A 72089-nucleotide genomic window follows, 5' to 3' on the forward strand; every position below is an offset into this window, starting at 1 on the left:
AGGAAGTGTCAAATAAGGGGCAAAATTGCTAATATTTCCTGTATGCCTTCCTTGAGGTGGTAACTTCTTGTTGAGTTTTTGATTAGTGAAGAGACCCCTGTGCAATACAGCTTAATATTCAGATAGTTATCTGTAGGTAACTTGAACCTATTTGATTGTTAGAATAAATCAAAGATAATAAGGAGTTTAAAAATACGAGAGTTGTTCTTTTCTGTGGTACTTTGCTAACATCTGTAATTAATGCAGTCTGTAGATGTCTTCGTTTAACGAGTTGGTCTTGGTATATGCATCTTTCATCAAAGCAATAAAATGTTTGCTTGTAAGTTATGTCATGAGGTACCGTTTAATCTTCAGGTTCTGAAAGAATGGCAGCGTAAGTAATTTTTTACTTCAGGATATTTTGGAAATGCAACAGGATCATCTGAAGCAATTCCTTTAGATATAAAGGAAATTAATTTTGATTACTCTTAGAATAAGGGTTTTTTAAATCACTTTGCAAACAGTTTGAAAGTGGCTCAAAGTCCTGATCAAAACATTCTACCTTCATATTCATAAAATAAAGGAAGTGTCAATTTTTATGTTCTCAGAAACTTAATTTTTTTCTGAAAGATTTTTTTAATGCTTACTGAGCTCAGTAATTTATCAGTAATGAAATACTGAGTTTTCCTCAAAAAATTATCTTGACATTAGCCTTTCTGAAAATTAGCAATTACTTCTAATGTCAAACTCAATCAAATAATGAAAAATACAGGCCACTAAGTCTTCTAAGCCACTGTGCCTTGCAGTTCTTCAGCTGATCTTTTGTTTAGCCTCTTCTACTGCAAATTTTCTCTTGGCTTGGCCTGCCATCAAATGATATGTGGTATAGAGGTCATCTTGTAGTCCCTTTAAGTCTTGTTTTTAATTGGTTTTTATGTAGAATTTGAGTGCCAATTGCCAATATGAAGTTGGCCTAAAAATTATTTTTCATGTGTTTCCATTATTCACATAAAACAAGGTCTGTTCTCTGGTATTTTAAATTATATAACCTGAGTATGGCTGATTTTCTGTGTGTGGGGTCGGATTTTTTTTAGTTATCAAGCCGTGGAATATATGAGGATGGGAACAGACCCAACAGTAGCCTGTCAGAAAGTTATTTCCAGAATCCAGAAGTACGCTCCCACGTTCTTTGGTGCTATCATTTGTGCCAATACAACTGGAAGTTATGGTATGTATTTTGTTTTGCAGACAAAGGTGCTTGACCCTAACTAGGTCACAGATGTACAAAACTGAACATAGATTTTAAAGATGTCTTTAATTATTCTTTGAAGACTGCAGCAGTACTTGCCATTCACAGTATGGAATGCTGGTTAGTAGGGCAGTTGGAGATAATTTAATTTTGCGTTTGGATGTCTTAGACTTTCACAAAATTTATGGAAGTCTTAGCAAAACCCAAAAATATTTACAACCTTCATTTGTTTTCTGGACTGTATATGATTAATTTGAAGATTTTAAAAAAAGACTAATTTGCCTTCCCTAGATATCGCATAAGGGAAGGAGCATATGAATGTTAAGCATAGCTTCAAAGTGGTCTAAGAATATTCATTGTGCCAGACATCCCATTAGTGAACTGTTAGATCAGTAGGAAGTACAATTTGCTAATCAATGTGGATTATTTAGTTAGACTGCTTTGCTTATTCTTTGATCTCTTGCTTCCTATAGTTCTGTGTTTAAGAGATTAGTGTTGAAGGAACTCATTAAATTAATCAGGATTGAAAGAGAGAGAGATTTTCCTGACTTGTGTTACTGTTTTGAATTGTAGTAAAAAGGCATTAATTGCTCTACAGCAGTCAGTAGTACTGTATTTTAACTTAAAAATTAGGTACTTTCAAGGTGTCTTGGGTTAACCAGATTGTAAAAGAGTAATTATACCACTGTAGTAGAATTAGTAACTGGATCTTCAGATGATAAAATACAATGACAGAGACACATCTCAAATGTAGCAAATTAGAATTTTTTTCTCTTTTTCCTAGGTGCTGCATGTAATAAAATTCCAGGATTCACTCAGTTTCACTTCATGGTTTCAAGCCCTTTGCTAAGTCGACCAACTGAGCAAGTAGTAGACTGTATTTAATTTCTTTTGTCCTATTGGAATCTCAGCTCAGAAAAGGACAGTGCTAAATTCCACCTCAAAATTACTTAATATGGTTGTTTCTAGCATTTAATGGCTATTATGGTCTGCTTGTTTTCCTAAGAACTGAGTAGCCAGAAGTGATGAATAGTAACCATTGAATAGGCCCTTTGCCTTGCCATTTAAAAATATATTTATTGAGACATTTGGAATAACAGGCTGTAAGTGGAACTATGACTCTATGCATAAAGACTCATGTTGAGAATATTTAATGGTCTTGCTAAGATTCAGTTTTTCGTTTCTCTTGAAAAATAATTGCATGAAAATGCTAACACACAAGGAAAGGGGCTTGAGGAGTAGTGAAGACTATTTCAAAGCTTTAATGAAGAGATAAGAAATCCTTATGGACCATTCTAACTTGTTCCACAACAGCTGAGAATACATTTGAATAGAGAGTACGTGCAAGCATCCCTGGTAGTACAAACCTTAAGGAATTTTGGTTGACTGACTGGATGTGAAGACAATTGGAAATCATCCTGTCACGTCTTTTTGTAGTGGAAGTTTAGTTTCGAACCATAATCACAGTGATTTCCTTGTCATTAATATGCTGTGCACTCACCCTGTCCTACAGCACATTAACCTCTGCAAAGGAGCAGTTGAATGCCTAGAGTGTGACAGTTACCTACAGCTTCGAGTTTTGTCACTTTCTGTGTCTAGAGACACCAGGATTCATTTGTAATAAAACTTTAGCATCATGAGGATTATTCTACAGGTGTTTGAAGATACGTTTGATCATGCTCTTAAATTGGTGTCTTAGTGATCATTTGATGGAATCTTTGCTAAACTTGAGCTAGGAAATGGCAAAAGGGGTGATGCCTTGGGAAGCTGGAACAGAGGCTACCCACAGAGTTGAGGGGAATAAAATGGGTATTTATTGAGAGGCCTACGAAAGGCCACACTCTGGCAGTATGAGTGCCACAGTCATGGCCCCTGCCTGGATGGACCAAGATGGAAGCAAGAGAGGACTTGGTCACAAAATCTCACACTTTTATAGGTTTAAGTTCATTTGCATGAACCCGCCCTCCTCTTTCCATATTGTTTATGCTTAGGGCCTGAAGTTTGAAGAAACTGTCCTTGAGTTTTCAACTGGAATAGGACTGTTTTGTCTTCATCACTCTAGCACATCAGAAAATCACATCCAAACAGAATAGAAAAACTTAAGGCATCAAGGGGAGCAAGTAAAAAGTCTGTGTCTTGTCACTTTAATTATTCTCTGTCTACTTAAATAAAATCATTGGGTAATAAAAGCACACTTTAATGTATTGATGAAGTTGTTTAGATGCTTGTGTACTGTGCCTTAGATCGATTGTTGCTCTTTGTTTCAAGTTGGTATCTTTAAAAGCTGGAAATAAACCACTCAAATTAGAATGGCTATCTTTAATCGCCTGCAATTGAACTTCATCAACAAAATGATGTACTCAGTTCTGTCACTGGATCCTCAGAGCATGTTGTAGCAGTATTCACTGCAGGCCACAGAAAGCTTTTGTCAGGGAAATTCCTACTGAATAAATCTGTAATGACTTAAGATAAGTTTTCTACCTGTGCTACCTACAATCCTTCTGCCATGGCTGCTCTATCTTCAGATAACTCAGGCAGTCAAGTGCAAATAGATTAATAAAATCCTAGTGATTGCTACTTTGAAGATTGCATTGTGGATTATGAATGTAGAAGGTTCAGTACTGGGAGCTGAGCAGTAATGTGTCAAATTGCTGCTGCTGAATCCTCCAGGATTCATTTCTGAAACAGGTTTGGGAACATCCATAGCTTGCTTTCTAGAGTACTTGTGTCACTCTGTACTAGCTAGTCTATGCCAGTAAAAGTTAGGAGTGCCCTGTAACAATGTACCTGGAAGTCACTGTTACAGTGACTTCCTGCAATCTGTGCTAGTTGACAGCAGCTGAACGTGAGCCAGCTGTGTCCAGGTGGCCAGGAAGGCAATGGCATCTTGGCCTGCATCAAAAATAGTGTGGCCTGTGGGACCAGGGCACGGATTGTTCCTCTGTACTCGGCACTGGTGAAACCACACTTTGAGTGCTGTGTCTGGTTCTGGGCCCCCCACAACACAAGGGACATTGAGGGGCTGGAGTGATTCCAGGGAAGGGGGATGGAGCTGTTCAAGGGTCTAGAGAGTAAATCCTAGGAGTGGATAAGGGAGTGGAGTTGTTTAGCCTGGAGAAAAGGAGGTTCAGGGGAGACCTTATTGCTCTCTACAAATGCCTGAAAGGAGGGTGTAGCAAGGTCGAAGGCAGCCTCTTTACCCAGATTACCAGTAACAGGACAAGGGGAAATGGCCTCAAACTGTGCCAAGGGAGAAGTTCCTTCACTGGAGGGGTAGTTAGGCATAGGAATGGGGTGCTCAGGGAGATGGTGGAGTCACTGTCTCTGGAAGTGTTCCATAGAAGACCGGACATAGCACTTCATGGTATGGTTTTGTTGGCATGGTGATGTTTGGTGAAAGGTTGGACTTGGTGATCCTGGAGATCTTTTCCAACCTTACTGATTCTATTATTCTATGAAAATTACTTGTCTCCATGAGACATAGGCACTAATACACATGGTTTGATAATGTGGGTTGCTTTGTGATGATGCATTAGTTATAAATGAAAGGGTTAGTTTGTGTAAATTATTTGGATATATCATTAATTTGACAATATATTAAATCATAATATTAACAATGTATCATTCTGATGTTATGGATGGAATTCAGAATTAGAAAAATAATGTGCTTGATACTTTGTCTTAAAATATTTCTTTAAAGGTTGTTAATGGTGTTCTGTTATGCTTAGCAGACACAAATTCTTTTAGGAAAGATAAATATCAAGTACAGACTCCTATCAAAAGTAAGCAGAAACTGTGACAATTTCTGTTGGGGTTGCAAAAAAGTATTTTGCTGATTTCAATTTCAGTTTTCACTATCCAACTTTTGCAACACAGAATATGAGGATTTGCGATTTAGCAGTTCAATTGAATGTATCTGTCTGTAAAGCTGCGGGGCTTTTTTAAGTTTATTAGCTTCTTTCTAGCATTTTTTTCTGTTTCTGAAGACAGAAAAAGAATCTTTGCTCAATGGTCTGACTAAAAGTGAACTATGCTCTGTTTTTGCATGGTATCAAATTATTCCTTAATGAAGCAATCTGTGTGTACCCTGGCAGTGTTTCATACGCATTTACTGAAGAAGGCTTCCCTGTCATTTCACCATTTGTTGGTTACCACCGAAACACTCATTTGTAACTGCCTCAGTCATGAATAATTCAGAGTTTTAGAGAATTCAATATTGATTTTTAGATGGAATCTACAATACTATATAAACTGAAGTGAATCTATCAGCATTTATTGTTTGAGTTTAGTTTCACGTGACTGTTGTAACTCGTTAACAGTGCTGTTCATTTTTGTTCTGAAACACAGAATGTGTGCAGGATTTCTGTGCTATTATCTATAGTCTGTGTGCATGAAGAAATATCAGTTATACAGTTAAATTTACTTCAGCTCCAATATGCAGCAGGTATGTCACATATTAAGCACTGAAGTACAAATGTTTTCACTGGAGAGTCTGTTCATTCCTCCACATAAACTCCATTAAATTTATAGCAAAAACTGGAATATTCATGGAGAAGAAATGACTGAATCTCAGGATTTTGTGACGAATATTGTTATTGTTTAAGCTGCTGAGTCAGAAGCAAACATTTATGTTTGTACGTTTGACAACCTTAGCTGTGTTTTCATTTTCTTTTTTTCCCCTGACAGTTGGAATCAACGTAAGTAAATACAGCTGCTGGTGCAGAGCCGTCTTGGTGTGATTAGCTCTTACCTTTACAGTGACAGCTGAGGGTGTAATAAAACAGGTGGGGGTGAAATAAAAGCAATAGCAACTTCAAAGGGTGCCAGTTCAAGAAATCCCTGCTACTAGTGACTTTTTTTCTTCTTCTTAATAAGATAGGGAAAAAGCTTTACAAGAAGTTTTGATTATACTTTTTCTAGGTAGAGCTTTACAGAACTAATTGTATTGTATATGTCAGGGAGTTTTATTGGTTAGAAATAGTGATTTTGTTGTTCTATATAGAAAAAAACCTGTTATGTATTACATGAACAGGAAGTTTCATATTTTCACCCTTTGCATACTTGCCAGACAGACTCTGAAATACATTTTGACCCAAATTCTGTTTGTTGCTATGTTATGATTTTGATTGCTGGTGTTGTGGAATTATACAGAAAGTAGTGGACTTTGCCACTTGAATGTAGTTGGAAAGTTGGGTTTCTGATTTCTAAACATTTATCATTTAAAGACTTGGAGAAATAAGAAATTCAATTTAGTGAGAAATCCTGTGGCCTTGGTTTTTTTTGAATATTCTTTTATACAGGTGGGAAGACCCAAACTTGTTATTTTTCCAATTCAAGTATAGAAAGATTGTTGTAGACCTAATCTTCCCAAACAGGAAAAAGGTATTTTTCCCTTATTATCAGAATAATTCCAGTGGTGTTTTTCCTGTTCTGTCATTAATGGTACTTTATACTTTCTTCAGATCTGTAATTTGTCAGTTTATAAATGTTTTCTTTATATTAATTTTGCTGTCTTTGCTGTCAGCAGATCTGTCATAACAGCTTTCTTGACACATTCTGGCTATGCCCATCCAGGTTCAAGTGTTGCTTAGTTTTCTTTTTGAAGTGTTCTTCATGCATGATGTTGTGTTGTAGTATAATTTTGTCACACAGTATTTGGCAGGGAGGATTCAGTTCTATATGATACGACCTTTTAAAGGTGGCATAATTACTGAAGCAGTAGATTACAGTATTGCAGCAGTACAGGTTTAGAATTATACTTAGTGAGATTATGAATGCTTATTGTTCATAAGTAGATGCTTGATGGCATATGTGGTTATTTATTAAATACGGTGTGACAGGCTTTTTGAAAATAAAAACATTTATGCTGCTAGCTTAATGCTACTCCTGGATAGACATTGTTAACAAGAAAAATTCCAAGACAAATAATCATGTATCATCAGTGAGATTTATGGTTGGGTTGGCAGGCTGATACATAGAGAAATACAAAGGAACTGAAACTTCCCATAAATTAATATTTTTTATCTGCAGCATTTTTCCTGAGCTTTGGTAGCAATGTAGAACTGGCAGTTTCCTATTTTCCTTGTGTAATCATTTCTTTAGATATGAAGGATTTCCAGTAATAGACGTAGCAAAATATAGTTTAAAAGGGTGGATGTATAAATTATTATAAACAAGTTTAATTCATATGCAGTCAAGTGTATTTTGCTAATCTGATTGTTACTGAAGACTAATTTGTTTGTTATAGAATAGAAAATAAACTACACTGGAGTAGCTGCAGTGTAAATGAACTGTAGCTTTTGACATTCCATCTGTACCCATCCTTACAAATCTGCCAACATGAAAAGTCCTGTGATCTCACTTCTCAGCTAGAGTTACGACAGGTTTTGTTAGTGCTTAGTGAAAGCACTAGCCCCAAAAATGGGTCTTTAGGGGTAATATCACTTTGCTGTGTGAGCTTAAGGGTGTTACCAGCCAATAACTGATTTCTGCAGTGCTGCTTCTCCCTGCCTGCTGTGTCTCTGTGCTGGAGGTTACTGTTCCTATACCAGACTGGCAGACTGGTGTATGCTTCATTCCAGATCCAACAGTTCAGCCTCTATGACCTCCCTCTGCATTTGGCACTGAGAATAGCAGTTGCCTGCACCCCATTCCATCAACTCTGCAGTGGGGTTCCCAACTTCCAATCTAAGAGCTGCAGGGAAAGGCTGCATGGCTTGCTGAGGGAGCATGCATCAGGTATGTATAACATTCCATCATCATTCCTGTAAGCATTTGAGCTCCAGGAATCATAGTTACAGCAGTGCTAAAATAATCCAAACACCAAAAGCAACTGTATTGGACAAGGAACAATTAAGTATTAATAACAATTAACAATTAATAATGAAGGGCTGAAGACAAAGTTATATTTTATCCATCATTCAAGGATGGTTTCAGCTGAAGAAAGATTTTACTGCTCAAAAAGGGTGGTACTACCCACATCCTGAAGTATGTGTTCTCTCTTCAGTTATGCAGTTGGTTCTAGTAATTGTGCAGCTCCACAAAATCGATCAGCTTGCTGTCTGGCTAAAAACAAATAATTTTTTTTCTTTTTCAGAATATAAGCAAGCTGTTGTGTTTTACTTTAGGGCTACACAGTTGCTAATACCAACAAAAGGTAGAATGCAGGAATATGCAGTAGGGCACTGAGGAGCACGGGAAATTATCCAGCTGGTGACAGCACATTCTTAGTTTGGCAAAAGAACACTCTTCTAAATTTTCCTACAGATTGAAGTAAGGTGCCTGTCACTCTGCAGGTTTCATGATTCAACCCTCAGGCTAGAGGCCCTTGTACTGTTTTTCCTCCAATAAAATTCAGTAAAAGATATGAAAAATCAGGACGGGCATCTAGTGTTCTTTTATTTCTTTATCAACAGGCTATTGTCATGTTTCCCTTATTCTCTCTTCTGTCATGTAAATACTTAATTAAATACCACAGGTTTCCCATTTTCAGGGTGGGAAAGTAGAGTATAACTCCATATAACTTTCGGATCACCTTCTCTTTGTTAAAATGTGAATTTGAATTTCTGCTGACTGAGGAGGCTTTAACAACTTCCGAACAGCTGCTGCTACTACAATGCTTTATGAAAATGTGAGCACTATGAATTCAGTCTCCTTGACTGGCTATTTAATTGAAAGTCACTGTGAGATGTGCTTTGTGTTAACACTGCTGTGTTTGGACAGACTATGAGATTGGATTCTTGGGGAGTTCTGTCACAGGGATGTCTGGTTACTGAATCACAAAAGAGTTTTAGGGAAGAGACAATCACCAATATGCTCAGTGGAGCTAAGATAACATCTGCAGGCACATTCAAGAATAGAGCCATAACCCTGTAACTTAATTTGAGAAATCAAGACTCTTTCAGACTTGGGAATACAAGTTTGATCTTGCATAAAGTTATAGTTTTATAACAATAATGTAGTGCCTCACTATGAGAAATGTAAGTGCTAATGCCAGATAAATGTTCCAACTGTCATTTTTAAGTTTTGCCCTTTGGTCAGGCAGCTACTAATAATATGCCAATCAGTGTTGAATTTAACCATTATGTTCTGCTTTGTACCTATGATTTCTCCAGGTTTGGCATTTGGGAAGAACTTCAAATACATACTAAAAGTTGAGGCAACATGGTCATCCAATAGACTATCTCATGTAAGTGCCTCTAAAGTATTTCTCACAGCATATACAGTATATACTGTTTTTCTGCATAAAACCAGTGGGTTCCACTGCTAATAAGATAACGGCCCCTCAAACTCAACCCCAAAGCCTTGTTGGATGGACCTGCATGCACACTGAGTGCTGCTCAGCAGGCAGGGAATTTGTGCATCTGTGGCTTGTTCCATTTCTCCTAATGACTGTGCTATTTTATGTGGAGCACGAAAATCCATGTTCAAATAATAACCTGCCTAATTATCCTAGAATGCTGAGGCCAAAGAATCTTTTTCTCCCCATTTTCCTTTAATAAGTAGCAATTCATTTATATACTAAGTGGAACAGTTTCAGTAAGAAATGTGAGATGATGAGGAAGAGAGCACGTGAAGATCTGCTTCTTTAGGAAGATAGAAGATTCCACAAGGATACACATCCTGACACGTTTGTTTCTATCAGTGCTGGTTAAGTAATGTGTGAATCAACACATACAGGTAACCAAGGCAACCACCAAGCCACAGTTAAAATGCAGAGTAGATTTATATAATTACATTTTTCACAACACAGGGCAGCAGAGACACACAGGGACACAGATTTCTTGGGCTTAGCTCATCTTCCTGGGCACCAGGAGGATCTCTGCCTGCCTCACTCCTACAGAAGGCTTTGTGCATCTCTGTGTGTTATGTTTACAAGAATCCACTTAAAACAGGCAGAGGATAAACCATACTAGACATAATAAATGGACATATTTTTTTCCCACACTGGCATCTTTAACAATCCCAGCTGCAAGGTCACTTTGAGCAAAACTATTCCCTCCTCTTCACGTCTTCTGGTTTTAACCCTTTCCTCCCAACAGATGGTAAGCATGTGGTAAGCATTCCTTGAATACCAGCAGAGCTCAGAAAACAGACCAAATTCCTGAGTGATTCACTAATAAGGCATTAAGGCAACTTTCTGGTAAAATTATGACAACAAGAATTTGCTGTCAGTGTGGTTCTTTAGCCTCCCACTTACGACATTTTCATTTTAGCAAGTCTCTGTTCCCAATAATGTTATGACTTAATAGTGAACGACTAACAGCATATATATCTCATGCCTCAGAATTACAATCTAGGCACTCTTTTCTCATAGAATGAGTAAATTTTATTCTCAAACCAAATATGTGAGACTACCAGCCTAGGCAGTACCCTTTTCTTTATGCAATCGCAGTTTCAGGTCTGCCATCCCACATGTTGAATTTACAGTTAACAAATTTCAGTATTTGTAATGATGTTCTGGTAATGTTAGCAGGCTGTCCACAGGAGAACAATTTAGCAGATATCATTGTAATCTCAGTAATTAATTAACGATCAGTCAATCTTTCTTACATCCAAGAATGTTTACTTTAGCCTTACTTAACAGGGTTATGGAAACGTGTTGGGCAATGATGCTTCAGGGTGAGCTATCTGGTAAAGCAGTGTTACAGCCTGAAGAGAAAAGTGCACACTGATTTAGGTGAGAGACTGTGACTGCCATCTGTCTTAATCATATGGCCAAGCACATGATATTTATGTTTCAGGATATTTTATAACTGAAACAGCTATATTTATTCATTATTATTTATTCATTCATTCATTCTTATTGCAGGGAATAAGTGGGACTTTGTTTTATTTTCTTCTGCAATCTAAGTACATATTTTCCTGCATCTTGACTGCCTCAAACTCCCACCTCTATGAAGACTTCCAAAACTTCTGGAAAAATTATAGTTTTAGTTGACCCAAACAAATTGCTGGAATTGCTTTTGTACCAGACAAGAGAGTTAGGGTTATCTGGCAGACCTGCAAATAAATTATAGAATAAATTACCACTACTATAATCTACTTATCATGGTGGCAAAATTATAGGTGAATGGACATAAAGAGCAGAGCAATTGACAGTCATTTCTTTTGACCTTACTGTTCGTTTGCCATGCAAAATTCCTTTATTATTTGTCGTATCTAGGAAATAATATTTTCAGTGGATATGTACAGTATTCTCTAACTTAGCAGCTTTTAGTAAAGCAAGGTAATTACAGATACCCTTGATTTTAAATACATAGTTTCAGTTGGGTATACTTTCATTTTCAAAGTTGATGTAGTTTTGCTTTTTTAGCACTTAGCACTGTATATTGGCTGGTTCTTGACTCACTCATCATGAGCAGATGCAGCCTGCTGCCAGTTGGTGGATAAGCCTGCAATTCTGCCACTAAAGAAGTAGAATCCAAGAGCTGCAGATTTTGTGTGTTCTCCCAGTCATTCTTGTTCCTAGGAAACAATCCCAACCTCAGTTACAAGGTTTTTTCTCTCTTACTTTTTCAATCAAGCAGCCCAAACAAGCTCTAAATATAGAGTGGGTATAATCACGTAAACTGTCATTAAAAAACTCGTCTCAATCAGCAGAGCCAGCTAGCTGATTGTCACCTGAAACCTTGCAATTAACACAATGACTAGTATTTTTGACAAAATAGAAGAGTGTAACTTGATTAATAGTGCTATCTCAGGAATGTTTTTTTCCAATATTTATTACTATTAAAGCTGTCAGTCCTGCATACAATATCAATTTCACAATAGATAAAGCTAAATGGATATATGAAAAATATGCTTTATCTGTCTTCTAGAGATTTTCGGAACAAAGCTCAAGTGCTTGAATTTTTTCATGTGCTTCATGTGTTTGTATAACAAAAAATTAAATTAAGTTAATCCCCCATGTGCAGTGAATAATGCTTTAAACTGAATTTTAAAGTAATGTGTTCTAGGTATGTAGTTTGTGTAGAGCAATGAGGAGGAAACAAAAGCTGTTGGAATTGCAACTGGTAATCAGGGACTGAGTTCAGGAGTACCTAATGTATTATATTTAAACTAGCATCACCTGAGATCTGTTAAATAAAGTTTTAGGATAGTAGTCGTGCCAGGTTTTTTTGGGGAGGAGGGGGCAGAGGGGAACCTCCTTACATGCACTATAGTTTCAGGGTTTTATTCCCCTCACCTGAATTCCACCTTCTATTTTGCCCCATAGCTGCTTTTCTCCTTTTGTTTCAATCAATTAATAATTCCTCTATCTAGTTTATCAAATTATAATTAGTAAAATATAAATAGTTGAAACTTCTGTAGGTACTGTAATATCTGCATATCTGAAAGTTTTTTCTATGTTTCTATCTCATTCTGCATTGCCATGTCCAAAAGTGCCAAGTCAGGCTGTAGAGGGATATTTTGTATGGTTACACCTTGCTTCAATCACCTGATCTTTGTCAGGTTGGCCTCTCTGGGAATCCAAGAACCTTTAGTAGCTAATGTCAAGACTACAAATTTAGTGCATTTCCCCTGCAAAAGGAAAACATATTTTCTGGTGTGTTTATGTGATGGTGTTTTTTTAGACTTTTAATTCCTTTTCAGTGATTCCATGTCTCATAAAGATATAAAAGTTTCAAAGGTAACTTTCTGAAACTTTCTGTCCTTATTGTGAACTTCTTGTGTAAATTGTTGCTACTTTTGGCATCTGGCACTGGTTTAAATTACTTATAGTAATCCTGAGTAATTAATGGGAAAAGAAAGGGATATGATAACATTAGATATATTTGTTCTGGTCTACTTGAAGTCAGTTCATGTTTTTAAGAAATGCATTTGCTGAAAGCTTGCGTTTGTAGAAGGGTTTTTATTTCGTATTGCAAAGCTTTGTCCCATTAGGTGATTTTAGACTGATTAAATATAAGTATATTCTGTTTTTCTAGTGAAATATAGTATGAGACATTAATGGATTTCTAGGTGAAACTGTATGGCATTGAAATAGTAGGTGATGATTAAACCTTGGAAAGAAGCTGAGAAATGGCAATACAGTGCAACTAACATAAGCTGCCAGAGAAGCAAAGGATAAATAAAATATTTTGTGTACAGTAAGGTAAAGAGAAAAAGCAAGTGCATTGTTTTTCTAATTTCTTGTTCATACAAATGGATTTTAAGCTTGTTTGTACATTCTACTGTTGAGTGCATTTTTTACTTTTATTCTCTACAAGGCCAAGTATTGACTTAAATGTTATTTTTCAGTTATAATTAAAGCAAGTTAGTTATATTCAAGACCACTTCATGTGAAAGTACCATCCTTAAGAAACTTCCCAACAGCCTTGAGTGGAGCATTGAGTTAAATGTATTTTCACTTTCGTAGGCTCAGTATTGCTATAATAATAATGAGTTTAACTTTTATATTGCAAAGTTGCTCTTCAAATGTAGGCTAGATTTAAAATTGCAATTTAAATTTTAACTTGTATTGTAACTTGTAAATTGAGTGGTTTTTGTGAAGACATTTCAAAATTTTCATTTTTATGTTTAGATAATCCTGAAATTCTAGAACATATTTAATAAATTAATAAATGCTTGGATTTTTTTCTTTTTTATTAAAATCTTTGGGGTTCTGTTGGTATAGAATTACAGTTTGAGAAATGTAGTGTGAATTATTTTTATGAGAGTTATGCATTAATTTTTTCTCTAGTTGTTCTTAATGGATATTGCCTTATGTTTGAAATAATGTTAGCCTAAGCCAATACTGTGCTTTTCAAGTCAACTAGCTGGAACAAAAGCACCTTGCAAATGCTACTTAACTGGGGGCAGGTAACAAAGCTGGTGATCCCTGTGTTGTGTTGCATTGTTTTCTGAATAAAGCTTAAAATGCGTTTCCCAGTTTTCCCCATTTCAGGTGGTCTTTTCCATACTTCAGTGTCCTTGTTTCTATAAATTATGAAGGATTTTTTGCACATCAAATCATTATTGTCACTGTTGTCATGAGTACTGTGACAGAATAAAAGAAGTTATGTTTAAAGAATACAGACAGAAAAAATCATCTACCCTACACTTCTGTAGAAAACATGTGGATTTAGATTTTATTTAATCCTTTCTAGATTTATAGCTATATGAATAAGTATCTCTGAGGAATGTGATGCTCAAGCTTCTATGGCAAGGCCCCTTTGAGTACTGTATCTTTGGAGTTGTCTGGAATCCACCTGAAGTACAGATCAGTCAGCAGCACTTACACATAAGTCATTTTATACTGTAGTGAAATCTGCAGTTGCATTTACTCGTAACCTGAGATTAAAGCCTGTTTTATTTGAGCTCACAGCAGTTGGACTGCAGCTAAATTCTTGGATGATCTAAAATGCAGATGGAGATAATACAGGTAGGAGTGAAAGACCACACAGGTTTTGGTCTCTGACTTCGCTCCATATGTGGTTGAACCAGTCAAATGGGCCTTCTGCCAAAACAGAGGAACTCTTGCTTCACTTTCCCCTTCAATATTCCTAACTCCACAGTTCATCCCACCTCTAAGTCAGGCTCTGCTGCTCAGTGCCAAGAGGTCTCTCTACTCTGCCATTTCTCTGTTAAGAAGATTCACCTAAAACCTTAGTATTAAAAGATGAATAGTGTTAGCACCTTTTCATAGTACAATCATACCACATGGCTAATCACTGAAAGATAGTCATGTGGTTTGAAGCTGATTTTATAGTAAAAAATTATAAAGCATACCTGCCTTTTCTACAGCAGTGGCAATTCAATAAGTTAAATAACTAAAGCACTGCCTATGTTTAGACAATACTGTGTACACTCTGAATTTTGCTCACCCGTAAGTGTGCTTGATACATTTTTAATAAGCTTTCCTACGGAAAAGAATTTGTTGAGTTCTTCTGTAGTTTGGGTTTTATTTTGTTGTTCCACTAAGATAAATTATAGCACATTCCCACACACTTCTAAATTAATTTTGAATGTGTGTTCTGAATATTCAAGTAAAAATTTGACATAATAAACAACCTTTCAGCCATCAGAGAAATAAAAAACAGACGCGCAGAATATTAAGTTACACTGGATAGTGAACTCTGCCTGTCATCAACAAGCTGAATTGCAGAAAGTGAAAAAAGGTACAAGAAGAGACATTGAAAAGAATTTTAAATCTTCTAGAGATGTTCACAGCTGCTGTGAAGTCTGCTAGACTTTACAATACCTTTTGATTTCATGTGAAAGATGCTTAGCCACTAATGATCAGCATTCATACAGATATTAAGGAAGGCATCCTTTGCTTCTTTGATAATCCCTTTCCATCATCAAGTTAAATAACTCTTAGTTAGGTTTCCATTCCAGAAAAACAAGTGAGAACTAACACCTTTTTACATAGGAAGGTGGATACAGAACAGCTGTATAATTGTAAAGGTCTGCAGTCAGAGTTGTGACAGTCATGTCCCAAAACTTGAGTGCATATTTTCAGTGTAAATTTAGTTGTCCCTCAGTGAATTAATAAGTAGCATTGTATTCATCTGTTTGCTGAATAGCATGCCTGTCTTTAAAAAATACCTGGTTAAAAAAGTATTTAAAATAAGGGTTTAAAGGCATGAAATCAGGCATCAAATTTGTTGATTCTTAACTAAATGGCACAAATTGGAAAATAAACATTAATTTCAGGCTGAAGGGCTCTGCCTAAACTTAATTAAACTGTAATAGTAATGAAAGTGCTACCAATAAAGCAGAAACTGGTCATGGAATATGGCATTAGTATTTTCTGAGTTTAAAATTTTTACTCCACAACTTCTGTGAACTTGATTTGATCCTCTAAAACCTGTTTTACATAGTATCTCAGCTGAGTTCAGGGTTTTTTGAGGTTAGTTTTGTGGTACATAAAACTTGTTTTCAACTTAAGGTGAAAGACAGGTTTCTATTATGAGTCATGCTGTCATTATGTAGTGTTAAGGTCTAAAAAAAGCTCTCTAAAAGTTGTACACAAAAGGACATAGAAGTCAGCTTTACTGGAAGTCTCCTTTCTATTACAGAACTGTCACCACCTCGTTTTAGAAATCATCCAGTCAAAGGAGCTTATGTGAGCCTGTCATTCCTAACAGCCTCCTGTAGGCATTGGTAATAATCCCATTTCTCTTGGTTGTGTTTGAGTAAAGGCCAAAGTAACAACACTATGTCAGAACCCTAAGGCCTTTAAAAAGGGCTGTATTTTTCTAAAAGCTTTACATTTCTTTTAGAAAAGATTTGCATTTGCTTTCATTAGGAATATAAATTACAGAAAATCTTTGTGAAAAACAGTTCCCTCTTTTAACTTAGGTCTTGTTATTCTTTTTAGCCTTCACAGTTGATTGCGTGCTACACAAACCATTAAAATGTGTAAGCCAGATACAAATCTGAAAGAAGTGTGTTCCATCACTTGCACTGCGATAGATGAATCAATGTGAAAAAATAAAAACACATTTGTAAACTATTAAAATAAAAGCTGAAAATCGGGACTTTTATCTGGTTTTCCACCCTTTTTGTTGCAGTTTATTTTTGAAAGGTTGAATGGGGATCTATTCCAAGATAAGTTTGGTTGCCAGCTTTTTTTAGTCAAAACTTGTTATAAGCAGCTATCAGCCAGACCTCGTTAAACAAGCTACAAAATGCCATCCTCTCCAAGGCAGAAACGAAAAAAATAAAAAAAGAATTGAAAAGCAGTGTTGGCAATAAGGTTTGCAGAGGCATCTAGTGAATTAGAATTCACTGTCTCTTGTTTATTTTCCTACTTCCTCTAAGTGTAAACATGAGATTCTTTCACATTCTAGTCCAGTGTGATAAACTCAGGGTGTCCTTGCCCTTTGATTTCCCTGTTTCTCACCTTGTGACATTACACAACTAGTGCATACAGCAAAATTATTCCGATACAAATATACCAGCCCTTCAAAAAAGATTTTTTTTAAAAAAACATACAACATATTCAAGAAATACAAGAACAGATAAAGGAGAGTGATTGCAGTAGCTAATGAAAGCACTTATTAATCCTTTAGAATTTGTATATATTTTATTTAAACAGATACTTCTTTTCTAAGGTTAAAAAAGAATATGTAACAGCCCAATTTTTATTTTTCATGTGGTAAAGCTGGAAAAAGTCAATTAACTTCCAGCTTCAGAGAAATCTTAACATTAGTAGAAATGTTAACGTTCATAGAAGGCAAGTAATCAAAAATGGTTCTTTTTCTTTTTTACTTTTCAACTTTAACTGAACTACTGAAGATTTATCCCTGTGCCAGACATCCAAAAGTAGAATTTAAAACTAATCAAACATTTTATCACCATAATGAATTGTACAAATAAAAGTGAGGAACCGATTAGATAGCAGTTTTAAAGATTTAGATGTATAAGCACAAGCTAGCAGCAACATATCATTGTAACAAGCATCATAGAAAGAGATGGCAATGGAAAAATCTTCACCATGTGAAGTAGATTGTTTTGTTCTCAGGTGGAGTTCTGTACCTCATGAAAGAGATAAATTATTTGGAAAGAGGCTATTGAGCAACATAAAGATTGTAGTTTCTACAGTCTGATTTAAAAAATTTCCTTCCTGTAAGGAAAGTTTTGAAAGATTTCAAAGGTATCAAAGGCTACTGAAAAGAGGAAGAAAAAAAGCCTCTGAATTTGTGCTGCTTAGGAAAAGAATTAAGTGATTTCCCTTGCATCATAGAATGGAAGATTTAAATTGGACTGAAGCTATACTGTGTTCTCAAGAAAATCAAATAGTCTTTCCCTATAAAACAAAACACCAAAAGTATTTGCAAAAACCAAAGAACCATTTGCAAGGTACTTTTAAACATGCTTCATCCCACATATTTTGCAGGGAAGCAATACTTTCCCATTATTTTCAATTAAAAACTGATTGCAGTTGAATGATACATGAAGCTATGACTATTTCTTCACTAGTCTCATTTTCCTTGGTATTGATAGTACACTTTTGAAAGATTTGAAGAATTCGGTTTCTGATTTGATAGCTTAGCATATTCTGTTTACTTTACCCCTTGCTTTAGCAAATAGTGGTAAAACCAACAAACCTAAACTGAGTTTTAACCACCTTCGAGGTATGATTTCATTATCCATTACATATGGATTGGGAGAAAAAGTGTTCACTAGCAACTAGAAGAAAACACGAAGATGTGGATTTAGAATATATAATTCAGAAAACCAAAGAGTTATGTTATTTGTTTTAGGACTGTTTTTTATCTTGGTTTTCCAAATCTAAGCAAGGTAAATCAATGGTTCTAATATTTGAATTGTACAGTACGTTGCTGTTTTGTCTTAAGCTCTGAGAAAGCACAAAACAGTACATAATAAAGTACATTATTTTTATTTACTTCTGTTAAATACATATTTACACTTAAGAAAATTTAAAACAATACATGAAAAAAGGAAATGGTAATTTTTTTTTAGAAATACATTAGTATGTCACAATATGTTTCAAGGTAAATGTTTATTTCAGAATTGTAGGCAGCATACAAGCAGTGTTTAATTTTTATAGGACTATGTAAAATTACTCTTTCTAGATCTGTTTTTTACACAGTAGCTCTTTTACTAGTTGAAGAGTGAACAGAGAAAAAGACAGAATAAAACAGAAATTACTACAAGTGTCGTGTGCACTTAAGACATCCTGAAGAATAGGTAACTGTAACATGACCATCATGGAAAAATCTGAATACCTGGCCCATTTGCTGCCCATTTGAAGAAGCCACATTGTTTTTCCTTCCCAAGAGGGCACACAAAAAAGTTCTTTCCATTATTGGGACCAATCTTCAACACAGTCTTCATAACACATCGCTTGCCATGGTTACAAAATGGAAAATCCAAGTCGGCCCACTGCCAAAGAAACAGGTTTCAGACACATGTGATGGCTATTAATTCCTTATTTTAAAATTGACTATAGAAAAAGATCTTCAGGGGATGCCATAGAACGAATTCTTCCTAGTACTTGGGCTAGTTTTATCTCTTTTACGAACACTTTTTAGATTTTTCTTTAACGGCAACTGCATGCACTTTGACTGGTGTAACTTGAATGATGTTAACACATAGTTCTTTTAAAAATTTAAGCATTATGGTAATTTCTGTCTTGGGTTCATCTATTAACTACCTGATAGTCATGACTGTCAGGTCACTTTTTAGGTCAAACTTTTCAGACAAGGAGCAGAGGCCACCGATTGTGGCTAGGAAGGTCATGTTAGGTATTGGTGCAGCAGTGGGAGGATCTGCCCAGGCAGACTACAGAACCACCATCCTGAGGTTATCAGGATTTTGGCTAGCAAGAAACATGGCTGACAATTAGATCTAGTTTGCTATAGTCCTTCTTTCAGGAATAAGCTGATCTGAACAACTTGTACAGGTCCCCTCAAACCAAATTTCTCTCATGCATCTGTTTTACATCACTCAGAAGTAGATTAAGAGCATTTGCAAAACCAGGTGCCTTCTCAACAGTAAGAGAAGTAACTAAAATTGTTAAGTTCATGGCAATTATTATGGTCTTAGTTTCAATTCAGTGTGCAAGAGTATTTATGTCAAACTTTAAATGGAATATATCTGTCCATGACTGACAGGTCACTGGGCCAAGGAGGCTGCAGGAATAAGCACTGATTATAAAAACAGGTCCTGAAGTCTTATACATACTTGAAAGTAGTCGCACCGAGTTTCCCTGGGGAGAGGGCAGCAATAAAACTGCCTTCCCTTGTTTTCTCCATCCTTTCTCACAACTCTGAGGCTGCAGAGACGGCTGTGTTTACTGCAGCGAGGATGCCCCATGCTCCACATACGAGTGTCATCTGTCACTTTAGTTTGAGGTGTGCTGTAATGACAGGTTACAAAATTATTTCTGTGTAATTTCAAAGGGATTACCACCCAAAGAACTCTCTTCTACCATTAAAATAGTTCAACCAGTGTACTTTTGCACAATGACAAAGAACTTGCTTCTCTAATGCACCCTATGGCACCTTTAAAGCTGAACGATTTCAAGTAGTGAATAGACACAACTGTGTGCTTTTCTTGAGGTATTATACATCAAGGAAGTTTTCCCCATCATGTCTTAAATTATTTTGAAGTACTCAAAATCATGTGTGAAACAAAACATTACCACGGATGTTATATTGCCCACCTCAAATTCTGACATGTTCTAAAAGAGTATTCTCCTCTCAGTGGGAAAAAGACCAATGCCACTAATTACTCCAGTCTGAAGGCACAGAAAAGACTGCTTCACAGAAAAAGACTCCCACCCTTTTTACTATAAAGTTACAGTAATGCTCCAAATCATATTGAGACAAGATGTAATCCAGATGATGGGATGGAACAGAGTTCTCTGAATGGGACAGTTTCTTTCTTCCTCATGATTGAGGTAATTTCTGACTATCTGTAATACAAGGTTTCATTTAAAAATAGTGACATGAAAAAGATTAATGCTCTGAAATATATCTTTTTAATATATTCATAGAGCAGAAAAGCAGTAATGGAACTTTAGTGAAAAAAGAAAATATTAATTAATTCTGGTCAAGTTATCAGCTTAGGAATTTTACATTGTCTTCTATGTCTGGAAGACTGCAGTCCTACAGACACCACCACCTCATTAAAACACAAGAAGATAAAAATAAACAACAGATTTTTTGTTGGTTTTGGTTGTTTAAAAAATATTATAGAAAAGCATTTCAGTTGATAATTTGCTACAACAACCTGTTGTCATGATTGATACAATCTCATTTCTTGTTTGCAGTCCTCTGTATTCTCAATTATCCTGCCTACAGCCTCAGTTCCTCAGTCCGTACTGAGAGCACGAGGAGAAATTGTATTCATTCAGTCTAGGCTGGCTAGTCAGTGAGATTGTTTCAAAACTGGTGCTTCAGCAATGCAAGAAGTAATTTCTGTATTTCAGAACAGACACATGACCAAGAATATTGTAGCATATCATCAATATTTCACATTCAGCCTGCATAATTTACCACTCTAAGTGACATCTACCTTGCACTCCCATTACTGTTATGACTATCTGCCCAACTTTTCTGTGACAACCCTCATAGATTCTCACATTTCTCTTAACTAGGCAATGGATGTGTCTGAACAGGGCCCTGTAAATAAAAGCATGGGTAGAACATTGAAGGAGTTATATATAGAATGGGGAGGGAAGTTAAGAGTAAAAGCAACAATGGGAAGCTCATCAAGGTAATTGACCTTCCTCTCATGGAAGAATGCGGAAACCTGATAGTTGTCAAATAACTTTAATTAGAATATATTCATCCAGATAGCTTCCTTTTGTATTCTTTCACATTAATTTCAAGATCTCTCTAAGCAGATAGCAACTACAGTGCTAAGATTAGACAACTCCTTAGGTAGAAACGTGCTTGACCTATTAAAACTAGACTGGCTTATTCAATGGGAATAGCTGAACTATGAACAGCTGTTTAGCTTACAGCAGTACTGGCTAGATGCCAAAATCAGGACTTTTCTCTTGACAGCCTAGGTAATTCAGTGCTTTTGAAATCAGAATTAAATTATAGTTAGTCTGGAATAAGTTACCTCTGGCAGAAATCCAGAGACAACTGTCAGAGCCCAACAGCACAATATTCAATTAACCTTTAAGGATAAAGTTGGTTTATGGGATTATAAAGACTCACTTTCATTTTAGTTTACATACCTGATTGGTATAGTATAGGGGTGAACCAAAGGTACATGATCAGTTTTCTGTTTCTTCTGTATGTGTTTGAAAGAGATCGGTTGCTGACAGGAGGACAAAGCCAGAGCAGTTACATGTGTTGAGCAGTCCTTGTCTGTGCTTCCCCCTGACTGGCAGGCATTGCTTTCGATCTGTTTACAACTGCATTTAGGAACAACACACTGAGAGTGTCCATCAGATACCTGGGTATCACTTCTCAAAACAGTTTTGTTACCAAGATCTGTTAAGACAAGAGTGGTAGTTCCAAAAGCAGTTCTCCTATTGATCTTTATTTCTGTGCTCGGTTTTCTGAAATCATTACAAGGGTACTTCATTAAGTTCGTGTTAAAGGCTGCAGAATCTTCAAAATTCTCCATCTTTGGAACTAAGGAAAAAAGATTATTAGTCATAATCTATCTGCATAGAATGCTACATTATATTTCTGATCTGTATTTGTAAGTTGTCATGTGGAGAATGAAAGAGTAAATTTACAGTACCATCTCAAAACCTGTCAAAATTAGACAGAGTACAAAATTTCTTACAATAAAAAAAATTCATGCACTCATAGTCATGTAAAACATGCTTCAAGATAACATTACTATTGCTTGAATAGGATCAGTCAGTAGTACTATGTAAATGAAAACTATTGGACCATTAACCATAAAAAATTTAATTTGGCCCAAACACAAGGATTAAAGTATTTAAATTTTTCAAAATAACCTTTTATAACCCCAGCAATGGGAGATCACAGAGTATAGTATCTCCAAGCAGTGATGCATTATCCATTTTTAAAGTATTACTTTACTATTGATGCAAAAAAAATTTCAGATTTTGAGGTTTCTAGTGTTTTCAGAGTTCCCATCCTTTCCAAACTTTGTGTTCATACAAATTTACTGTAAGAGGTTTTTCAGAAGAAAGCAGTTCAGACATTTGCTTTGTGATAAAAACAACAGTTTCTTCACAGAATCAGAGGCCCTCCTAGTGGGCAATAATCGTTTTAAAAGAATGTGAATAATTTATTAATGCAAATTTAATACATAAGGTAGTCCTTTCCTGAGAAAAGTGTGAAAAGAACTTAATGGTATCCTATGTGCAATCTTTTCAGGTAGCTGTGAAACCATACTGTTCAAGGACAAAGTCCTTCCTTTTCTACTATATCCAGTGTATTCCATACAAAGAAGAGGGAATTAAGCAGAACATGGGTAAATGAGACATACACAAGGGCACACTCTCTCCAAAGGCATTCTCACTCAGAAACAAAATAGGAATCTCTACATCTGACTTGGAACATTACTTGTTTCCAGACTCCTTTCATTTTGCCACTACTCCACAGTGAAACATACTGGTTTAATTCAGACTTTTAAAGAAAGAATAGGAGTAGCTCAGCCTTGTACTTACCAAAGGAGCATGGAAATTGCAATGTAATGGTAAATAATTATCTGTCTACAGACGGAATTATTTCAGCTGTAGGGCCAGCAGTTAATTTTACAGACCAAGTATTCTGTCCTCAAAAATGCAGACATTTCTGCTGACAGTAGTTAATTTTAGAAACAACATAATGAACAAGCATTGAACCAAGTGAGAAGGGAAAGACTCTTAAGGATTACAACAGAGACATAAGTAAACCTGTATTTGAAAAAAAAAAATCTCAAATACCACTCCTATGCAAAAATAAAGTCTTAAATTAAAAAAAAAATTCCTAACAGTATTCCACCAAGTCTAAGACATCTTCAAATTCCAGACCTGATTTCATTCATTGCATATAACTAAATAACTAAAACTCAGAAGTACAGTAGAAGGAGCTTGTTTCAAAGCTCAAATTAAAGCATTTGTGCACATGGCATAATATATTATAAAGGCCAGCGGACAGTATTAATTCCAGGATAAATGTTAGTTAGTAAATCATTCTGTGAACAGATTAAAATTTTCAGGTTTCTGGTGCTGATTTGGCAGAAGACGTATGCAAGATTAGCCTGTGTTGGCAACAACTGTCATGCAAGGAGTGAAGACATACTTTTATTGATTCCTGACCTGAGAAAATGAACTATGGCTAGTGCAAGATAAGAGTTTTCCACACATCACTCCAGTCATAAAATGATTAAGCAATGAAGCAATTTTCATGTAGATAGCAGCATTAAAAGCTCCAGCAAGAGACAAACAACAAATTGAGGTAAGAAGTTCAGAATCATTTTTACTCTGAATTTGGAGGGGAAAAAAAGTAGCCCCAGACAAACCTGGCATCCTTTTAGAAAAGGATGCTAAAATAAACCACTTTTGTTCACATGAAAGAACAACAGTTAATTTTCTGACCCTTGATGATTTCTAATTCAGACTTAACATTGCAAACTTTAAATGATTTTAAGGAGAGTTGAAAGAATGGAGATTTTTCTCACTCCTTGCCCCAGTAAAAACAAAGAGTTACTGAAGACACTTATTTATAGAATCCCACCTGCATATCAGGTTGGAAGATGACATTTTTAGGGTTTAAGACAAGTCAGTTTCTATATTGTCTGTGTAAGATTTCCTCAAAATCTGACTTCAAGTTAGCTAGTTTTATAGATGTGATTCACAATGAGACACTTCTACATAAAAAACTACATGAAAGTCATAGACCTCCCCTCCTTCCCAATACAGATGCCAGACAACCCTTCAGTACCTTCAGGTCTTGAAGTCAAACAGGCATCACAAATTTCAGCAGAAGGTTTGTTTATTAGGGTGCATTGCATACATGTCCACTCCTCTTCAGATTTCCGAGCTATATGTTCATTAGAACATGACCCTCTGCCATATGCCCAGCCAATTAGGCTGTTTCTAGCTGGCAGTTTGCTGTGAAACAAAAGAATGATGTTAGTGTTTTGTGACGTTCCCTCTACAAATTGCCTTACAACACCCTGTGCAGGGAGGCATAGGGTAGAGAACAAGCAGTACACAGCGTTATGCCTCCTATCAGGGCTTGGACAGCATGTCACTGTTTAAAGTTTGATTTTTCTTCACCTCAAGGGCAAATCTTTCCAGATGCTGCAGAAGTAATACAAATAAAAATATTTAAACAAGAAATTGACAGAAAGTTAATTATTAACTGATGTACTCTCCAAGACAATGCCCCAATCTCTCAGATTCCCTGTCATTTCCAAGTACTGAGGCAGAAAGCTTGGTGAGAAAGGGAGACTTTTTCAGGGCTTTCCCCCCATCCCTTGTACGCAACACTTGCTAACAAATGCATTACTGGATGAAGAACTTAGAAGATGAACTGCAGAAAATCACACAGTCTAGCAAATAAATTATTTTTGTTCTCATTTAAATGCTACCCATAAGTCCACTTTGTTATCATAACAGCCAAAAGCACTGAAAGCCTTAGAAGTCAGAAAGTCTCTTGTGTGTCACCATTTGCTGGAAAGCCTTTCAAAATGCAAGAACCTGTTCAGAATTAAGGAATGTAGCTACGACTTGTGAGACAAAGCTACTCCAGACACCACTAAAGATTTAGTTTTATATATTTTCCTGTAAATTATATTACCTCCTATGTTGATAGACTGATTTAGAATCAGTTATTCCTTTACAGCTTCCTGTTACTAGGCACTACTCTTGTCATAGTATCCGAACACTGACAGCATGCTAAATGTAATTTGAACTTACCTGTTCATTGTTATGTATGTATATTTTTAAGTACTGTAATATTATCAATCTTATGGTTGACACGCTGTCAAGCAGTTTTTTCGTAGTTTTGTAGAATTGTGCACTTTTTGGAGACTTTTATTTAATCCTGAGAATCTAAGCACTTCACTCAATAATGCAAATGCTGTAGTTGGGCACTGTTGTGACACTCCTTTGACCTATCACTTTTTCTACACTGATCACTTTATGTAACAGGCTAGAGTTGTAAGATAATGATAGATATAGCCACTACCTACCACATCTTCCACAACAGGAAAACTAAGGAGGATAATGAGAAGCTGACAAAGCAAAGAGTCTGTGATGTGAAGAGGTAGAACAGACATTACAGTAGCATTCACCAAAATACCATGGCTAGCAAACAAAACAGCTGACCTGTAAGTGTTGAAGGGTTTTTTCACATTACTAGATCAGTTTTATTCAATTATCAAAAATGCATTACTAGACAGACTATATTCAGTGTGCCATGTTTGGGAGTTTAATTCCATGTTGTTCCCCTGGTTCATCTGTCCTGTCATTACTCCCCACAGCCTTCCCCAGTTTATGAAATATGTGGGGAAAGGTCTATTTATAAATTCAAGATGTATTTGAATTTGATGGGCTAAGTTTATAATGGGTATTTTCTTGTTTTGAGCAAAATCATAAGCTACTTGATTTGACCTAAGAACCACTGGGTTGAATTCTACAGTTTATGATCTGTAACAAGTCAATCTAATCACATGGACCCATTCCAGTCTTCAAATGTGAAAAGCCGGGAATGGCAAATAAATTACTAGAGCTATACATAATTTTACACGGCAACAGTTGCTGTAAAATTGAAAAGAGAGCAGTAGAACATGAAGAACTGGCCATGAGTATGAGGACAAGACAAGAAACTACCTTTTTATTTTATAGCTATCACTACCATGTTTTTCACTTAAATACAGTACACTTTATTGTTTATTTAAAAGTACAATAACAAAACGCTAAATCACTACTTGTTCTAGAAAACAGATTTTTTTCTTACATTGTTTTCTAATTATCTGACTCAACAGAATAATGCTGTCTTCCTACACATCTGCAAAATATTTCTCATTATTACCTTCTGAAAATACAGCAGATTTGAGTTATCAGCTTGTGAAATATTTATCTTCCATGCTGGTATTTTTGATATTTGATCTGTATTCAAAGGCAATTTTTAAAGCTTTAAGCAAAATCCCTTCAGCCATCTGAGTCTTGAAAGAAGCTTGGAGGTAGGACAGGGACTTGGGCATTCTGTAAATCTTATCTCAAAATATATATATACACCCACACACACTAACGAGGCAAGGTCACAAAATGAAACAGCATCTTATATTAGACTGACAGAGTATAAAGGCAAAATTCTGAAGTCTCAGATGAAAATTTTCAAGAATAACAGATGCCTAAGTCTGAATAAGGTGCTTTTGGAACTTTTACCTTTTGACCCTTTGTGGTATCAAATGCATTTTCTGTTTTCCTGAAATAAAAGGAGGAAAACTGCTGCTAGCACAATTTACGTGGAAGTGAAAGTGTCTCTGTAGCATACCTATAGCAAAAGCTTTTAAAATCCAATAAGGAGAAAAAGTACTAAGCCCCTAAAATATTTGCTGCACTCTGAATTTGCTGAAGTTTTAGTTATTCTTAGTATAACTCTATATCCAGAAGAAAACTGCAGATGCACAGCTATCTAGATATGCCAGGACTGAGTGGGCTATCCTGCAAAAAGAAAGACACAAATTCTTACTTTGTGATATTCAACTCAGTTGTGTGGAGACACCCAAGCCCTTTATATTGATAACACCAAGAATGAAGGGGAACTTTTCCTGTGACTTAGTTTCAGTGAATAAATCTCAGTACTCTGAATTGTTTCATAATTCCTACATTTGATTAGAGTAAGAGCTACTTCATAATAGATGACACTTTTGAAAAGAATAGTAACAAAGAATCAAAGCTTCTAACCATTACTAAATACCAATAGCCAAATTTTTTTTTAAAAGATGTTCTGGTTTTATCTGGCACGTTAATTTAGTTATAAAATGCACACAGATCCATTCTGTTTCAAAGTGGATGTCCTCTTACTGTAACAGCACTTTGAGGTGCTTAAAATTGTCACCATGTTACGATCATACCTAAGATTAACAAGCTGGGGATCCGCCTTTTGGCATCGAGAGCAGAAGTAAGTCATCCTGTTATGGTCTCCCAAACGACACACGGTGATGCTGCCGCCGCACTCCCTGCAGGATGGGCGCTTGTACACCTTGTAGTGTCTGTAGAGCGGAGACCCAGTTTTGCGGCACTGAAACAGAATGGGTTTAAAATCCAAGTTTAGAGACTCAGGATAAATTTTTCGTCTGAAAATAAAAAACCCTACATAGAATGTCAACTCAATGATTAGATGAAGATATTTAAGAGAGACACTAATAGGGGCTATCCCTGTATTTCACATTATTTTATGTAAAAAACTGACAAATCAGGTACAACAGTGGCTGTAATTCTCCACATAATTAAATAAAAGAAGAAAAAAAGCATACTAGCAAGGTGCAAGCAAATACATACTAGGAACTCTGAGTTCAGCTGGACCAGCTAGCTCTGATTCAGCACCAATTGTCTTTGACCTGGCACCCACAGGAGTCTTCTTGAAGAGCTAATGAGTTCCAATCAGTGCAGCATAGAAAACAAACAAACCACAAAATAAACATCACCTTCTCTCACCCCAAAAAGAGCCAAAAACACAGCACAGCACCAGCTCAGATGTGATGCTATAAACTGGGTTAATAAGCCTTCCCAAAACCTAAAGAACTGTGCAATGCAGAAGTATTCCCAAGATTCTGTAAATGTTAGGTAGTGCCCCGTAAAGTTGCTCAGTTTCATCTTAGCCCTGGCCATGCCAGACAGCCAGGCTCATGAAAAGCCACTTGGCACAATGGTGAGCTCCCCAGATTCTGGCAGAAAGCCATATTAAATTAAGTACAGTACAAGCCCAAGGGCACAGTGACCTGAAGAGGCTTCACACAGCTGACAGGCAGGCACATTTCATGAGACAGTTCACAAAATATGCATGAAGTCAGCATAGACACACTGCAGCTAAAAGTGGCAAAAAAAATCCAAATGAGAAGAACCCATTAGAGATACAGCCAGCTCTGCAGAGCCACACACGTTTCTGCGCTACAATCACAAATCCTGGAGTACAGTTCAAATGATACCAGAGCTGGCCCAGCAACACCAGCACAGCTCTGAAGAGTTCAACAGCTCAAGCCCCATAATACATGAAAATCCTTGCAGTTATCCCAAAACACGGGTGTCTTTGAGCACAGTGTATTTCCTTCTGCTGTGCCCTTATTCATCAGTCTTGCTGAAAAAGAATTCTTGTGCCATTGCAAACTAGCAATTCAATCAGAAAGAATTACAAATATATATTTGCATGAATATTCACAGCTGCCTCCTCAAGGTTTTCAGTGAGTTCCTCATGAGTAGTTTTTTTCCCATTCAGTTATGCAAAAACCAAACAAAAGCAACAGCTTTTTACACAAACAAGATTCTTCATGTTTGCATCTGTAATGATACAGTATGATGACTCCAAACAATCCATAACAGTCTATAAAAAATTTCAAGCACTATCGCTCATAGTAACATATTTTCATTATGTCTCTTTAAGATGGGAGAAGAAGCTAGACCTCTTAAAAGTACCTGACTGGTGAATATTTGCGAAGTGTGGACTACAAAAGTTTTCAAATTGGCTAAATAGAAAGTTTAACTTGTTTATTATCAATCTAAAAGCCTTTAAATTTCTGAGCCTTGTAATTGTTGCAGAACTAGACGGTGTCTCTTTACTGTCAGACTTCACTATGAAGTTCAGAGAAATGAAAACATTTCCCTAGCCAACAAGCTACAGTACTCTTTAGTGGGTTGAGGGAAAATAGACATTTAGCACACTATTAAACAAATTACAGTTTTAGCCTTTATGATTTTAGGAATGTTAGGTACCCTCTCCTTCACCTACCAAAAAAACCTCTTTTTAGCAGTGCTAGCTCCTTGCCTTTCATAAACATTAAGAGAAGAAGACAAAAATGTCACTACTGCTTTTCATTTCTTTGCATGCAGCTTAAATAAACAAAATACAGAAGAATTAGGTCAAATTCTCTCTTTTTCTATTGCGGAAAGTTAAAGAGCATCAGGAATTATGGAGTTTACACAGGAAGAAATTAAGTCCTACTGAAGTTATAGCAGTAGGGAAAAATGGTAATTTATTTCACTTTATCAACCAAAACCATTATTTCAGTTTGGAGAAAAAGTTGTTAGAAGTTACAAGCTATTTAGTCAAATAAATTTAATTGCTATTTCAAGTTTTATAAAGGAAGCCACATCAGCTACCTTTATATTTCCCTGAGACAATCTCTAGTTTCCAGTTTGAAGAGCAACCTTTATGTTATGTAACTTTGTGCTTATCCCACATCAATTCTGACATGTTCTGCGTGGCATAACAGCACATGCACAGAAAAACTGAACTGGCCAGCATCTCAGGCAGCATCTGTGAAAGTCTTTTGTGCCAAACTCTGCATATTTTGACAATCTTGACTACCTCTACTTTTCCATCACCTGACAATTCACAATTAATAAAGAGCACAAAAACTAACATTCCTATTCATGGAAACACTTGCTTTGTTGCGTCTTTATATCGTTTTCACCAGATCACACACAACTAAGGTGACAGAGTAACATTCTGGAAGTTTTCCAAAATATGTACCAATACCTTATAAAAAAGCAGGGTAAAATCACGTGTCATTTTCACCAAGTGTCGTATATGTTCATCTGTTAGTTGGCAAACCTGTAAGAAAGACAATAATGATTTTTAGAATATTACTGTGCTAAGGAACAATGGCAAAAAAAGATCTATGAGGTAGGTGCATTTTGAACAGTGATGTGGAGTTGCTTTTCTTCATGCTGTGACAATTCTCTGACTTCATATTATATGTATCATCTCAGTAAAACACGTTCATATTCTATACTACAAAAACTCACTGCTTGCATACCAAACAACATGCTTTGCCTCAATCAAGCAAAACACATGGTAGAAAATTCAGTTGTCTTCTCCTATACTGACCAAAGAGTTCATAATCACAAGAATCAAAGAGTGAGCAAGTCTCACATGCCTCCTAATTTCCTCATGGATCATAATATGACCTATCATCTGAGGCTCTTTCCTCCTCAGGAAGAATACACAAGTCAAAGACATCACAATTAGAGAGATGCATCAGCCAAATTTATTTTTCTTAAGAACATAAAATTTTAAATCACATTTTTCTGCCATATTGCAGATAAAATTAAAATCTACATTGATCCTGTGAACAATTTTCAAAATACTATGTTTAAAAAACTTTTCAGTTACTAATCTTCCCCAGCTTCCATTTACATTCTATGTAATCTTTGTTTTGCAAATATCATCTTCTCAACTAAAGTTTGGAGATACACGCTTGAGGATCTTAAAACGGAAAAAGTATCATAAACAACGATAGAAAAAACAATTTATGCCAGTTAGCAGGATAAGAACTGGAAGAAGCAGCTGCGAAAAGCATCAATTCTACCACATAAACTATTTTGGATAGTAAATGGAACAAAAAAATCTGAGCACTTTCCACTTGCCCTTATTTATGGACTGTCAGCTTAATGGTAGCATAACAGGATGCCCAACACACAATATGGATGTTAATCAGCTCCAAGGAGTGCCATGACAAAAACTCTCCAGTTATAATGATAAAACATTAATTTAGTGTCTAAGAATAACTTAAATTATAGATGTTAAAACGAATGTAAGAAGGTAGAAAAATTTTAAATGAATATGTATTTAAATTCTTAATATTTTGGTGTCCTTAAAAACCATCTTGGGACATTCACCCACCTTAAGAGCTGGATGAAGACCACTATCAAACAGTGCTTCGTTTTTTATGATATTTCCCACTCCAGGTAATACTGCTTGATCCAGTAACACATCACACAACATACGAGTGTTCTGCTGCTTAATCTCACGTTCTGCTCTCGAGAAGCTAAACTTTGGAGAACAGACATCCAAACCTTCCATCATCCTCACTTTCTGCTCACATTCAGCTGCATTTCTGGAAGAGAAAAATACACTGATTTTTATTTTAAATATATTCGAATATAGCAGTGTGGTTTTAAAAACAACACATTATAATAGAACATTATATGTAGATAATAGAAACCATGCAAATACCAGTGACAGGAAGTGGCACAGAAATTCCATTAAACACCTCTTCCAAAAAGAGACCAATGATACACACATGGAACGTGCATCTAGTCCAACGTACAAGAAATCATATCATTTTGTTCCCATTAGCTTGAAAAATACTTGCCAGCCCCTTGCTTTAAAACTACTTCCAAGATGGAAAGCCCATGTGTTTGGGCCCTCAAACATACCTAACTCTATGGTTACATAGTCCACTAGTTACAACATGTTACATATATACAACATATATGTGTGTGTGTGTATATATATATATAATAAATGTAAAATATATTTATATTTCAAACAATTACAGAATATTCAGAGTTGGAAGGATTCCACAACGATCATGAAGTCTAGCTCTTAAGTGAATGGCCCAAATGGGGATCAAACCCACAACCCTGGCATTATTAGCACCACACTCTAACCAAGTGACCTAATTATAACTATGTAATAGATATTTGTAGTAGTAGATTATTCACAGCAGTTACAAAATTTAAAAATATATGTATTCATATTTTAGATATATATTATTAGGACAAGCCTAATCATTTGAAAATAATACAGTACAAGAAGCCTTGGCTTACATGAGATTTTGTGTTCTGTAATTTTAAGTATGCTTATATATGTTACATGAATTTACATTCCCATTTCCACTCAAGAGCCTCACTTTAAAATCAAGCTCACTGGCGTTTTTTTAGCAGAGTGAAGTACAGTGCTAATGGGCATAAACATCTGCTTAATGTAAATTAGAACAATTATAAAAATTTGCTTCCAAAAAGGAAAAAATAAAAATCCAACCTTGGGAGCATAAAAATTCAAAACCAGTAATCATAAAATCGTGACAGGTTGTTTCTAACCCTTGTTAAGAAATGAGACTTGGATAGAAATTAACAGAGCAACGGGTTTCAGCATACAGGTCTAAGGACAGAATTAAATCCAACTTTCATTCCCAGTCTTGATACTACCTAATGACACTATGGCTATAGCTACTATATACCATAGTTTGTATATACAGAATTATATATATATATATATATATATATATATATATATATATAACTACTATAACTACTTTAACTGTATGTAAGCTCTGATACAAAAACAACAAACTTAAATTACCACACCAATAAATATACATTTAGAAAGTTTTGTCGTCATAGAATCCAAGTACTTAACAATTTGTACATGATTTTTCATTTACCTTAAAAGAATGTTATAAAAAGAAAGAAACTGTTTAATCAGTTTCTGCTTTACCTATACTCTACTGTCGCATCCCAAAAACAAACAGTCTCCTCCATAAACTGTATCTCCAAAATTGGTTGTGCTCCATTTCTGTCTTTGCTTCCATCAGGATTAATGTGCATGGAACCATTCATACCAAAGTGAATCCTTGGAAAGAAAGAGAGTTTTTACAGGTATTTTAACTTCACTATGGTTTCCAAGCATTACATCAGTCTATTTTCAGAATTGTGAACTTTACCTAACCAAGTCAGCATATATGTACATTAATTCTAGTCATTACCAGTAACACAGCAACAAACTTAGCTTACAGAATGCTCAACTCCCAGAGAAGAACAAATGCTCCCCAAATAAAAATCCCTCCAAAACATAGCTGTTTTCGACTGGTCTTCATAATTCATTATACAGAAGTCAAACCTGATCATTAAATAGCACCATTTTCCGGTGCACTTAGAATTTTTTTTTACTTGACATGCTGATCTTCCAACACAAATTCTTAAGCCTTCAGGGAGGCTGAAAGAAATGACCAGAAAATTTTCTGTTAAATCAGGTAGAAGTCATGTGGTATGAAAATAAAGAATTTAGTTCCCATATTGCCACCACTGTTATCACATTGCAGCTATGTCCAGTAACACCATAAACAAAGTAATTAGTATTTGCCATATGTTGTTTTCTGCTTTTCTTTGCCCACAACCAAGGCAAAACCTGCAAGTCAATTAAAAATTAATAAAAGAAATAAACTGTAAAATGAACAGATGGCAAAGTAGAAGAACAGACCCTTTCAAGCTTTCATTTTACAGATTAGCAATGCTTTAAGAGGTCTTAAGTTTTATAAAATATTCTACCAGGAGCTATGCTTGAGCAAAGGACAACTCTCATTATTATCTCATATATTTTATTTATTACAAATTCATCTGGTACAAGAAAGTCCTAAAAACCATAAAATAGAGGGAATGTCCTATTACTATACACTGTGAATCAGAAAAAGTGGATTATTTTGTAGTTACAAGAAGATTTAACAGATTAAACTATATAAATGACCAAAGAAACACAATATCAGGTCTCTGTTTCCTTTAAACCCAGCTTTCTTACATTTCAGGAAAGACAGGCATTTTAAATATTTACAGATGGGCTAAGACAACATGTCATTAAGCCTATTCTTAAAGTTAATTCTTTAAAACATGAAAAATATTAATGCTATGAGTTACTTAAAAACTTGTGTCTTTCCAAAATTCTTATACAAGTCAGTTCAGGTGATACAGTTGTTTCAATCACTTATTCAATAGCCATTTTCAATTCTCAAGTGCCATGAGTAGTACTGCACAGGCTTAACTAGCCAAACTGATTTTTATATGTAGACAAATTTCTTCTTAAACCAAACTCTTCCATCTTGCTAACAAAGGATGATGCACTAAATGCTTCCAGAAAATTATTTTTCATTCCATGTAATAGCTGATGGTTTCATTTACCAAGCTCCAGTATATTGTTTAACAGGAACTTTAAGAATCACAACTATTAGCTATCCTATTGCCTTCTTAATTCATGACTAGAAAAAAAAAAATGAATCATCACTATACATTTATATTCAAAAGCATTAAGAAATTTATAAAACTTTAAATTCTAAAGTGCATCATTACCTTTGATGACCTGGAACAGGGCAAAATAGAAATCTTCTTCTTAATTACAAATAGAAACGGCTTGTGAATTAAACCTAGGATCTATAATTCAATGACAACTAGTAGTAAGGAGTTGATGATTTCTTTTTTCAAAGTAAAAAGGCAAGACTTTAGAATTATTTAGTGCTACACAATATTGCAGGGATCTGAATGCACTGCATGTACTGTAACTGTTTTGTCTCCAGAAAATGAAACTTCCTGTTTCAAACAAAGCATGTCAATAAATAACTGTCCTTTTCAGATACCTTTACATGGAATCTTGGACTAAAGCAGTAAATTATCTGAACATGTGACTATATCCAGTATTCCTGTACTGCAGAGAGGCTGATGAGAAGTTTCTCTGTAACACTTTCAAATCCCTGAAAGTGCCATTAGCAAGAACAAGATGACCCCCCCAAAAACAATCAATTTGAATACACAAGAAGCATTTTTCTCACTTACCTCAAAGCTTTCTGATCAAAATACATAAAAAGTTCTTTTCCCAATGTCTCCACACCCCTGTAAACATGTCCAACAAGGAAATCATGACCAGAGATTCTCTCTTTACTTGCAGCAGTCTGAAAAAGGAGCACACACACACACACACAAAGATTAAAGAGAATTTATACTGCTTAGATTCTAGCACCAATTCAGCAAGCAGCTGTATGAAATAATTTTCCAACTTGGACAATATTAACTATTTTCTCCTTAAGCATTCTAACCAAAAAACAATGGGACTATTAACCCAGGAAGCAGTCACTATTGCTAATGCTATCATAACTTAGCTCATTTTTTTTCCTAATTGAAACAATACATCTTTTTTATCAGGGAATTTTATGACTTTTCCTTTGAGTCATGAATTTATAAAAAGGGTTTCAGACTGGTGTAAAATAAACAGGTAGTTTGAATACTGAAAACATGTTAGTGTTATTTCTGCCATTTGCAAATCTATATCTTTCTTCAAACGTTAATAATAGGCTTTCAGTATTTTGCATAGTGCATTGTGTATTACAGAAAAGCCTCCACTGAGCCCACAGAGATCTCTCTCTTCCTACTAGTTCAAAGTCTAATTTCAGAAGCAGGTGAGCAGCAGGTGGGACACTACTAGAGGACAAGATAAATGTGAGATCGAAGCAGTCATATTTTCTTGCTTAGCACATGAAAATACATTGAAGTTATAAGGGATGTCTGCAGGCTATCTGGTCCAAACACCTGGTCAAAGCAGAACACACTTATGACAGGGAGCCCAGGGCTCCAGTCAAATTCAGGGCAGCTCCAGGGATAGACACTCCAGTCTCCTTGGGCCCTTGTTCCATGGCTTGACTATTGTTGCAGTGGAAATGTTTTCCTAACCCCTAAAAAGAATTTCTCCTGTTGTCACCTGCATCTGTTGCTTCTCACCCACTCTGCACATCAAACAGGGGCCTGGCTCTGTTTCCTCCACATCCTCCTAATAAAAGGTAACTGACGAGAGCAATAAAACCCAGTTCTATCAGCTTCTCCTTGCACACCATGTGCTTCACCCTGCTAATCATACCAGAGAACTCACTCTAGTATATTATTATTGTCTTATTACTGGGGAGGTGGAAACTCAGGTGCAGCCCTGCAAGTGCGGATCAGAGGTAAAAATCACTCTCCTCAACCTGCAGAGCCCAGCATGGGGCTGGTCCTTCCTTGGAACAGCAGGCTTCCAAGTGACATAGACCGAGGTTTTACAGGACCCTAGGTCCTTTTTTGACAGAGCCATTTCCCATCTGAGCAGCAGCCAGGACTGTGCTGTTCCATGACACTCTTCTGTTCCAAGTGCAGGATTCTGCAAGTCTTGCAAATGCTGAATTTGAGTTTCTACCAGCCCATTTTTCTCAGCCCGTGAAGGTCTCCCTGACTTGCACCCCAAGGTCCCTTCAGACCCTGCTGAAACCTGCGAGCAGCAGATTCAGTGTTATCATAGCCCTGACTGCAAGGCAGATACACGTATCAGTGCTTCAATCGCAGCACTCAAGTTCTACACAAATATGTATGAAAGCAACTCTGGCAAATCAGCCAGGCTTCTGCTAGTTAGTGACATTTCAGAGTTACTCTTTATGCAGTCTCCCACTGTATTATTACCTTGAAATTATACACATTTAGAGAGTTTTATGGTTATTATTCTGTCAAGTAGGAAAATAAAAATATTTCTTGCATAACATCACTTAACTTGTCTGTTATCAAAATATGAAGATAGCAAAATTTTGTTCCCATGTAAACAGTTCATGCTTTCCAATCGAAGTATTGGAGTCAGCTGCCGTGCAACAAAGTTTATTTTAACTTTAAGCCACTCAGATTTGTTTAAAATAAACCAGAATAAGAAATGACTGAGAGGGAAAACTAACTTGTCTTTTCAAATATTTGAAGTTAAATACCTACCTCTTTGGTATCAGGCAAACCCTTACAGTCATCATAGTACAAACTCTCCTAAACTGTAATCTTCAGCAGTGGCCAAGGCTTTGGCCATGGTTAGCAGCCCCTGTGAAATCCTTAGGTTGGTCATTTTCCAATTAATAGATGCCCTGAGGTGACTTTTACTGCATAAAGTGATGAAAACAAATCGATTTGAGGGAGTGAGATTTTTTTTTGAAACCTTAGGACTTCCTTACAAAAATCTGTCCTGAAAGATATTAACCTATAAAGACTAATCTTAAAACATCTCTTAGACAGATGTATTTTCAACCACATTCTTTCCTAAACAGTTTCATTGAAGTACTATCTTACTGTGCCTTAATCACTAACTCCTACACTGCTTTATACACACTGAAAGTGGGTAAAAATTCCTCAAGTTTCTGCCTGGAGGCATCCAATATATTTACTTGGGACACAAGCAACACACAGACTCTTTAAAGATGAGCAAAACAAGGCATGTAAAAAAAGATAGCTTAGCTAGCTCTGTAATCAAAACCAGAGGACAGTACCTACACACTCATCAGCTAAGGACTGCTTACTGACACCCTGATTTCTCCTTCTGCTACAAGGTCTCATGAGTCCCAGCAGCTTTATACTAGTGAACTATTTCAGGCTGTCAATGAAAGGATAAAAACTAGTAGGGAAATTACATACTGCATACACTGAAAGCAAATATCACACTCTTTATTTAAATATTTGGTCTAATTAAAATTGCTTAAAAAATAATTATAGAAGTAAAATTCCCCTATCTGCAGGTTAATGTGTACCTTTGTTATGTTTCACATAGATTAGAATCATAGCCTGGTATGGTTTGGAAGGGACCTTAAAGAGCATCTAGGACATGCCTAGACTAAGGAGGTTATGAATAAGTAAGATTAGCAATAATTTCCCTTATCTTTAGCGTCACCTCAACCAACATTGTATTTTGAAATTTATCCTAAGCGACCACGAGCGATTTTAAAAGCTTTCCTTCATTACTCCTCAAAGCTCCTGTTTCTACAGCTTCAGCATCAGCTTTACACACATGACCTGCCGAGACCTATTACGCTGCTGACAAGAGTATTTCACAACTTAAAAGAAGAATAAAGTCAGTATTCGCGGACGGCACCCACCACCATCCACAACGACGGCAGAGGCGGCATAGGAGACACCAACCCAAGCCCCAGCGACTCCTGCCCGCTCGCTTGCTTTCATTCTCACCGGGCAGCATTTACCACAGGGGACACCCACGAGCAGAAGCGCTGGGCCCGCGCTGCCCGAGGCGGCTGTCCCGCCCTGTCCCGGTAGCCGGGCCGGGCCGCGCCCCTCCCCGCCCTGTCCCCGTGCCCTCACCGCCCCTCTCCCCGCCGTGTCCCCGTGCCCTCATCGCCCCCTCTCCGCCGTGTCCCTGTCCCCGTGCCCTCACCGCTCCTCTCCCCGCCGTGTCCCCGTGCCCTCATCGCCCCTCTCCCCTCCGTGTCCCTGTCCCCGTGCCCTCACCGCCCCTCTCCCCTCCGTGTCCCTGTCCCCGTGCCCTCACCGCCCCCTCTCCGCCGTGTCCCTGTGCCCGTGCCCTCATCGCCCCCTCTCCGCCGTGTCCCCGTTCCCGTGCCCTCACCGCTCCGCCCCGCACGGCCCTCACGCGCTGTCCCGGCCGCAGGCGCGCCCGCAAGCGCTCGGCGCAGAGCGCGCAGCCCGGGCCCTCCACCATGGCCGCCAGCGCCGCCGCCGCCGCCGCCCGCCCTTCGAATCTCCCGCTCGCCTGAGGGCGGTGCGGCCGCCCCAGCACCGCCCCGGCGTTTCCTGTTTATTTCCTTCTGAACGGCGGCTTGTACTGCCGCTAACTTCCTCCTGGTAGTTCGCTGGTGTGATCTAAAACACATGGAAGTGCATCTTCTTTCAAGACTTAATCCACAATCAGAAATTAATTTCAGCTTCTAAGAAGTCAGTATTTAAATAGGTTTCTGCAGTCAGACCAGCTTTGCAGAAGTAAAATGCTCCTTTACCGGCCATATTTGAAGTACGAACAGGCGTAATAAACTCTACGAGCTCTAAAAAAATTGAAAGAATCTGCATTGCGAGGTAGAACATTGGACCCGTTTCCCAATGCCCAGCTTGTGAGGCAATAATCACACTGGTTAAAAATTCTCAATGTTGTTTCTTATATACAGAGCCTATATCCACACTTCTATCTGGATTCAATCAAAATGTGTTTTTCCTATTTTTGGGGGTTTTTTTACGTGAAGGGAAGTGGATAAATCAGGCTAAATGATGTTTGTTGGAATAAAATTAACATTTTCTGCTGAAGCTAGGGTGTGCTACTCTTGTTGCAAATGCCTTTTTCCTTTTTCTCGGTGGTGTTTTTGCTATGATCTAGTATCAAGACAATAAGGCAATTTTTAGTCAGATAATTAAGCTCAAGTCAGAAATTGGCAATGTTAGAAAATGGCATGTGAAAATGATTTTTCTACTGCGCTAGAATTCTGCCTTACTATTCTTTCAAGCAGTTAGAAATTGATACATAACTCTGGTTTCTGTATTAATATTTAAAGTACCTTAAAAGTGCAGGCAATAGTTCCTGTCACTTGGCAGTCAAATATAATGTTTTTCATAATAAGGCATTTCATTTCATAGCTGGATATTTTTCAGTAGATGGTTTGTGCAGTTTGTTACAGCAGACTGGGTTTTCAATTACACATCTAATTCTATAGATGAATCAGAAGTTCCAATAGTAACCATTAATTTGGTTCTCTAGCAATTTTTCTACTTATGCACATGAATTATAACCAGAGATTCTGCATTTGCACACCTTTTCCATGTACTTTTATTCCACTAAAAGCTGAATTCCAAGTATGCACAATCTGTGCACAGTCTGTTGGTGAGATTCATATTGAAGTGTTTGGTGGTGACAAACATTTGGGAATCTCTTTGCTATTAAAAAAAAAATTAATAATATTTTTGCAACAAAGGGAAGAGAGGTTATAGCACTGTAATATACCAGTCTGACTGTTCTATATTCTGAAGCAAATGACCAGTGCTGAACTCTAAATCAGGATAGTTTATAGGTAAAAGTACCTAAATGACAACAGCTGAATAAAGAACAGTTGTTGGGCAATATTATTGCTGATACAATTTTTTAGTGATCTAATAGGGTAGCCAAGTGAGAAATATACAGATGTTTGTTTCACAGCATTCCAAATAAAATAGCCTTAGCTGCTTTTGTGAAAATGTTTCCTTGAGTCAGGAAATCTCAGTTGCTGTTATTCAGTTTCAATACTGACATTCCCAGGATACAAGGCAAGTTTTAAATGCAAAAAAATAAAAACTTCATTAAATTAATTCCAGAGTTCTGTATTAGAATTTAACAATTCTTGGCAGGTAATTCCATCAATAGTTGTTCACACCTTATTTTGTTTTTGAAAAATCCAATGTCCACAAGAATCTCTCCCACAGGTAGTTAAATGTGCAAATTACAAAAAAACACAAACAAGCGAATGAATCTCACTCAAGTATAAGTTTAACATTTGAATATTTTTTTACTTCCTATTTGCCTTTACATCAACAAAATCCAACTGTTCTACTGTATAATAATTGACATAGCAAATAAGACAAATTATCTGCAGTGAAAGGTGAAATCTATTTCTAAACCAAAAATTTAGTAAATCTGCTGAATATGCTCATAAATTTGTCCTGTGTTCTTGGAGCTCTGTGCACAGCTGCCTCTGTTATTTTTCCCAATGGTGTTTGCAGGCATTGTTTCTTGGTTTTTTTTTGTATTTGCATACTTACCTTGAGATAATAGCATACAACAGAACAGTGTGCTCAGCATTGAGCACTCACATTTTGGTATATTACTGCAGTTGTCATCTCATTAGAAAAAAATAAACACAGAAAAGTACATTTCTTTCTAAAACTTCAGGTTTTCCAGAATTATAAAAAGGATACAATTCCTTTTTTAAAATTCAGTTTCTCAGAATTTATATAGAAGCCCTAATTCTCTGCCTTGTTGTCCCAGTTCATGCAACAGGATATTTGGCATGAAATTGATGTGGCTAATTTGTTTAAATACAGCTGCTGACATTCAACTGCTAAAACTTTTTCGTTTATGCATATTTTCTCCCTTGAATTAATATATTAATCTTAGGACATTGGTGCTCGATTTAAAAACCTAAGTTAAATTTGCAATTAATAGAACTTTGAAAGTGGTGTTGGCAAGGAATTATCATATGGAAAATATAGATCAATTTAAATATAGACTGACTTAAATAACGTTTTAGGTCAAATAGGAAAATTACATTTTTCTGAAGGCAACACAAGAGAACAGAAATATGCAGAGTACAAGCACACTCTGTTAAAATCCAGCATACGAAGAACATCAGCACTGAGATCCTTGCTAAAGCATAGGGGTTTTTTCTACTAGCTGGTTGAACTGCAATGATATTCCCTTTATGGTGACAAAATCTTGGATAAGAATTAATAATCAGTGGATGACTGATCTGTTTCGTGGATGCCTAGAGAGTTAATGTGAACAGTTAAGAACACTCAAAATTGTTCATCATGTATTCTCAATGAAATCCTTCCTAAATCTTGTAAAAACATTCCCAAATCCTTCAAAATTAAGTCTCTTAATGCAATTAATCCAAATACTTGCACTGTCCAGGGAATGTGTTCTGGTTATAAATTCCTGGTCTGCCAGTGATTTTTGAGGGTCATGCATAGTTGATACAGACACATAGTCAAATTATTTTTTGTCAGTTATCTGAAAATAAATAATGCCTTGATTGTTTGGATTCCTTTATTAGAGAGGTATTGCTTTCCTTTACAAAATAACACCATACTCTTGTAGGTTCGTTTTTACAGCTGCAATTATTATAAAGATGGAGATCAAGGAGGTTCTTTGGGAGCTGCAGTGAAGTATCAATATAAAATTATTAACCAAGTTGTGAATAACAAATTTACTATGAGAGTTTCTTGCATTTATTTTGTTGTTGCAGCCATACTAAAATGCTACAGCTTACATACCATTCTCACTGAACATGGAGTATGTGTTCAAAATGGATTAAAGGTTTGGAAGTGAAAGGGATAGTTCAGACTTAGTAGTTGTTACTGAGAACTAGTCGCAGATAAGCGTATTCTTAGGGCTCCAGTCCATATACTAAAGAAGAAAAAAATACTTATAGAAGTATATATTGTTCTCAAAATTTCCAGAGGGGAGGTGAATTAGACAGATAGAGCATGCAAAACACCGTAAAATGCTTAATTATGTGTGCAATTATATTTTTTTAAAAATACTACTTTTGCAATATTGCCACAATATTACCAGAATTTCCCTGGATAGTGATTAAGAGTATGACATGTTCACCTATCAATGACTGGTTGGCCATAAACAAGACACCACTCTTTTAGGAAAGACAGCTTTTTATCTCTATAACAATATGTGATTTCCCTAGAGATAAAAAAAATGCAACACCTTTGAAAACGTGGGCTAGTTTGACATGTTAGTTTTCAGCAGTGTAATTTTGCCATTTTCTGTCAGGAATTAGATATTGCATTCAAGCACCAAAGATCATACTTCTTTTCAAAGAGACCTTCATATTGTATTAATTTCTTGGATTTTGCTGGGGGAAGGAGGGGAGGGGGGTTGAAGTGGAAATAATCTCTCTTAAATTTGAATTTTTCTGCTGCTCAGACCAAAGGGTTAAATCCACAAGAGGGACTTAGGATTAAAAAGAGACAGGCAAGCTATTCACACTCCCTAAAATTCAGTGACAATCGAGGTCCATCAACTGTACTACATATCTAAGGTAATGGAAACTGTGAACTCTCTATGTAATCAGTGGCAATGGGTAGGCCCCTGGCCAGACAGTGATTTAGAGCAGAGGGTTCATTAGGTCTCTCCCTCCATTAGCCACACAAGGAACAGAGGTAGTTCCTTCTATTGGATACCCTGCTGCGAACCTTCAAGCAGTCACCTCTTTCCCTTATGCAGTGTAAGGGGAGAGTTATGTCAGAGAACATGACTCGGTGCTGGGCCAGGTACTGCCTGGAAGTGCCAATGGAGTTTCCTAGATGCCTCTGCAGTCTGGATTCATAGCGGTGAAACAGCTCCTTTGGTTAGGAAAATTTTTTTTTCCCCAAAAAATAGAATGTGGCAGCTTCCTTAAGCTACTGTAACAATCTGATCAGTGGTGCCTCCTTCCCCTGGGAAGTAGAGAAAATTGATCCTAGATCTTTCCTGATAAAGTATGCCGTAGACTAGAAAAGACAACATTCTGAGCTGTTCCTCTTACCACAATGCTTTTTCTTTGCAAAACATGCTTTGTTTTTCACTAGAGCTATGACTATCACTTAGGTGATAGATTTAATTTAATAATTTACATTGGCCTGGAATTACCAAATATTATTTTCAACATATGACTTCTGAACATAAACACCTCAAACTTAATATTTTGTACTAGAATTACCTCTGGAAGGGTATTCTGATCAAAGGCTGTGATCTTGCATTTAATTGTGACAGGGGCTTTTGAGATTGTGAATTTAATTTTGGCTTGTTGGAAGTGAATCTGTGTCTTAATGGCATTATTAATAAGTTATATTCTTAAGTATTCAGTATCCATCTACTTTTGTGTTGTTTTTTATTTTTTTTAATTGAAGATAAATGTTTTACTAAAAGATCCCTCTTCTTTTGTGCATCAGAGTACCTAGTAACCCAGTGAAAATGATAGTTCCTTTGGTGACACCAGATCAACCGTCCATATGCTCCTTCAAATCATATGGAGTGCTTTAAATCTAGATATATTCCTTCTTGTGTGACTGTTTTAAGCCAGCAGGAGAAAGACTTGGAGAGACTGCTCCATGTGAGACTACTATCCTTACCATGTTTTTGTTCAAGCTACCCGTTCCAAGAACTCGCTTGGATCATACTCCAAAAACAAGATATGTAGAGGTAGTTAAACAATTCCATCTCTGTGTGAGGTATAGACAAAATGGTATCAGCTCTTGATTTGTGACCACATTACAGGGGGAGATAATTGTCTATAGAACAAAGTTAGCTTCCTAGAAAAAGACTTGGCAGAAGGAATAGAATGTCTCCTCAGCAAATTCCCTGATTATATGAAGCTGGGAGTTTAGTTAAGTGCGGTTTTTTTTGTGTTGAAAGCAAAACTGGAGAAAAAGAAAGATCCAAAAATAAATTAATTTGTTCAGAGATGCTCACTATAATACACAAATTATGCATTTTAAATTTCTTTCCTAAATGTTTCTTCTCAAAATATTATACCCAAAGGAGAAAATATATTTTGCAATTCTCAAATTATAGATTAGTATTGGAGTAGAATAGACTTAGACCCTACTTAAATTCAGAAATAAAATGTTTGGAAAATAACTGAAAAAAAAAGTTACTTTGTAAGTTTGTACTGAAAACTGTAACTCCTTAAAGGTTCTTACTCCCTTCTCAGATACATACTCTTGTTCGTTTTAGATACTCAAATCTGTCATCATAGATGCCCCTAACCATTCAGAGCGGCACAATCTAATTTATAGTCATAGTTTAATTTCATTTGAAGAAACAATATGACAGCAGTGTGCAACTGCCTCAGGGTGGGGACAGCAGATCTTACTGGAGCTAGATATTCATGGGATGGGTACAGACAATATTCTTGGCAATTTATTAACACTGCTCATAACTTTACTGCATCTTGAGACACCATTCAGCACCAGTAGTTTTCCTTGTTTTGTTGGTATTGGCTCATCTCAAATTAAATAAAAGTTACTACACTTGTCTGGAGGATAAAATAAAACATTTAGAGCTTGCAGTAGTCTATTCAAACGGTAAAGTCTTGAAGATCTTTAAGATAAAGTGTCCAGCAGTGCCTCTAGGCTATCTACATGCTAGAATAGATGAAAGGAGAAAGTTGGTACCTGGAGAGAGGCAAAAAAATTATTTGTAGCCTTCTTGCCTATATTGCATTTATATGTGCACTGCTCTTAGGTGTATTCACTTTTGCTGCATGTTTTACATTAAAGATTAACACCTCAAGGAACAATAAAAGAAGTTAGGAGAATACGATCCTGATGAAGAATTTACCATATTTTCATATATATTTAACATATTTTTACCATATGTTAAACGTTACATTTTAATGCCATATTGTAAAATATTAGGATAATAATCGTTCAAAAGCACAGATCGTATTAGAAGATTCATGAAGCTGTAATAACAGAACAAAATAAGTGACTGGGCAAAATACAGTGAGGGTGTCTTGGTTCTGGCCAGGACAGTGTTAACTTTTGCAGTAGCTGGGAGTGGGCATGGCTAGGACCCAGAGGTCCTTCTGTACCACCTCAGGTCATTGCCAGGTGTGGAGGAAAAGGACTCTTCCAGGGAGAAGGGCCCCTGGTGTCAGTCCCTCCCGGAGGGAGCTCTTGGGTGGCTTCGGTCAGACGGAGCCCGTGGTGAGCATTTTTGTATATGAATCACTTTCTCTCTTGTAAGCTTTTGTTTTTAATATTGTTGCTGGTTTGGGTTTGGTTTTTTGTTTGTTTTTTTTTTTTTTTCTTATCTCATTGCTGTTTCCAGTAAATTGTTACCTCAATCCATGCATGATCTTTGCCTTTTGTGTCTCCAGTTCTCCTTTCCAGCCTCTGCAGAGTGGGAGGGGAGGGAAAGGGGAAGCGAGGGAGTAGCACGTGGTTTGGAGTGTCTCAGTGAGAGTACTAAATTGAAGGATACTATTCTTAAACCACGAAAGAGGATCATAGCAAAAATGTTGCTCCATCCTAGCAGATGCAATGAGTTTTTACTTTTCTTTTTGTGACACAAATAGTATGATTCTTAGCACCTTGCTATAAGCCTTTATCAGCTGTATGTGTATATGCAGCACTACATTTTAATTAGTCTGAAGATTCAAGGCTTAGAAGGAATAGCAGGGGTCTCTAATTATCTTCACAAACTAGTGATCTGCTCAGAAAATGAGGAATGAATAAGCATTAAGCAGTCAGAGGCCAGTACTTAATCACAGAGAGAAGCAGGAAGAGTGGAAGATAAAGAAATGCAATTTTTACTGATTTGGCAGGGCCCTGAAAATTGCTAAAAATAATCCTTCTTTAGTAAAACACACCAATTCTAGAGATAAAGATTTATTATTTTTTCTTATCAGTAATGTTTTAGGTATGACTACGTACTTTGTTTTATTAAAATGGCTAGGTATTTTGTAATATTTTTTTCTCCTCATATCTCTGCCATACTTCTGATACTTTTATTTTGCATGTGTCTCTTTAGGCATCAGTAGCATTTATTGAAGGACTCTTATGAGAATAATGTTTTCCAAGCATTGTTTGTAATTTTTCAGTCCAAGTTCCAAGGAAATAAAGACCATTCTTTACTTCCTTTGAAAAAAAAAAAAAAAAAAAAAAAAAAAAAAAAAGACATTGGGATTTAAATCATTGTTATTCACAAACTGGCCCTGACAAAAAAGGCTGAGGATTATCTCTTTAGCAACTTTTGAATCAAAGCTGCATTATTGATATGAAGCTAAAAAGGCTTTGCAATTCTTTATATAATTAAAAGCAACTGTTATTATGGAAATTTTTCAGAACAGCTGTTGTATTGGAAGAAAGGTTACACTCTTCTCTGTCACTAATCCCTTTAAATCTCTGACATGATTCATTGCTCCTCAGACAATGCCAGTGAATTAAACAAAACTGGATGCCTTCCACACATATATTTATTACTTGCAACCCTATCAGCAAGAAAGAATGGAAAACAGAACTCAAATTGGGTAATGAAAGTTATGCGAATGTCTCATTTTATGAACTTTATTTCTATTTTTGTCTACCAAAGTACTCATTTTACCCAAAACTGATGTCCAGCTTCCTGACTGTCCCAAAGAACTTACAGTCACTACTTTATTCTTGAGTCTTAGTCAAGGGTAACAGTTTGGAAGGAAAGGATAGATCTTGCTGAGTTTGGTAAAGGCTAGAGACAGTTTTGATGCAGGATAAAAAGCTTTAGCTCTTTATGAATTTCTGCCTGTCCTTGTGGAGATTCAAAAAAGATTTTTTTTTTTTCCTCCTGGCTGGAAGGAGGCAGCATATCATTACTGTAGCTGAGGTTTTCATTTCATTGCTGGCTTTCAAGCCAGGAAAGCAGAGAAGGGCCAGCCAAGATTTCATTTTTTCTTTTCTCAAGGGGTTAGAAGGAAGCAAAAAAAGAAAACAAACGTGGGCCTCAAGGAAGAGAATTGGTAAATGACTTGCTGGGTTTCACAGTGAATAGACGTAGTGTATTTTCTAGACGTGAGGAAAGTCAGAAACAAAGAAGCCTGGCCTTGTACAGAAGCGAGAGGATGTCTCTGTTTCACAGCCCAGCTCCTGGGGTGGAATAGCCCCACGGCACAAGCGCTGGCCGGGGTTTGTGCGGCGGCGGCGCTCGCTGCAGGCCGGGGCTGCGGGCGGCCGCGGGCACGGGGAGCGCGGGCCGGCAGCGCGCCCGTGTGGAACTGCGGGAGAACCGCACGGCCACAGCGCTCCGGGAGCCACGGGCTCTGCTGAGTTATATCACAGGAAGCCACACCTGGACTCCACACCTGCAGCTTTGGATTTCTCAGCACAGGAAGATTTTGACAAACTAAAGCGAGTCCAGCCGAGTTTCACCAGTATGTTTACGTGATGGAAAGCAAGAACCTGAGAGAGCAGTGTTTGCTTAGCAGAAGAGAGAGGCAAAGCTTTCTATGCTTCTCTGATTTCTGTCTTCACCTGCTTAAGCAAAAGGAAAGTTAAGGATGCATAGGCTCTTCTCAGAGACTCACAGCAAAAGGACGAGGCAGTGCAACACATTCAGGAACGGAAATATTTTTCTGTATAATAATGAAGCTAAATTAATGAAAAGAGGTTAAGAACAGGAGTAGGTTGTCCAGGCCGCATGTGAAATCTCCATATTAAGAGTACTCATGGGGTAAAACCCTTGGAATCTGATCTCACTTTGAATATTGCCTTGCTTTGAGTAGGACTCCCTGAGCAGAGTCCAATCTGATTGTTTCCTGTGAGTCTAAGAGCTACATTCTTCATCAGCCAGATTGCTCTTGCTGTGGTTTTGAATTCTGTGTGAAAGTCTTTGTTACTCAAACAAATTCCTAATCGTATCATGCACATGCTGCCAACTCGGACTTATTCTCCCCCACCAGCACCCTTCCCAGTCCTGATAATGAAATACTGTATCTAAGAACTGTTGGCAGAGCACTGTCAAACACTTGCTATTGCCGACTAACCTGCTACAGCAGTAAGAGATGGGCTTCTGTGCAAAAAAGTTTCTGATCTTTTGTGAAGTGGGCAGAAGGTTATTTTAGCAACAAGGATATTTGGCAGAGTATAACCTGACAGAACTTGAGGAGGAAGAGGTTTGACAGGAGTACCAGAAAGTTCAAAAAGGACAAAACCTTTCTTTAGGATGCATTTTTTCAGTGTAAGGGTTGGCAACACTGAAATACTATGAATGATTTATTCCTTTTGCCTTCAGGTATTTTGAACTCTCTCTACTGTATTTCAGCCTTTGGCTTTAGTTCCCTCGTGCAGATTTATGATGATAATGGTGAGATTTTTTTATTTAGAGTGTGGCCCATCACAGATAAAAGAGGGTCGTTGATAAGACTGTACCTGTTCTATTACCCATTTTAAGTCAGATCTAATGAATTTTTTTTTAAAGAGGCTGTATAAATCAGTGAATAAAAGTGCCATCACTGTAATAGGTTTTAGACACTGAAGTAACTAGGGAAAGATTAATCTAATACTAAAGAGAATCTGATGAAGGAAACTGAAAGAACTTCATAAAATAAAACAAAGCCTCTTACTGGGCTTCAGAAACACATTTATAGGATTTATATCTGCAAATAACATAAATAATATCTAAATCATTAAATTACACAGTAAGAATACCAGCTGCAGTAATCTTGGGTTTAAGCACACTGCTGTTTTTAAATGTAGAGTCCCTGGACTCTTTTTAGTGGGAAGCTTCCACTATGGCTTCCACTATTGAGATTATATAACCTTAGCTATAGAGATTATTTATACAAATAGAATAAAACTGTTGAAACTCACAATGACTACTAAATGTATTATTTTTTATTTATTTTTTCAAAGGGGGAAAGACCTTGCTTTAATCACCTGTATGCTGATTTGCCAGCGAGGAAAACTATACCAGGAGATTCAGCCACTGAAAAACAGTTGGTGGTACCTCATAAGTAACAATGTTACGTAGATCATTATCTGGGGTGGAAAATTTTCCAGAGAATTCTCCATCTGTAGAAGTCTCTGTACAAATTAATTTAAATACAGTTTAACTCCTGCTAAATAGCATTTGCTATCAAAAATTCAAAGGAAGCTGAGTTTCATCTTAATATGCTCTGGTTTGGGAGCACTTTCATAAAGTAAGTCACTTTCTTCTAGGAGTTGATGGTTTTGAGTCTTCTTTCTTTTTTCCTTTAACCTAGGAGTTTGCATCTCTCTACCTCCATTAATTAATAAGTCTTCTTTTCTAAAGGTAGAAATAGCTTCTATGAAGAGCATTTCCAGTGATCTGGTTTCTGAACTGTCTTTCAGGTATCAGGAATCAAAAAGTTAAGAATTTTTCTCTAGAACCTTGTCAACACTTCATTTTCTGGCTTGCAGCAAGAAGCAAATAAAGTCAGTGAAGTTTTCCTGTAACTGTTCTAATGTGTTCTCTGTGGATAACATAGCCACGCAGGTGGGCAGCGTTCTTTTACATCAGCTGTATCATCCAAGTAATCTCCAAACAAAGGGTATGATGAATTATGTTGTGAGGAGAAATGTCTGCCAAGGCACCCTGGGATTAGTGTTAGAACTGGTTTTATTTAACATCTTCATTAATGATCTGGAAGAGGGAGTAAACAGACCGTTAATTGAATTGGCAGATATTACACAGAAATAATTATAGGATCCCAGCTAGACCAGAAATAAAAGCAGACTAAAAACAAAGAGAAGTATTAAGAAGATAAAAGCAATTTATGGCAGCAGTTTCTCTTAGCAGCCACATTTGGGTTATTTTACAGATTGTGACTGCATATACTTTTGTATGAGCCACTCATTGAAACAGTGTTTAGCTGCAATTAAACACTCAGCAGCTTGAGAGAAGTAACAGCTACATAAGATACAGAGTTTCTTTTTTAGCAGGGGTGAGGGGGCAAGGTAGTAGAAACAGTGTGGTTTGAAAAAGAGTAAACAGTATACCTTGTATCAGTACAGTAATTTTTGACCACTTCTAAAGTATTGAAGTGAAAGGAGCTGACTAGAATTTGACAGATCCTTCTACAGGCACCCCGACTTGATACTGGTAACTACTTTTTTAGATTTTTCAGGTGGATTTATTTGCTTCATATTTTTATGTAGCTTTTAGACATAACTGCATATGGTCTAACAATGTCACAAAACTTATTTGATTATAAGATTTTCTAGAAACAGTGGTTTTTGGTTTTTTAATTATATCTCCTTAAATTCCATATTGAAGTAATGTTGTATCAGCAGTTTCATGATTTTGATAGGGTTCCATATCAATCTAGCCATGCTGCAATCACCACTATAGTTTCCTGTTTAAAAATTATTTTTAAAAGAAAAATGAAACTCATTATTTGTTATATGCCAATTTTAGGCAAGGTCTTGCAAAGTAAACAAAAGAATAGCTATAATCACCAGCTCTAAAAATCAGGCACATACAAGAAACTCAATAAAAATCTGCTTGATTTTTCAGAAGCTGTGAATGTACTTCATGTGTAGTGTTCTGTGTGGAATGTGGATATGTTCCTTATCCCTGTCAATGAGACAGAGATGTCTAGACCACAGTAATGTGGTCTGTATGCATTTCCCTTGGAAAAGTCCGTTGTTTCTGTAAATCATGGATAAATATGCACAGCATGTGTTAAGTTGGAAATAAGCAGCCTAACTGTAGGAGACAATACTGCAGTTCTTGTGGTGCTTGGAACTCTGCTTTAGTTCTATGTGCAAGCGTAGGAAGCAGGCTCCTGATCCAGCAGCGCTCTCAGGAGGAAGCTGGCAATATAGCAGAATCTGAATAAGTCAAAAACTAGAAGAGTGTTCCTGCAATTGCATCTGTCAAACCGGGGCATGCAGGAGAAAATGAGGTGATGACAGGTTCGGCAGAAAGAGAAATAGCATAATATGAAGTGAGTTAATGATGCCAGCAATTTTTAGCAGTTGAGAAAGTAAGGGCTGCACAGGCAAGGTGGCACTCTATGATTTATGTGCAAGAGGTAGGCAAAGTGTTATTTTTTGAAGTGTACGTTTTAAGCTGCTAGGCTAAGTTCAGATGTTCAATTTCATTGTTGCCCAGGATATAATTATAAAAATTATTGCTGGAATTATCCAGTTATTCAGTGATTTGCTCTCTCTTGTGTTCCAGACTAAATGAGATTACTTACTGTAAAGAAATATTTATTTATAATCAAGGGGTTTGGTTTTTTAATGTCACATCTATGCTGAAAAATTTGATTGCAGTTGACATATTACTCCTGACTCACCTATGAAAAGTAACCAAAAAAATTAATAAATTGAGCTGTGTTATTTTCCTTATGAAAATCAGTGAAAAGTGAAGAGGTATAAAATTTGACAAAAAGCTACAACAAGTCTAAACATTTCTAATAATGTGAAAAATTAAGGGACCATTCACATTTTCCTGGCACAAATTTCTTTTCAGGGTATGTTTGCTACAGCTCATTTCAAGGTATTTTGTGTGTAAAAATATGTGTTCTTTGCTGTGCAGTGGTGTTATATGTGAGATGAGCAAGTTATTTTAGGAATGAAGTATCTATGTTATAGATATAAAAATATTATTGGTGTGACCTAGGTTTGAAGATTTTTATAAATTAAAGAAGATGAAACAAATAGAAGGACTGGGTATTGTGTTCAAACAGTGTTCATTTGACCCTCCATATTTCCAATCTTGTTTAGTATCTCAAACTTAGTTTCTTCCTAGCTGCAGTCAGGGTATAAGCTGCTAAAGTTTTTTTCTTTAGGTGATGACTGCCTGCTCTAGAAAGGGTTTGATATCTCTACTTTATAGGTGTCTAAACAATATTTAATGATGAAACTTCCAGCTGAAGAAAGAGGCTATCCAGATGGAATATTATTCAGTGCATTGTATGTTAGGGACATTTAAAATTAATAGACAATAGCTGTCAAAGGAAGTTCTTTGAACTAAGTTTGCAATAAATAATGATAAATAATCCTGGAGGACAGCAGTTGAAATTCTAAAGAAGTACGCATGTGGTCACATCAGCTTGTAGTACAGTAGTCACTAGTCGCTGTGAGGTTAGTAGGTTTTAAAATGGCAAAGGAAATGAGATGTGTATTCATCAGTGTATGACTGATGTGCTGATAGGATCCTAATTATGTCATGAACACAGCAATGCTGTACTACAACTTCACCATAAGGATTTTAAGGCCATAATATATTTTATCAGCTGCTGTGTGGAAGGAAAAACCTAATGCAAGAAATTTTTTTCTTTTTTTTTTTTTTTTTTTTTTTCTTTTAATGGGACTGATGAAGAAATGTTGATCATTGAGTCAAGTAATGAATTCTCAAGATCATTGTAATCAGAGGGGGAGAAGTATCTGTTTGATGTGGGAAACATCTGTTAAAGAATTTCTCCTGAGTCTCATCAGTAGCTGGCAAGTCTCATTGCTCTAGCAATGTTTTCATCATCGCTCTGTCTATAAAATGGCATAATATGTTTTGTACCACAGGTGTCTTCCTAGTGTAAACTGGTAGCAGACGTTTTAATTCCAACATCTTGTTAAAAGTTGTAATAATATATTGCATAAAACAATATAGTACTTTTTATCTGCGTCGTCCTATAGTGAAAATTTCAATTTCTGTGCTAATAGAAATCACTGAGTATGAAAATAACCTATATGTAATCTACGAGTGGCACATCTAGCTGTGTTTAGACCTAGTTACTTTTAAAATGAAGAAGTAACTTTGTCCTTAACTGTGTTAGCCTAAAAATAGATGTACCATTACATGTGCTTCCTTTTCTTGATCCTGTACACAGAAAAGACAGGTTCCTAATAAGCATCTATGGAGAGGATATCATCACAACTGCACTAATCTTAGAACAGCCAGCTACAGAAATAAAATAGGCTATTCTGTGAGGAATTAGTATGCCAAACCATTTATCTGTTATTTTAAAGGAACTGATGGTCACCAGCAAAGTTGAAACATATTGCACAGGAGTGGCATCCATTAAAAAAAACCAAAAGAAAGATTTTTCACTTAAGCTGAGCTTGAAACTAACTTTTCACATTGCCTAATATCTCTTTGTCAATGTTAGAATACTCATACTTAAGAACTTTAACACATTGATAATTTTTTTTTAATGTGGTTACTTTGACATCATTATACCTTTAGGAGATTTTAAGATGATCTACAGTTTTCTACACAAATCTCACGGACAAAGGAGAATCTTTTCTTTACAGTCCAGGCTGTAAATCATACACTCCCAACTGGCAGTGCTTGGGCTGCACCAATCTGCTGGATGAGGGCTGGGCACACACCTATGTCCACACTTAATCTTCTTTAAAAGGGTCTATGCATTTTCATCCAACTAAAGGAAAAGGTTCATGTGCATATGCTAGTGGAAAAAATTTTTTAGCTAGTGGACAAAATATTTAGCTGTTCTACTTCTGTTAATTGATTCAATTTGAACAATGTTTGAAAAAAAAATTGTTTTTTTATATTTAGAACAGTTGTATATATTCCAGACCATGCATCACAACATTAATTTTGCCTGTCAAAGACACCACTTTATCTTATCCATTCACTATTTACAAATCTTCACCAGAATGCTATACATAGTGGAACTGACTGGAAAAAATCCAAAATGGACACATTTTTCTTAGAAAAGGAATAAGGTTGAAGGTGGGGAGAGATCGTAACTAAGAGATGCACAATAAAAGTTCAAGTCCTCAAAATCTGAGCTGTAGTGCATGATCTGTTTTGCACAACAGTTGTAATAACAGTGACGTTTGAATAAGAGAATATAGTACTATTTCACTTTAATTTCCATGGTTTTTTTGCTTTGTCAAAACATCTGATATGACTAGCAATTCTCTAATTGCTTTACATCTATTAAAATATATTTAAATATTCTGTGTAGTGTAACAACATTCATTAAATACATGCTTTTTGTGTCTGCTGCTATCACATCATTTTTATCTTGTGCTGGGGAGTTCAACACATTAATTATGTGCTTCATAAAAATATTCTCTTTTAACTTCAAGCCTGTTTTCTTGAATGAATCCTTACTCTTAGATTATAAAAGAAGATAAAGATGTGTTCCCATTTACCTCCTCAGATTCAGCTTAGATTCACTGCTTTTCAGAAGTCATGAGCAGTAGAAAAGAATTTCATCTAGAATTGAAAGATTTCAGAAAAAATGAATTTAGAATACAAGCTTGTGTATGCATTCTTGTTTTCCCTACAGCTTATCATACTTTAGGAGCACAATTCAACCTCAAATTTACCTGTCTGCGAAGCTCTCTGGTAGTTCCTCTTCTTTTATCCCTGGACTCTACTGGTCACCATCCTTCATTTCTCAGTTTTTTGTTTTTTGGGGGTTTGTTTGTTTGTTTGTTTGTTTGTTTGTTTTTGTTTGTTTTGGTTTGGGGGTTTAGGTTTTTTTTTTTGTTTTGGTTTTGGTTTTTTTTTAATGCATTAGACTTAAGCAAACATATGTATACTATATAGAGTACCATCATCTTTATTTGCATGTTGTATCATCTCTAACAATCTGTTTCTTTAGAATTTTCTGATTTTTGCTTCTCTCAAAAACAAGCCTATATTGAGCATACCCTGCTTCTTAATACAAGAAACTGTTACCAGTGCTTGTTTTACTTTGCTAACAACTGTACTAAAATAAGTATTCCTAAGGTAGTGGAAAGTATCTTGATATCTAATATACAAGGTTTTGTTGCTCTTACAAGTAAATCACAACTGAAAATCATTGATGCATGCAACAGACCTGGCAAATATAAATAGTTGCCTGTGTGTAGTCATACCTTACAGGTAGGAAGATTACTTAGCTAAGCACTCACACTTTTTGTGTGGTGCCAGATGTACAAGTGGAAAAGAATTTGTGTTAACATGGGAACACTAACTGTACCATTAAAGACATATCCACTGCTGTGAAATATCTGAAGAATTTGTTCCAAATCTAAGTTAAAAAACTCTGGTAGAGGAAGGGAGTGATGAGAATGTAGAAATTATCCATGTTATAAAAAATGACAAAAACTTCAAAAAAAAGGGAAAAAAGAGGTAGACAGATGGTGGCAGGTGTCATCTTTGGATCCAGGTTACTTTTATAGTCATCTGACTCATGAATTTCTCTCATTTATTACTATCAAAGGGAGGATGAAACAGCTTAGCTTCAAGGCAATACCTAAGCCCTTTACATCTAACTCCAAGCACCTGGCTCACTTCAGAAAGAAAAGCTACTCATCTGCCAGTCTCCAGCTTGAAACTGGCAGTTCCCATGCACTGTTTGCCAGGTACAATTACATCAGTTGGCACAAGACATTGGACTCCCTGTTAAACCATCACAGAACTAAGTTCCCTAGTTTTAAAGGTTATTGCTTTGAATTCTGTTAGATGCTGAGTTTTTGATGAGTTTCTACCAGAAAGATTGATAACAAAGGATATAATAATAAGGTTACAGTATTTTAGAATCCATCAAATCCACAGCAGAAGATCTTCCTTAAGACAATTATTACTTGTTCAGTCTGAATTTAAATGATGCCATATATTCCTCAGTGGATTCCTAGGTCCACACAGAGATGCATTGAGATAGATAGTGCTAGAACAGGAAAGATTTTCTAGTTAGACAAGTTATAAAAACAACTGAGAACAAAGGTTTTACTGAATGTCATTTTACTATACATGAGAGCAAACCAGATGTACATGGTAGTTACCACATCTCCATACATACACCATGTCTCCGGTGAGGTGTAGTAGTTAACAGCTGAGAAGTAGCTATCTCCACTTGAGCTCTAACAAAATATTATATTAATATTAATAACAAATTACTAACTTTTCTGAAACTACTCTGAAAAAGAAGAATTATTTATAAAGTATAGCAGAACATAACCTATTTTAAAAAATGCTTCTATTTGTTGTCCACAGAGTACTTAATGCAGCATAGCTAGACTCTTAAAATTAGCTCAGAAAAAGAGAAAAATGAGATCAAATAAATAGTTTGCAATAAATAGCTCCCAAACATACCTCCTTTGACTTTATTAGGCATACACTAGGGAAGAACTTGGTCTACTCTTTCTCTGGTTGATCTAACCTCCAGTTGCTGATGCCATTATTAAGTTAATTGTTTGGATCATCAATCTGTGTCAACAAAGCTTTCAGAGTGCTTGATGAGATATCAAGCATCAAGCTGTGATGCATTAAAAAATGATGAATTTACATCCAGGTAAAACAATGCCCTTCAGCTATAATAATGCATCACTACTTAGTTTACAAATGGGTATTCATCATGAGACATGGCAAACACAGACAGTTTTGAAGGGGAAAGGCATTAGCACAGTAAATGATCTTTGCAACTAAGCTACATAGCAAAGTGAAAAAGGAGGGCATGTCAAATTATCTTTTCAGAAAGGAATTATGAATGCAAATTCACACTGGTGTTGCCTGGCTGACATTAAATATTAACAAAAGATACAATTCACTATTAAGATGTCCTTTAACAGAAGAGATGAATCAACACAATAGACTTCTTCCAAAAGTTTCGTTATTAAATAGAATTTCTCAGTATACACTTTTAGATCCTAGAGTAAATTGTTATTCTTTTATTCAAAATTAAAAGCTACTTCCTCTAACACGCAGCAGATGCCAGTGGTCTACCTCCCACCATTCTGGCAGCCAAGGTTGATTCAACTATGTTGGCTATCCCTCCTCATGCTGCTTCTGCCATTGGTTGGGAAGATTGATATTATTTTGCTAGGCCTGTCAGCCCAAATAACTGTGTGATCACATCACAAGTAAATTTAGTGTAGTTAATCTCACAGAGGCAGTGAAGATACTACAGCACAGGCTCAGGAAGCCAGAAAACATGCGAAGACTTGCCAGAGGTCTGATACTCTGATTTCCAGCAAATTAGTAATGCTGGGCAGATTATAGTTATCAAAAGTATGCCTGCCTGTCCTGTCATCATACCAGATCATGACATATATATTTCAAGTCTAATTTATTGATATTAAAATTCTGGAATCATTAATAATACCTAGAGGAGTACCTTCCATGCCATAAAGTCTGAATTCTTATGACACATTTCTAATTGTCCAAAACCCCCACTCCACTGGTATTTTCCAGTACCAACATCCAGTGCTGGGAACATGTCAACATAAAGAGTTCCACAAAGCCAGAGTATAAATTAGAAACTCACTAACACCCCAGCAGTAAAATTCTGCTGTGAAGATCTGAATAAGTTGTTTGTTAATTGTAGAAGCACCAAGTCTCTGACAATGTATTTTTTTGGGAGAGGAATGTACCGTACAAAATGCAACCATGGCAGAAATCTCTAATCATATAATTCAGGCTGGTTACCATTCTTATGAATAAGTTGTAAGTCTCCTGAAGCAGCTTTCTTCGGCTGGCCTGTGTCTGAAAATTCCTAGAGTAGTCTTGGTTGATGTCTTCAGCAATTAGGTTGCAATTGTCTCAACAGCATAGTTTGACAAGAAAGGAGTGCTCTGGTCAAAGTGACACATTCTGATGGAAGTTTTGACAGACAGGCAATAAGTATTTCTGCCAGATAACAAGTGATTCTGAAGTTAAAGAAAATTTGTTCTTTCCTCAGGGTATGAGAAAAGAACTTGTGAAGTCAGTATGCTACCAGTACTCGTTTTCCTTTCTTTGTGCATAATACTTGTCAGCCTGGCCACTGAGGAAAAGAGGAGAAAACCTCAAAATGAACAGGAAGACTTTCATGCTGTTAACATCTTAGTTACCTTTTACATTAATCATATCTATCTCAGGGCACATAAAATTTAAAATAAAACTGACACAAACTTCAGGACAGAAAGTAATTTTCCAACTTAAATTTGAAGTATGCTGGCAAATATTTTGTCTCTGAAAAGAGAATATGAGCAAGGGATAGCTTTTCCTTATTATAGAAAGTGCAATGACATTCAGAATCATTTTATATAGCTTCAAGGCAATAAGTAATATCTAGAGCAACTATATGTTAACAGTGCTCACTACCATCATGCATTGTTGATTATTTTTCATGAAAAAATGCTTTTTTTCCCCCTTGGTTGCAGGGTTATCTGCCAAAGTTCTGTGAAAAATTACCAATAACTCTAAGAATTGTTTAAATAAGGCAAAAGAATGCTTGCAAAGATAGCCTGGAAATGTTGCAACAATTCCCACTTCTGCATTGCATCACTAAAGAATCACCTTTGTGTTCAGAATTTTAATTTGCAAACAGAAATTATTACAGCTCATTTGGCTGAAGCAATTATTGTTTCTCTGCTTGGTATTCATTCACTTGGAGATTATTTCTTCTGTAGCAGGAGCAACCATACATGAAACAAGTTCTGAACTGCTGTGGTTTACTACACAGGATATTAAAGTAACCCTAAGCAGCATCAATTTAATTTGTTGTGGTGATCTGGGTGAGATAGTGAACCATCTGTGATAGTTCAGGAGTTGTTCCCACTGTGGGAGCAGAAGCTTTCAACAGAGAGGTAGGGAAAACACCTGAGATTGGTAAATTCTGCTGTTATCTGATGGTAGCAGTAATAATAAACTTCCTCAGAGGTTTCTTATTACTGTGGTTTAACTTACTTTCAAGTGGAAGAGTTCTTATGCTTCATCTGAAATTCCAGTCTTGTACCTTCCTAACGATTCATGTAGTATATAAATCTTACATGTTTTAGCCTGTAATTCTTGTCTATTTGTATTGGGGGGAAAAATAGTTCAGTGTGCTGCTCAGAGCTCTGATTGTTTTGAATAATTTTGTTGATTTGTAATATGCATCCTTTATATTCACAGTATATTGTAAAATATAATTCGGTACAACAAAGTAGTGTATCCAGAGCTACATAGAGGGAGCTCTTGGTTGATTTTTCCAATGCAGTAATGCAATACTTTCAGGCAATGAGACATTTTTGTTATTTGTTATAGGCTAAAGCAGTAACACCCAAAATATTGTGTTGTTTGCTGACTTTGTGATATATCTTACCTACAATAATTTTATTTAAAATGCAGATGTTTTCACCTTCTATTTGTTTCATATGAAGATATTAAAAGAATAAACTTTGTGTGAAATTGATGCTTCATGATCCCTCATTGCTCAAAGAAGAAATTTCTCATTCTAGGGTATATAAAATATGAACAGGAACCCTTCAAAATTATCAGTAGAAGAATTAACATTTGTCATGAACTTGTGTAGATTGGTTCCTCTCTTTATCTTGGATTTGTAACTATGTATTTGGTTCCCATCATTGTTAACCTGTTATTTAATCTGCAGTTGCAGTTCAAAACTTTTCATGTGTTCAGTGTGCTTGTTGTGTTTCAATTGCCCTTTTCCTGGAGTTGTTTGCTTTTCAGAGAATGTTTGAAGTTCAGCTGCTAAACAAACACTAGAAAGAATAAGGTTTCCTTCCCTATTACTTATATGGAAAGCATTCTTTTCTTTTTTTTTCTCATGGGGAGTCAGAGAGTACATGCTTCATACACCCTAAGATCTAAGAGATGGTATGCCTTAGCCAGTTGTCACTGGTTTGCCTGGTTAAGCAATCAAAAAAACTGACTCTGTCCTATAGTAATAGCTTTTCATAATTATGAAATCCACAGAGTAGCAAAGCCCAAAAGATTTGAAACATATTTGCACTGGGACTGGCAAGTGAAATAATCCTGGGTCTAGAAAATGTTATAAAGGTTCATCCAAGAAAAATGGCCATTTTGATCCATAATATTTAATAACTGTTGATCAAGTTGCATTGCAACTCTGGATCTTGTAAAGGTCAGAAATAACTTGTCAAATCACACTTTGATAAGTATTATTGGCATGAAGCAAGAATTCCTTATTACATTTGTTCAGAATAGCCAATGAATTATGTCATTCAAACTTGTTGCAGATAAGAGTGATAATTTGAGCTACTTTTATATAACTAATAATAACTAATTAACAAAGTTACATGACAATATTGATCCTATGCTGTGATTTAATAAACTTTATTGTAGTAATTTTGGTTTATATGCTGAATTTAATTTTCATTTATGTACATTAATTTTATGGTCAGTAAAAAATTAAAACATATATATAAGTCATTAAAAAATAGACTCATATTCACAAAACTTATTGTAAAAATAATCTGTTACATACCTAGTGCCCTAATACTTATTCAAAACTGAACAATGACTGGAATCTATCCAAATGCAGACAAATGCTAAATACTGCCAGTATACTGCCAGTATAAAACCAGTCTCTCTTGCAAGTATTCAGTGTCCCTAAGGGAATAGTGACCCGTACATTGCCATCCATAATAGCGACTTTCCCAGGAACAGAGGGGAAGAGAATGTTTGTACAACCTGCCTTGGTAAGTTGAACTGCTTTTTCTTATTATTTTATTGTGGTTTAGTGGCAATCAATGGACTCAGAGAAAGGACTGTCCTGCTAATTGCAGTGTCAGGGACAGAAGCAGAAGAATCAACAGAGCAAGTATTAACTCTCTACTCTTCCATTGCACTATCTTGCTTTCTAGTTGGCTCTTATATTGCCTTTTCTGTCCAGAGTGAGTTTCTTCTTGTCCTCTGATTTTGCTGTAACTTACAACTCTTGGTCAACATACTTGGAATATCATTGCACAACTGAGTGTGAATGTGATCCTTTCAAGCACTGAAATATAAGCCCTTGCCATTACTGTCCAAGAGCCAGGATAGTATAGAGAAGACAAAGAATAAGAGTCCAGGAAGTTTTAAATTAGGATTTTCACCATCTCAAACAAGGCCTACCAGACAAAAATATCCCCATGATTGTTAGCAGAGGAGGATGTTTCTGATAGCAATCGTCTGATTCAGACAAATTCTTAAATAAGGATAAGGATAAGCAACATAACTCATTAAATAAGGAGGTTTCCCCTTTGACACAAGTTCCACATTCTCTCCAGAGTTTATGACCATGGGAAAGGAAATACAAAAGTTCCTAGAATTTTATGGGCCAGGCAGACAGAATCTGAGTTATTCCAGAGGAGCCTTATCTTCCTCTTCCATGTCACCATTCTGTCCTCTAGTTCATGAAGAGAAAGAGCTATTCAAAGCATGTCTAGAAGGATTCAAGAGTTGAGGCAAATCCCATGCACTATAAGAACACTATGGGTGGGAAACGCCTTCTTCACAATGAGAAAATAGCAGGAAAAGATTTTGTTGTGTTTAATCAATATATACAACTGCATTCATCAATGGAGATGAACTGTAGGATTTTGCTTTAGTTGAGTGAGAAGAATTCACTGGTGTCTCATCTTTTTTTTTTCTCTTTTATTTTTTATTACTAAAATCATAGCACTTGTGTATATTAGTAGGTGGAAAGAAAGCAGCAGAAAGCAATGTAAAGACAGGGCTCCCAGGAGAGAACACAGTGTTGCACGGAAGATGTTAAGCCAGACTTACATAGACTTGCAGGCGTAAAGGTTCCTTAGTGAGATCTGTAGCTGAAGGCACACATCACCTCTAAAGGGAGAAGCTCATTCAGTAGAGAAAGTGTGCAGCAGACAGTGATGATGAAGGATGAGGATGATGATGAAGACAAGTTTACACCACGTTGTTTCTTTAGTTCTATGTAATTTTGGTGAAGATTTGCTCTAACTCTCTGCTAGATGTTCTCATTTCTGATGCCATCAGCAATGATTGGTAGTATGCTAAATAGATACAAATGATGCATTCTGATTGGTTGGTGTGTTATGGAATATGTTTATTGAATACTTAAATAATTATTATCAATTTTGCTGTGTGCTTTGATTTTCTCTAGGCCAAATTAAAATGTACAGAACAAGATGAAGGGAGGGAATAAGGGGTAATTCTCTTGCAAATAGTAGTTGCTTCCTATAAATACTTACCACAAAGCACATCTGATGATAGTTGGACTGAATTTTCCAATTGGGCATCCTCTGAAAGGGAGGAAATTCTGTTTTCCAATCCAAGGCACAACAAGTAGGGCTGATGAGGAGGTTTACATGAACAGTGTCCTGTAGGTCTAAACTAAAACCTGAATGCAGATATGCCCTGTGAAGAGTAGCTTGGTGGTATCGCAGAGAGGGATGAAAGTCCAAAGTAGGGATCAGGTGGGAGGCAGAGATCTGAGCATCAGGAGCTGGACAATTGAAGTTGCAGGCTGTGATTTCCTTAGTCTTGGTAAGGGCTATGATTGTGCTCCCTGTTTCTCTCCACAGACATAAAGCAGTGACAAATGAGCTCTGAAGTAGGTTACTCTTGTCAGTGTGAACTAGGTGTGATCTTAAAAGGCCGGCTAGATCTGGATTCTGGATTTGCACAGTTTTCTGAATGACTCCAGGATTACATGGAAAGTAGGAGTTAATCTCTAGCATATCAGCACATCAGCTCTGGATTTGAATGAGAGCCTGCCATATAAATGCTGTGAGCACAGCTCAAGCACTGCAGTGCTCAGGGAATCAGGCACTTAGGTCTTTGGCAGCAACAGGTTTTTATTGTGACTTAATTTTTGGTTAATATTTCTGTATGCTTAAATCTCTTTCTTGAGAAAAACAGAATACAGAACTGGTGGTTATGATTAGGATTAAGGAGCTGTTCTATTAAGCACTATAAAAAATATTACGTATTATATACAAAATAGCTCTAAAGAACATTGTATCAGGCAGAAGAAAAAGAGAAGTGAAATACCTTACTTTGTTTCTTTAGTAGATAAAGGAAAATTATGTTTTCTCATTAATCTTATGGCACGTGACTCCATATTGCTGCTTCTAATAGAACTGCTTACTTATAATTATTTGCAAAGTAGCCTATTTGTTTTCAAAAATGCTTCATGCTTCTAGCAGCTTCTGGCCCCTCTTGTGCTGCCCTCATCCATAACAACCATGAAGTTTACTTTCTCTGGCCAGATTGTGTAAAGTACTGAGTTCTCTTAACTCAAAATCAAGCCTTAGCCTCTTCCACCCAATCAAACCTTCCAAATCAAACTGCCATAGAATTAAAGACTATAATACAGCAGTTGAATTATATTTCGATGACAAGTGAATCAGGTTACAATTGTAAAAGTAATTAGTAGTATAGAATTCCTAATGTCTCAAATGCTGATGTCCAGTCTGCACTAAATTCATAATCTGCATTCTGAGATCACCTTACCCATCTCTTGTCATATTATTATTTACTCTGTTTATTAATAAAGAAATTATATTCTCATATATCTAACTTAAAGGTTGATAAGCATGGACTGTAGATAGTGGAATGAGCTGACAATCCATTCTTGTAAGAAGGGGAGAGCAGAGAATTGCTGAGAGAAAGTGTTTTCACAGATGCCCAAAAGGAGCATTTAGACACAACAGCTCTATTAGCAGAGTTAATTGATAAGCATGACCCAAATCCCTTCAGTCTAATTACACCAATTCCCAAATTCCAAGAAAAACCAACAGCTGAGTAATGCACAGCTGGAAGAAGGGCTTCAAATGCAGCTGTCTTGCTCCTTTTAACAGAGGATTAAAAAGATTCAAGAGATCATTATGATAAACGGAAACCTTTTCTTCATGTAAACTGTGGGGAGAGTCTGCTTGTTCTCTGCTTTCTCATGAGTGTTGAGAGATAATGAGAACATGTAAATCTTTTCACCAAAACCATATGAAAGGCAAAACCTGGCTTGTTACTGAGCATAACAAGTTTGATCCTGAGTGCTATATCATTCATAGCTCAGGAAGTTCGCTATTCCTCTAGTGATTCTAACTGAAAGCAGAACCTATTATTTTGTCATATAGAATAATTTTCTCTTTAGACATTTAACCTTTTTGTTTGAAGTTACTTTTTCTGTTTCTCTTCCATATGCTTCCTACAAATTTTTATGAATCTCTTTAAAAATAAAAAATATTTTGTATCTTTTTTAAAAATTATTATTTCAAAAGAACCATTTTAACCGACATGTATGAGGTCTAAGACTAATATCTCTGAAAATACCTTTTGTGGACTGATCTGGATCACATTTTTATATATATATATAAATTTGATATCTGGCTTCTTCTTTTGTGACATATTAATTCATTATGCCTAGTTCCTTTCCATTGTCACTTCTTTTTTTCTCTATAGAAATTTATACGAATATAAAAAAAAGTACAGTAATAATTCAAAATATTTTGAAAAATGTGGAATTCTGTTTCCAGGAAAAACAAGTCATTAATCTTATATCTGTCAGCATTTTTTTTTGTTTTGAGACTTCTCTTTTTGGAGTATAAATAGTATGTGCGTTGTACAGACATCCAGTACTGAAAGGGAACTGTTAGTGCTAGTTTACAAAGAACTAGATTTTATTCAGCAGCAGTTGTTATTAAGTCAAGGTACTAGTTAAAAAGTAACCTGACCTTTAAAACCAGTTAATCCTCAAATTTAGACATCTATAAATGTAAGTTGAATATAGAAAAATCTACCACAAGATTGCATGTCAAGTTTGCATGATGAGAAGAATTTTCAATCCAAGCTGTCTCAGTTTGTCATCTATTTCATGTGACAGTATTTGGCAAGGAATTACAGCATCAGCTGGCATCCAATGCTGAATGGATGCAACACACATGGAGGTACTCCAAGTGTTCATGCTGCTTCATGCACCTGACAATAATCCTATGAAAGAATATACTACATTAGCCTTCTCTCTTTTTTTTTGCCTGATCCTGCATTAGAATATGACTACTTGCATTTAATTATGAGAGGTTTTTTGAATCTCACTCAGTACAGAAATAGGATACCCTGTGTCCTTTGGAAAGATGGGCAGTCAGGCCTCTACAGCCTGGAATTCCACTGCAATTTCCTGGAAGTTGTAGAGTTAAAAATGCACCATGTCCAACACTATTTTATGCCTTTTCTTGCCTGACAAGTTTTCTTGTCTGGCCTGTTCTTGCCTTCTCACGCGTACTATTTTACTATGATAGTGTACAACTTTCTTCTGGGATCCTTTCATCATTGAAGGTTCAATGATGACATAAAAAGAACCTATAAGTTAAATTTTATTATATCCAAATAATGCTCAATTTTAAATGGAATTTTTCTGTGATTATGATATGTACTACTCTCTTACAAACCAAACTATTTCAGCTTTACTTTTACCTCATGATTCTCTTTTATCTCATGATTTAAAATATCCAAATCAAATATTTTCTTCTGTTGAGTTCAAAGAATGGACTTGAGACTTGTATGCAGAAGGCTGTAATTGTTTCAGTTAAGTGCTGACTCCCACTGTACTCAATCACATTTAAAGATCTAATATTTGTGTCTAAATTTTATTTCTCTGATCCAGGCTGAGCAAGGGGTAATGAGATCTATACAGTCTATGAGTACACCAGGAAATGAATCATGACTCAGAACCAGAATTTCTCTTGTGTTTTTCCTTCCTGTTATGTGGGAATATGGGACTGCTCCACTGGTCTGTAGGGAGCAGATTACTTGCCGTTGTTTACATGGCCATGTACTTTGGCTAGCAAGTATCAAAACCTCACCCTTAAGCGTGCCTATGGGGAGGGAGAGGAAAAAAATAATCAATGTACAATTTGGTGGACATTTTACTAATAAGCTTCTTAATGACAAGTAATACCCTGCTTATGAAGGCTAAAAGATTGTCTGTAAAGTATGGTTCCTTACAAATAGCAGCAGAAACTGTCTTTGAACTGTTACTCCATTGATTCAATATTTCAATCAAGGTATTCTTTGGAAAAGAAAGAACATAGCTTGAACATGAAAAGCTTTTCTCTTGAAATTACTTTTTCATGCCTATGAGCTTAATGTATTGAATATGGTATCTTATGATCTACCATGTCATGTCAATTCTGGTTCTGAACAGAACATTACTTTCTATGTAATTAAATTGAATATAAGAACTGACACTTTCTAACATCTTTTAAAGCATTCTCCTATTTCCATATCTCCTTATCTTAAAATTCTTATCTCTGTAAGTACAGTCAGTAAAAAGTCATAGCAATGTATTGTTTCTCCAGTAGTACAAGGAAAAAAAAAATTCCAGAACTAAGCTAGTAAAAGAGTACATTCTGTAAAAGACAACCTTCATTTTTTTGACAGTTTTTTGCTGCCAACCCAAGCTGATCAGCAGATTGAAGGATATCCCAGCTTACTCTCTGTATTCAAAGGCCGTATTTCCAAATGAAGTGAAAGTAGATAGTACTTTGATTTGCATGTTGAAAATCATTAAGCCAGTGTGAATGCCTTCAGAAACATACTGCCTTAATGTCTGTCACATTGTGTTGGATGTGAAAACTATGATTGATGTAGAAAAATAAACACATTAAAAGAAAACAATTAATTTTCAGCTGCTTGACTTTATTAAAAACTTACTCTAAAGGTGACCTATAAAGATTTAACAAAATATATATTGGTGCAGGTGGAAAACTTTTCATTCTATTAATAAATATGCTGCAACTACAGCTGAGATCTGTAAGTTACGTGATTTTATAGGCACAGTTGGGCCTTTCTAAACACATTGCAATATAAAAATAGAAGGTCAGTAGTAAGATTTTCTCCTCTAGATAAATATAATTGTTCCTATATGTTCATGCTTTAGAACTCGAAGCATAGATTTAAGCAGGTTTTTTTAATCTTTTTTCGTTCAGATCCAGACCTACAGGTATTATTTTGCAACAGAAACCAAGCTGATTGATTTCCACGGGAGCAAAATGCAATTCTTTTCCTTTAACAGGAAACTCTAATTTATATGACTAGTATTACCCAAATCAATATCAATATTATAGTTAGTGAGGACAAGATCACTTTCTATGCAGTATGCACACAAGCAGATATGCAGATACTTCCAGCTAAGTTCTTTTAAATGTCAAGAAAGTAATAATTGAGAGCTGATTACCCACTGCAAGTGTGGGAGCTGGTAAACTGAGCAACAAGTGTCACAATGCTGGGGGTTTTAATCATCCAAATAAATATTGACACAAGGTGATAATCTGTCCCTTCTTTCAGTGATTAAGCACAATTGGACTCATATCTTCTGATTTCTTTAAAATGCAAAACCAGTCTAAACTAGAAGGAAAACTCAGGATCTAATTAACTGCCAATTTTTAGTAAAGCTTGATTAGTTCTTGTCACTAGAATCTTTTATTGATTTTTCGAGGGCTGAGAAAGGAACTTTGTCACATTCATCAGAGTTAACAAGAAGAAAGAAAGATTATCTCTTTGGATTCAGTTTGGTTTTGGCTTTTGCTCTTGTTTCCCAAACCTTTGTTTGAAGCTCAAATGGAAGAAGAGAACTGAATTAAACTGAAAAGGGAGGCCCATATTAAATGGAGAGAACTATCTGGTTGCCAATATTCTTGTGAGTTTGATTTTTGTAGGTCGTGAAAGCATAACTGGACATCTGAGCAGCTACTCCCACAGAAGGGATACTAGTTCTGATTTTTTCTTTGCATTCTTCTGGTGGGGAGAGGCTCTCAGAAGAGACAACAGATTCTGTGCCAGCACTTCTGAGAGCCCAAGGCTCCTGGCACAGAGGCTTGTATCTCACTATTTCTCTTTGACAGTATGCATATTCCTGATGGGAATATTTTGATGTGAAAACACCCTGGCTTCGCGAGGCTTTCTTCTAAGAAACCTTTTTTATTGGGAAAAAATAGATTTCACATTATAGAAAACACTTAAACAGTCCACTTCATCTTGCCTAATACTGTTTTATTATACTCATGAGGGCATGTAACTAGGCAGAGTAGTTTGCACACTCTCAGCATCCACAGTTTTCTTTAAAGCATCATCATTGTGGTTGAGAAATGAAATGAATAATGCAACATCTCTTGCCTTAGCTTTCATGTCTGAGACACATTTGTATACACATACTGAATGGTTATGTGATCTGAAGCAAAATTTTGAATCAGAAGACACCTATGGATTATTTCTAAGACTGATTCAAACTGGTGATAGATAGTAAAAGTTAAATTAACCTAAAAGGGGAGAGAAGGACAAAATAATTACTGAAGGAAAAGAGATGGTAGTAATATAAAACCTATTTAAATTTCCATTTTAAAAAGTATGATAAAAAATATTTTACTATTGCATACATTTTCTCATCAAAGTATGCTATTCTGAAACATCATAAAAAAGAATTTTTGTAGTATTGTTGCTTTCTTATCATGATAGACTAATTGTAGCTGGAAATAGCTTTGTATGTTCACTTATTTAACATAACAAATTCTGGACTAAGTTCTCATACTTTCGTCCTTGCAGGCATGAAAACGTAGGTCCTGAAACTGTTTGGAGACTGAATGGCACAGACATTAATTGTGCACAAGCACCTTCATTGAGACAATAGAGTAATAAATCTTCCGGTTTTCTTGCCCACTTCCTAGCAAACAGTCTTTGAATAATGTCGCAAATAAAGTTATTTTTGTTACTTGTATTCATATATATCTGCACTTCCATTTGAAGTGTGCCTTTATTTAAAAAATATGGAAACTGTTTTTCAAACCGAAGATAGTAACTCTATATATGTAAGTAAAAGGAAATGTATGGAAATTTAAGCTATTATTTACCACACTGTATTGAAATGCAATTTATGGTATTTTTTTATTGTTTTGCTCCATTTGGTGAAAAATCATGAAGCTTTACAGACATTAAATATAATTTACACACTGTTGTATGTGCCTTGGTTTCTTGATAATGCTTGTGTATTCTCACCATTGATTCTGTGCATATTCATTTAATTGCTTCCTACCTAAGAGATTGTTCATGCAAAACTTCATTGAAAGTGAACATAAAGAAGTAAATTATTGTGATGGACCAAAATTCATTCAAAAATAAGACACTGATGAAAGAATAAGTAATCAGAAGACTACAGCAGAAATACTTTCCAAATAAAATAGATTCACCAACGTTACTAAGTGGGAAGCTTGATGGGATTTTGAATTCCTAGATGGTCCCTTTGTTTACATGGCAGACTTATAGTTAAGGTTCTAATATATTACCTGCTAATTTTATGTCATGAGATGTAAATAGTCCGAGTATAGAGTGTACAGTTATTCAGACTAACAAGGGAATAATGGGATAAACATTAACTGGCAAAAGAACAATCGGCCTTTTTCAGATTTAGATACCTAAGAAAATATGTTTAAAAATTATTACTTCATATCTGACTCATAAGAACCAGTTTTTAGCTTAGTTTATTATATAAAATATGCCTAATAATTCTGCTAAACAGGATGTTTTTCTGTGCATCAAAACTAAGAGAATGTTCTGTAGAATTCAAAACTGGTACAAAAGAGGTGCCTGTTCATTGGTGAGATAAACAATATAAGAAAATGAACATCAGTCTATTCAGAAGTAGCAACTATTTTTATTTACTCTCACAGAGACAAGGTAACTTCTAACTGTGAGTTGCATGGTAGCATTTTCAATACAGAAGACAGTAGTGATTCCATGCTGGTTCTATGAATCATGAACCCTTTCTGTTTTAATTGTGAGCACAAAATAGTTGTGAACCCGCATTCAGTTACATTTACAAATCATTTTACTGGATGAAGGTAAATATTGAAAGTTTGGGTTTTTTAAGTCTAATTCAAAGGAATTTTTTTGTCTGTGTCTCATCATCTTACCATTAAACAGCAATAACTAGAACCTGTAACATCTGATAACAGCAGACATTGAATATGACTGATAAGATGTACTGCAAACATGGTTACTTTATTTTCATCTCTTAAATAGCAATGAAAGGAAATAGGGAAAAAGCTGTTTCCTTGTAAATTTCTCACATCCTTGCATATGTCACTTTGCTGGAGGCTACTTGTTTGGAAAGTCTACCAAAACCAGGTTTTTGTGATTCAGTTAAATCCAAACATAAATTTCTTAAGTCACCTCTACTTTTTATGGTGACATATTTTTACACACTGAAAAGATTTATATAAAAGAGCTTAATAGAACTTTTTCCTATTGACAAAAGAAGTGAGTAAACAGGAGAGATCAAAAGAATAGTCAAGGCAAAACAGCCCATTTGAGAATTAAGTTTATACTTGCTTTGTTCCTCTCTTACTTTATCCAACCCCCCCAATCAGAAAACAATTTCAAAAAAAACAAACAAATGAACAAACAAGCAAAAACCCCACAGCCCAGTCCTAAAACTGGTCCCTATTTATAGGACTTAGAGGCACATAGAAAATAGCTCAATTCAAACCTAGTTCTCCCTCCTTGAATTCTTTGATTTTCCTTGCCAAACTCTGGTTTCTGCACTGACTAGAACCTCTAAAATCCAGTTAAAAATACACCAGACAGATAAAGGCACTAGAGGGAGACATGAGCACGTTGACTTAGTGCATTAACATAATAATGTTTAAGTCATGTGAGAAATGAAACACTAGTTTTGAAGGAAGACTTTAGACACCAACACTCTAAGGGTTTAATGTATGATGGGTAATAATTTTAGAGCACTAATGAGTATTACAGATCTTGAAATGTAAATCAAGTTGCTTGCTACCAAGTGAAGTTTTCCTCTGACATACCCTAGCAGCAGTTAGAAGTATTCTTCCAAACATCCTACAATACACTGGTTGCAAATTTTAACAAAAATACAAGATAAAGAGAACAGGTTCTTAAGTCCTGTACTAACTATCCTGTTCAGTTCTGCCTGTATATCTTTTTCCTGTATATAAAGTTTTATATGGTCTAGGCACTATTTGAGAAGAGATATAGACTGCTGCCAGACAAGTATGTGACATTCCTTGGAAGGAAAACTTTTTAGTTTCATTTGCAGAGTATTTTTGAAGTCAAAGATGCAGATTTTCCTGTAGGTTTATGATTTAATATAAAAAATCATCACCTGTTTTTATTTCTATAACATTGTTTGATAAAGTATAATAAATAAACGGTATAATTATTATAATTACAATCATTTTTAGTTACTTGAGAGATCACTTTACATGCAGCCCTCTAACCTACTAATGTTTTAGACACATGGAACATGCACAGTTTCTAAGAATCTAAGCTTTAGCTGGTAAAGCAATCAGTTAAGGTCCAGACATTTTGAGACCTGTAATGGGATATTGAAAGATCCATACTATTTGTTTGTGCAAGCCATCTGTATAAAATCCAAATGCCCAAAGATATGTTCAAATCAGATAATCTTCAGTTGCTTGAGAATGAAATACTGTTTTCTACTGCTTTGTCTGCTTTCTCTAATTCCTTCAACAACATTGATTTTTGCATGTAGAATATGGTTCAGATGAAGTCTTTTAAAAACATCATATGTTTATTTGACATCTGTAATACTTTCCACTGTAGTCATTTGGGGTTTTTTTCAGGGTAACAAAAATTATATTTTTCTGGTATACTAACCATGTTAAATTTTTATATAAATCAGTGTTGATAGACAGTGCTGCCCAGGGAAACAATAAAGTTTGGGAACTATACCCTTTAAAGAGAAATTTAACTTCTCTAATAACTCTGTGTCCAGCTTTCAATAATTATTTAATGGTCTCTCAGAGAAAATTGTCATAATATTTACAGCTTCATTTCCAATAAAGTAATTTTTGTGTTCTCTTATCTATATATACAGGATCATAATGTTAAGTTGATGGTTGATAATTCCCTACAAAAGATATTTCTAATTATTCAACTAAAAAACAAGTAGAAGAACTATGAAAAAATTCTCACAATGCAGTAAAACCATTCAAAAGGCATTTTAAAAATGTTCTGTTTCTTTTTTTACAGCA

At 36.0% G+C, this 72089-nt stretch overlaps 2 protein-coding genes and 1 long non-coding RNA gene across 4 annotated transcripts in view; 2 read left to right on the plus strand and 1 right to left on the minus strand.

The window, feature by feature from the left end:
- The window catches only part of AGA (aspartylglucosaminidase), a 14445-nt gene extending 10903 nt beyond the window's left edge, over positions 1-3542 (plus strand). For both annotated transcript variants that reach the window (XM_088163568.1, XM_014892613.2), the window contains 2 exons: positions 1074-1207; positions 2013-3542. In XM_088163568.1, the coding sequence (XP_088019694.1) occupies positions 1074-1207; positions 2013-2113 (235 nt within the window). In that variant the 3' untranslated portion in view covers positions 2114-3542. The remainder of the gene's footprint in view (positions 1-1073; positions 1208-2012) is intronic.
- Positions 3543-7827: 4285 nt separating this feature from the next.
- Positions 7828-11153, plus strand: LOC148223936 (uncharacterized). The gene is made up of 3 exons (XR_015803142.1): positions 7828-7966; positions 9343-9416; positions 11040-11153. It is a non-coding gene; the product is annotated as an uncharacterized LOC148223936 (long non-coding RNA).
- A 7391-nt stretch (positions 11154-18544) lies between these two features.
- NEIL3 (nei like DNA glycosylase 3) lies at positions 18545-38857 on the minus strand. Its single transcript, XM_088163569.1, has 10 exons — positions 38737-38857; positions 35163-35278; positions 33061-33195; positions 31462-31675; positions 30316-30390; positions 27695-27861; positions 24550-24719; positions 21876-22278; positions 19868-20042; positions 18545-19066 (listed from the first exon to the last, which is right to left on the minus strand). Exons 1-10 carry the CDS (start codon positions 38827-38829, stop codon positions 18890-18892), a joined length of 1725 nt encoding a protein of 574 aa, XP_088019695.1. The 5' UTR covers positions 38830-38857; the 3' UTR covers positions 18545-18889.
- Positions 38858-72089: the final 33232 nt, after the last annotated feature.

The sequence above is a fragment of the Sturnus vulgaris genome, chromosome 4, assembly GCF_052056855.1.
Source record: "Sturnus vulgaris isolate bStuVul1 chromosome 4, bStuVul1.hap1, whole genome shotgun sequence".
In the NCBI taxonomy this organism is placed as follows: Eukaryota; Metazoa; Chordata; class Aves; order Passeriformes; family Sturnidae; genus Sturnus; species Sturnus vulgaris.

Coding starts and splice junctions, on each gene's coding strand:
- NEIL3 (XM_088163569.1), bottom strand. CDS start 38,829: ATGGTGGAGGGCCCGGGCTGCGCGCTCTGCGCCGAGCGCTTGCGGGCG. Junction 35,279..38,736: donor GGGCCGTGCGGGGCGGAGCG/GTGAGGGCACGG, acceptor CTCCTTTTTCAG/ACTGCTGCAAGTAAAGAGAG. Junction 33,196..35,162: donor TTTGATCAGAAAGCTTTGAG/GTAAGTGAGAAA, acceptor TTTCTTTCCAAG/GATTCACTTTGGTATGAATG.